The 69,136-nt window shown below is 49.6% G+C and overlaps 3 protein-coding genes and 2 pseudogenes across 9 annotated transcripts in view; 2 read left to right on the forward strand and 3 right to left on the reverse strand.

Moving 5' to 3' along the window:
• MED11 (mediator complex subunit 11) overlaps positions 1-397 on the reverse strand; it is a 2,009-nt gene extending 1,612 nt beyond the window's left edge. Inside the window, exons 1-2 of the mRNA XM_030799465.1 lie at positions 237-397; positions 1-35 (exon numbers count right to left, since the gene is read on the reverse strand). The exon at positions 1-35 is cut by the window's left edge and continues 96 nt beyond it. Of these exons, the coding sequence (XP_030655325.1) occupies positions 1-35; positions 237-321 (120 nt within the window). The 5' untranslated portion in view covers positions 322-397. The remainder of the gene's footprint in view (positions 36-236) is intronic.
• A 9,486-nt stretch (positions 398-9,883) lies between these two features.
• Positions 9,884-20,579, reverse strand: ARRB2 (arrestin beta 2). Of its 6 annotated transcripts, none has more exons than XM_003277858.3 (15): positions 20,319-20,579; positions 16,290-16,320; positions 15,373-15,433; positions 15,215-15,259; positions 14,798-14,994; positions 14,123-14,182; positions 13,648-13,715; positions 13,376-13,511; positions 13,054-13,138; positions 12,715-12,787; positions 11,976-12,113; positions 11,085-11,168; positions 10,912-10,991; positions 10,744-10,798; positions 9,884-10,438 (listed from the first exon to the last, which is right to left on the reverse strand). In XM_003277858.3, exons 1-15 carry the CDS (start codon positions 20,339-20,341, stop codon positions 10,345-10,347), a joined length of 1,230 nt encoding a protein of 409 aa, XP_003277906.1. In that variant the 5' UTR covers positions 20,342-20,579; the 3' UTR covers positions 9,884-10,344. The 6 variants fall into 6 exon arrangements, with proteins under 6 accessions (XP_003277906.1, XP_003277907.1, XP_030655326.1 ...); XM_003277859.3 differs by having other exon boundaries at positions 10,744-10,834; XM_030799466.1 differs by lacking the exon at positions 10,912-10,991.
• A 5,114-nt stretch (positions 20,580-25,693) lies between these two features.
• On the forward strand, positions 25,694-26,250 carry LOC100589135 (annotated as a pseudogene). The gene has a single exon (XR_001114432.2). The product of XR_001114432.2 is annotated as a 40S ribosomal protein S12 pseudogene (transcript).
• Positions 26,251-26,708: 458 nt separating this feature from the next.
• Positions 26,709-60,380, forward strand: PELP1 (proline, glutamate and leucine rich protein 1). Its single transcript, XM_030799763.1, has 17 exons — positions 26,709-27,163; positions 39,996-40,060; positions 40,448-40,553; positions 48,858-49,007; positions 49,238-49,309; positions 54,970-55,029; positions 55,274-55,424; positions 55,615-55,741; positions 55,893-55,980; positions 56,413-56,501; positions 56,580-56,696; positions 56,811-56,958; positions 57,098-57,257; positions 58,096-58,151; positions 58,314-58,520; positions 58,621-60,072; positions 60,233-60,380. Exons 1-17 carry the CDS (start codon positions 26,765-26,767, stop codon positions 60,323-60,325), a joined length of 3,540 nt encoding a protein of 1,179 aa, XP_030655623.1. The 5' UTR covers positions 26,709-26,764; the 3' UTR covers positions 60,326-60,380.
• On the reverse strand, positions 37,867-38,409 carry LOC100599535 (annotated as a pseudogene).
• Positions 60,381-69,136: the final 8,756 nt, after the last annotated feature.

Raw genomic sequence — 69,136 nt, forward strand, 5'->3', positions numbered from 1 at the left:
AGTTTTTTCCTTGGACAATTCTAGGATCACAGTACCTGCCAGGGCGGAGAGAGGGCGGGGACACACGGAGACTGCCAGTGTAGCCTCGCCCTAGGCCAGCCCCTCTCAGTCCCGCCCTTTCGCTGCGCACGCACGTAGGATTCCCTCCCCACCCCTGCTCCAAGTCCCAGGTCAGTCTGTCGGTGCAGCCCGGCCACGCTTTTGCTCCCCGCCGTCCGGGCTGTCGCATCCCGAACCTGCATTCTGAAGGATGGCGCCGATTTCCCGTTCAATGTCTTCCAGAGCGCGTAGTCTCTCGTTCGCCAGGCTGTAGGTAGCCATTATCACTCTGGGAATTCTCACCAGCAGTTTCTCCTGAGAAACGCGACGCTTGTTCCGGAAGTGGCTCTCGGTATGCGCCTGCGCAGAGGGTACCGTGTAGCGAGCACTACAATTCCCAGGATGCTCAGCGCAGCCTCGACTCCTCGGTCCGCTTGATGAACTACAACTCCCGGGGCCCGCTGCGCCTCAGCCACAGGACCACCCGTAGTCAGAGGCGACAGTGGAATATCCCCTGGCCCGAGGCCATTCAGAACTGTCCATCTTCTTGACACCGTCTGTGGCCTCTAGTTTATTCTACACAAGTTTATTTATTTGTGAGACAGTCTTACTCTGTCGCCCAGGTTGGAGTGCAGTGGCAAGATCTCCCTGCCTGCAACCTCCACCTCCCAGGTTCAAGCGATTCTCCTGCTTCAGCTTCGCGAGTGCCTGGGATTATAGGCGCCCGCCACCACGCCCGGCTAATTTTTGTATTTTTAGTAGAACGGGGTTTCACCATGTTGGCCAGGCTGGTCTCGAACTCCTGACCTCAAGCGATCCACCCGCTTCGGCCTCCCAAAGTGCTGGGATTACAGGCGTGAGCTGAATCTTAAAGGTGAAGTACGTGGATGAGAGCTTGTAGTGGAAAAGGGAGACGGCATAGGCAAGAGCATGGTGCTGTAACGGGCCCAGCGCATGTGGAGTCAGCAAGGGATTCTGTCTGCCTGGAGTGAACGGAGTGTGGTGGGGGTTAGGTATGACAATGGTGAGGCTGGAGAGAGGAGCGGAATCAGGAAAAGGCTTGCAAGCTAAGTACTTTGGACTTGAGTCTGAAGACATTTAAGCCTTTAAAGGGTTTTTAAGAAGTGTGTTATGACCAGAATTACCTTTTTTGGAAAGATCGCTTGTAACAGTTTATAGTAGATTATCAAGAATGAAACTAGTTTGCCCGAGGTTAGCAAATGAAGGTTAGACTCAGTTAAACTGAATGGTCTAGCCTGGGGAACATAGTGAGATACTGTCTTTATAAAAAAATTTGGGGGCTGGGCATGGTGGCTTACTCCTGTAATTTCAGCTCTTTGGGAGGCTGAGGTGGGAGGATCACTTGAACTAAGGACTTTGAGACCAGCCTGGGCAATATAGTGAGACCCCGTCTCCTATATTTAAAAAATAAAGGCTGGGTGTGGTGGCTCACACCTGTAATCCCAGCACTTTGGAGGCCGAGGCGGGTGGATCACCTGAGGTCAGGAGTTCGAGACCAGCCTGACCAACATGGAGAAACCCCATCTCTACTAAAAATACAGAATTAGCTGGGCATGGTGGCACATGCCTGTAATCCCAGCTACCCAGGAGGCTAAGGCAGGAGAATCACTTGAACCTGGGAGGCGGAGGTTGCGGTGAGCTGAGATTGCACCATTGCACTCCAGCCTGGGCTACAAGAGTGAAACTCCGTCTCAAATAAATAAATAAATATAAAGTATAAATAAAAATATTTAAAAATTAAAAAAAAATAGCCAGGCTTGGTGGCTGATGCCTGTATTCCCAGCTTCTTGAGAGGCTGAGATAGGAGGATTTCTTGAGCCTGAGAGGTCGAGGCTGCAGTGAGCCATGGATTGTGCCACTGCACTCCAGGCTGGGTGACAGAATGAGACCCTGTCTCAAAAAACAAAAAACTTGATGGATCTGGCATTTGACTTAATCCTTCCCTAAATGCTAATAAAATAACAATAAAGTTGCTTTTTTAAAAAAATTTTATTTTTTGAGACAAGGTCTCACTCTCCTGCCCAGGCTGGAATTCAGTGGCTCAATCATGGCTCACTGCAAACTTAAACTCCCAGGCTCAAGTGATCCTCCCATTTCAGCCTTCTGAATAGTTAGGACCACAGATGTGTGCTACCACATCTGGCTAATTTTTAATTTTTTTTTTTTTGTAGAGACAGGGTCTCATCGTGTTGCCTATGCTGGTCTTGAACTCCTGGACTCAAAGGATCCTCCTGCCTTGGCCTCCCAAAGTGCCAGGATTTCAGGTGTGAGCTTACTGTGCCTGGCCTAAAGTTGTTTTAAAAAGGAGTCAAAGGGAGAGGAGTTAATAGCAAAACTTTAGACAGATGCTGGAAAACAGACTCATTTTGCAGTGAGGTGGTAACTAAGCCAGCAGCAAAGAAAGCTTACAAGCAACCTGATTTACCATGAAATTAGTAGCATCGTTTACAGCTGGGGTGAAAGTGGTACTGAAATTAGGAGGATTATTTGAAGTTAGACCTCCAGATCTCTTTATTGACTCTATATATCTTGGCAACTGATTTCCCCCAACCCATCAGAATACGGGAGGTTTCTTTGTTGGAAATGGAAAACAGGTTTTTAGCGTGGAGAGCACCTGAGTACAGTTGAGAGCAAGGGCACTGCATTGAAAACAGAGATTAGGCCGGGCGCGGTGGCTCACACTTGTAATCCGAGCACTTCGGGAGGCCGAGATGGGTGGATCGCCTGAGGTCACAAGTTTGAGACCAGTCTGGGTAACATGGTGAAACCCCATCTCTACTAAAAATACAAAAAATGAGCCAGGCGTGGTGGCGGGTGCCTGTAATCCCAGCTACTTGGGAGGCTAAGGAGGTTGCAGTGAGCCTAGGTTGTGCCGCTACACTCCAGCCTGGGCGACAGAGCGAGACTCAGTCTCCAAAAAAAGAAAGCAGAGATTAAGTGAAAGTTTAGGGCCAGGTGAGTTGGCTCACGCCTGTAATTCTAGCACTTTTGGAGGCCAAGGCAGGAGGATCACTTGAGCCCACGAGTTTGAGACCAGCCTGGGCAACATAGTGGGACCCTAACTCTACAAAAAATACAAAAATAGTCCCAGCTACTTGGAGGGGGCCGAGGTGGGAGGATTGCTTGAGCCTGGGAGTTCAGACTGCAGTGAGTCCTGATCACACCACTGCTCTCCGGCCTGGGTGACAGAGCGAGACCCTGTAATCAAAAAAAACCACAAAAAACAGTTTATATAGTGAGTGGTAGTTTCCAGAACTCCAGCAACAAGGCTTATACTTTCCAGGTGAGAGACTGGAAGACTCTTGTCTGGAGAATTTGATAAGTGAGAAAAGACCTCAGGATATGAATGTCAGGGGTTCTCCAACCAGTCAGTTGGCCAGATCACCTCATAGTGAAACTCACAGTTGGCAAGTTCCAACTGTGTACATGGAAATTCTAGTCAACTTCTTAGCACCTCACTCTTTTTTTTTTTTTTTTTTTTTTTAATTTCTTGAGACAGGGCCTCTCTCTGTCACCCAGGCTGGAGTGCAGTGGCACAATCATAGTTCATTGTAGTCCTGAACTCCTGGGCTCAAGTGATCTTCCTGTCTCAGCCTCCTGAGTAGCTGGGACTACAGATGTGAGCCACCATGTCGCGCTAAGCACCCTCTCTTAAATGTGAGCAGAAAGCAAAAATTTCTAGGTATGTAAACAACTTTCTAACATGAAAGACAGAAACCAAAATAAAAAGGGGGAGGTGGGGACAACTGTTGAAGCTCTTAGGTAAGAAATAGTATAAAATATGATTGAATCTGAAAAAGCATCCTTGGCTGGGTGTGGTGGCTTATGCCTGTAATCCCAGCACTTTTGGAGACCGAGGCGGGGTGGGGGGGGGGATCACTTGAGGTCAGGAGTTCGAGGCCAGGGTCGGTATAGAGCTTTTCATTCCTGAGTCAGGCTCTCAAGGTAATTGGCAGAGAGCAATGCCAACATTTTATTGAAAGTAGATGTTGTTGCTATTGTTTATGTGTCCAATACAGTTGGTCCTGAGGGAATTTAAATGATGGTGCTACATTTCTTGATCCCTTCCTCCACAAACATTATTTTCAGAAGACTGGAAGGTATCAGTGACACTGCAATTCAGAGCAGTACTCCATCTCGAAAACAAAATAAAACAAACAAACAAACAAAAACCCCCTTGAAAAATCAAACCATGAGGGAAGTAATGAAAAAAAATCTATCACACGAGCCAGGTGTGGTGGCTCATGTCTGTAATCCCAGCACTTTGGGAGGCCGGGGCTGGCAGATCACCTGAGGTTGGGAGTTGGAGACCATCTTGGCCAACATGGTGAAACCCATCTCTACTAAAAATACAAAAATTAGCTGGGCGTGGTGGCACGTGTCTGTAGTCCCAGCTACTCAGGAGGCTGAGGCAGGAGAATCACTTGAACCTGGGAGGCGGAGGTTGCAGTGAGCCGAGATTGCACCACTGCACTCCAGCCTGGGTGACAGAGCGTGACCCTCTCTCAAAACAAAAAACAAAACCAAAAATCATGAAGTTGCCAAATAAGCATGTTTAGAGATAGGGAGGTAAATGCCAAAATAAACATCTAAAGGTGGTGAAAGTAGGCCGGGTGTAGCCTGAGCAACGTGAGGATACCCCATCTCTACAAAAAATAAAAAAATTGGCCGGGTGCGGTGGCTCACACCTGTAATCCCAGCACTTTGGGAGGCCAAGGTGGGTGGATCACCTGAGGTCAGGAGTTCAAGACCAACCTGGCCAACATGGTAAAACCCTGTCTCTACTAAAAATATAAAAACTAGCTGGTCATGGTGGTGGACACCTGTAATCCCAGCTACTCGGGAGGCTAAGGTAGGATAATTGCTTGAACTCAGGAGACGGAGATTGCAGTGAGCCGACACAGTGCCACTGCACTCCAGCCTTGGTGACAGAGTGAGACTCTGTCTCAAAATAAATAAATAAATAAATAAATAAATTAATTAATTAATTTAATAAAATAATAAAAAAAAATTAAAAAAAAACTAGCTGGGCGTGGTGGCTTGCACCTGTAGTCCCAGTTACTTGGGAGGCTGAGGTGGCAGGATCTCTTCAGCCTGGGGCATCGAGGGGGGTGCAGTAAGCCGTGATCATGCCGAGGGTGACAGAGCAAGACCCTGTCTCAAAAAAAAAGGTGGTGAAAGCAGTTGCCTCTGAGGAGGAGGAAATTAGAGTGGGAAGGGTCTGCTTTTTATTGTAATAGGTCTTGTAGTACTATCTGATTCTTTATGTGTATATATAACTTTGAAAACAAAAAGTAAAGAAAGAATGAAGAGTAAGAGAGGGCTGGGTGCGGTAGCTCATGCCTGTAATCCCAGCACTTTGGGAGGCTAAGGTGGGCAGATCATGAGGTCAGGAGTTCGAGACCAGCCTGGCCAACATGATGAAACCCCGTCTCTACTAAAAATACAAAAATTAGCTGGGTATGGTGGTGGGTGCCTGTAATCCAAGCTACTCAGGAGGCTGAGGCTGGAGAATCACTTGAACCCGGGAGGCGGAGGTTATAGTGAGCCGAGATCTTGCCATTGCACTCCAGCCCGGGTGACAAGAGCGAAACTCTGTTTCAAAAAACAAAACAAAACAAAACAAAAGAAGAGAGGAAATAAATAAGAGACATAAGTGTAGAGGGGAGTGTTTTGTTTGGTTTCTCCCTTCCTTCTTCCTCTTTTTTTTCTTCCTCCCTCCTCTTTCCTTAAATGGAATAGACTTATGTGGGCTTATTTACCATGGAGGAAGAGCCATAGACACAGGTAAGAGAGGGGTGTGGTTTGGTGAATCAAGGTCTCAGTGGAGGTGGGAGGGCAGCGATCTGAGCACAGGTGGAGGGATTAGCTTTGAACTGGAGAAGGCATCTTAACCTTGGTTCTGTAGGAGGATTGGTGTAGATGTCACTGTTTGTCAGTAGGAGGTGGGAAGTTGAAATTATTCATCCTTCATTGCCTAATCTCTGTGAAAAACAGAAGTCACTTTGAGCATGAGGAAGGTAGAAAATTAGTGCGTAGGTAGCCAGGCGTGGTGGCTCACGCCTGTAATCCTACCACTTTGGGAGGCTGAGGCGGGCAGATCACCTGAGGTCGGGAGTTTGAGACCAGCCTGGCCAATATGGTGAAACCTTGTCTCTACTAAAAATACAAAAATTAGCCAGGCATGGTGGCGGGCGCCTGTAATCCCAGCTACTTGGGAGGCCGAGGTGGGAGAATCGCTTGAATCCGGCAGGCGGAGGTTGTGGTGAGCCGAGATTGGGCCACTGCATTTTAGCATGGGTGACACAGTGAGAACTCTGTCTCAAAAAAAAAAAATTTGTTGAATGAACAAGCAAGTGGTTGTATGAGCACCAACCCCTGTGTTCAGAGCAGAGAAGGGAGATAGTTGGATGGATCCAGGCTGTGGATTGAGAACAGGATTGTGAACGGAGGTCGAGTGTGCTGATGAGATAGGGGTTGATATGATGACCTTGAAGTATAGGCTGGAAAGAAAAGGAAGTGTCAAGTAGTGAGAAGACAGAAGGGCCAAAAGCTTTGTGACAAAAAACCCAATAAGCTGTTTTTTGTTGTTTTGTTTTTGTTTTTGTTTTTGTTTTGAGACGGAGTCTCGCTCTGTCGCCCAGGCTGGAGTGCAGTGGCACCATCTCGGCTCACTGCAAGCTCTGCCTCCCGGGTTCACGCCATTCTCCTGCCTCAGCCTCCCGAGTAGCTGGGACTATAGGTGCCTGCCACCACGCCCGGCTAATTTTTTTTTTTTTGTATTTTTAGTAGAGACAGGGTTTCACTGTGTTAGCAGGATGGTCTCGATCTCCTGACCTTGTGATCCACCTGCCTCGGCCTCCCAAAGTGCTGGGATTACAGGCATGAGCCACTGCGCCTGGCCATAAGCTGGTTTTTTTTTTTTTTTTTTTTTTGTGGCTATTATAACTGACTACATGAAAATAAATAAAAAATTTTCCTAGTGTATGAACCTAAAAAGCAAAAAGAATTTTTTTTTTTTGAGATGGAGTTTTGTTCTTGTTGCCCAGGGTGGAGTGCAGTGGCACAATTTCAGCTCACTGCAACCTCCACCTCCAGGGTTCAAGTGATTCTCCTGCCTTAGCCTCCCGAGTAGCTGGGATTACTGGCGCCCGCCACCATGCTCAGCTAATTTTTTGTATTTTTAGTAGAGACAGGGTTTCACTACGTTGGCCAGGCTGGTCTCGAACTCGACCTCAGGCGATCCACCTGCCTCGGCCTCCCAAAGTGCTGGGATTACAAATTACCGGTGTGAGCCACTGTGCCCGCCCTTAAGAAAGACAATTTTAAAAAATTTATGTTATTAAAAATACAGGAAGCCACATGTTTGGAAGTAGACGGAGGTGATGGTTGTACAACATTGTGAATATGCTAAATGCCATTGAATTAGACTATGTATTTATTTATTGAGACAGAGTTTTGCTCTTGTCGCCCAGGCTGGAGTGCAATGGAGAGATCTTGGCTCTATAAAAATACAAAAATTAGCCAGGCATGGTGGCACGTGCCTGTAATCCCAGCTACTCAGGAGGCTGAGGCAGGAGAATGGCTTGAACCCCGGAGGCGGAGGTTGCAGTGAGCTGAGATCGCGCCATTGCACTCCAGCCTGAGTGACAAAATGAGACTCCATCTCAAAAAAAGATAATAATAAATAAATTAATTAAATAAATAAAAAGGGCAGTTTCTCAAAGTGTGTACTAATTAAAAATCCGGATTTTTGGATTCTTCTTGGTACCTTGTGACTCAGAATCTGGAAAGGTGGAGCCCGACTCTGGATTTTTACCATGGCACCCTGAGGGTTCTGATTCTCCTGAAAAAAATGTGAGATTGGCCAGGCGTGGTGGCTCATGCCTGTAATCCCAGCACTTTGGGGGACCAAGGTGGGTGGATCAGGAGGTCAAGGGTTCGAGACCAGCCTGGCCAATATGGTGAAACCTTGTCTTTACTAAAAATACAAAAATTAGCCGGGCATGGTGGCGCGTGCCTGTAGTCCCAGTTACTTGGGAAGCTGAGGCAGAATAATTGCTTGAACCCTGGAGGCAAAGGTTGCAGTGAGCCAAGATTGCGCCATTGCATTCCAGCCTGGGCGACAAAGCAAGACTCCACCTGAAAAAAAAAAAAAAATTGAGATCCCTGGGCTTAGAGGTCAAGGAGCAGGTGCACAGGAGTCGGAGGGATGCTGGAGATGGTATTAGAGGGGATGGGTCTTCCGCATGAGAAAGTCCAGTGTCTGCAGCGGAGGCTGCCGCTGTGGCAGGGTAAGCAAGGTCACAGGCCTTTTGGCAGCACTTAAAGCTTGTGGGTAAATGGCGATTTAACTAGAAGTCACGAGCCATAACATAGACTAAAGGCCTGTGCGAGCCGCCCCCATCTGGCTCAGCAGCCAGAAGGAACTACTTTGCCTCTGGCTGTCTCTGGCCCAGTGTCTCTGGCCTCTTTAGGACCCAGATGTGCTGTTTCCTCCTGCCTTCACATGACACTGCCATTGCCCAGAATGCTCATCCCTGCAGGGTCCCTGAACTCCCCTCATCTTTCACTTCTCTGCTTAAAGGTCACTTTCTCAGGGAAATCTTCCCCACACTCAGCCTAGCTCAGAACTCCCTGTCACGCATTCTCCTTGCTCCGGTGCTTCTCCTCTGAAGCATAGATATTGTAGTTAAATAACTAGGGAGGCCGGGTGCGGTGGCTCATGCCTGTAATCCCAGCACTTTGGTAGGCCGAGGCGGGTGGACCACTTGAAGTGAGGAGTTTGAGAACAGCCTGACCAACATGGCGAAACCCTGTCTCTACTAAAAATACAAAAATTAGCTGGGAGTCGTGGCGGGCGCCTGTAATCCCAGCTACTCGGGAGGCTGAGGCAGGAGAATCGCTTGAACCCGGGAGGCGGAGGTTACAGTGAGCCGAGATGGCGCCACTGCACTCCAGCCTGGGCGGCAGAGCGAGACTCCGTCTCAAAAAAAAAAAAAAAAAAAAAAAAGGGAATGAATTAATGTTTTTTTTGTTGTTGTTGTTCTGCTGCTATACTATGCCTGGTACATCGTAGGGACTCAAATCAAGATTGTTTGTGGAATGAATGAAGGGGCTTTAGGAGAAAGGTTGGGCTTCAGGAGTGGAAGCGGATGATGGAGGTGAAGAATGTGCATGGAGTGATGCTAACTCCCTCCAGCCCAGCCTGGGGCTTCGGTCAAGCCTCAGGGAGTCCCTGATGAACATCCCATGAGCAGCACTAGGATGTGGTCCCTAGGACAAGGGCCCACGGCAGCATGACGTTCTTGCTGCCCAAGCCTCAGCTTCTGTGTTAGAATGTAGGTACCAGACTCCACAGAGACGTCCTGTGGCTTGTCTGGTAAGGCCTGCGGTTGTGGCCCCACCGAGCCACAGGAGCAGACTGCCTGAGCAACCGTAAGGAGCAGTGGAAATGAACACAACTCGGTCACAACAGGTCACAGGTGGTCATGCATGTCAGCTGCAACAGGGAAGAGCCTGCCCTGGCTAGCTCCTGTGAGCGTCTGTCTGCAGGCAAGTTAGTTTAGTTATTATGACCTCTATAAATGACTAAGTTTACTTTGTGGCCTTATCAAGCCTCACCCTCGAGTTTGGACTAAGTCAAGTTTTGATGTTTACCTTGGAACACGGCCACAGCACAGTCATCCAATAAACATTTACTGATAGCCTCTGTGTCAGGTGCCTTTTGGGTGCAGAAGAGAGACTGGGTCCTCCCCCACAAGCTAACAGAATCATGGATAAGCACACTATACACTCCCTAAACACTACAGAGAAAACACACTCATGCTTAGTAAAAGATTTATTTTCTTATTTATGCTCAGAAACGAAGAAACGGCCTTGTCCCCGAAGGGTCTCCTCTTGGAGGAATGGGGACAGAGAGAGTGATAATGGGAGGTGTTGGTGTGAGGTTGAGAGTGGGAGTTTTATCTCCCCCTTTCCCTCCTGTCACTCTTCTTTTCACTGTCCCCTTCCAGAAAATTTAGGTATGAACACAGCTTGCCACCCACTGCGGGGCTGGAGAAGCAGAGCTGCAGTCAAGAAATTAATGCCCACATTCAGCAAGAGAGGGTCCAGTGCGTATCTTGGGGGGTTGGGGGAGAGAGAGTGAAGGGATTGGATGAAGCAGCTTCCAGGTGAGGGGAAGGGAAGAGGGGCTGGGACAGTTCCCCAGTGAGAGTGGGGATCTCGATCCTGCCCTCACCTCTCCCAGCCCCATCCCCTCCCTTCTTCCTGCCCCGCGTCCTAGCAGAGTTGATCATCATAGTCGTCATCCTTCATCCCCTTCAGCCGAAGCCGGGCAAAGTCCTCAAACACAATGTCATCATCTGTGGCATAGCTTGGTGGTGGGAAAGAGGGCTGTGAGGTGAGGGCTTCCGACTCTTTTCCCAGCCTCCCACTCCCTGCCCTCCCCGAAGCTAGGCCTCTGGGACAGAGGCATTCGAACAGCAGTGGGACCAGAGGTATTTACAGGAAAGGACAAAGAAAAGGCAGCAAGAGGCAGCCTCACAAGGCTAAGGCATCTTGATTTGATGCTCCAATCCCCTTCTCCCCCCAGAAAGCAAGGAAGAGGTATGAGGGCAGATTTGAATGTTACAGGAATCTTTGTCCCAAGGGGGTCAAGTAGGGGAATGAGTTTCTTACTTGGTATCAAATTCAATGAGGTTGGTGTCCACAGGGACGTCTGTCTCTGGAGCGGCTGGGGGGACGGGAAGAGGGGGTGTGGGGGTGGGTGCTTGAAGGGCCAGTTTTCCTCCACTGGCCCTGCTTCAGGTCCTCCCTCTGAGGGCTTGGGGTGGGTAGTGTGCTCACCTGACTGGGGTCTGGGGAGGGGGATGTGGTCGTGGGGCTTGGGGTGCATAAGAACAAAAGGCAGCTCCACAGAGACATCCCTGGGGAAGGGGAGAGGCACCGTGAAGAGGACGACGACACGGGACTAGGGAGAGCCAGTGTGACCCCCACCCGGGCTCCCCCATGGCACTCACCCGCCTCGAGACACCACCAGCTTCACCTTGACCCTGTAGGACACCAGGATTCCCAGCACCTCCTTGTTGGCACCCTCCTTCACGCTGCAATTGAGGGTGGTGGAGTCAGACTAGGGCCTATCACCCTGTCACCTGGCCCACCGTGGGGTTCCCACGGGGACTCTGGGCAGGACCACAAACTCACACAGGCCCCCGGGGCCCCAGCAGCCCAGGCCGTGTGGTTATTGTACGGTGCGCACTGCAGTCCCTGCTCAGAGTCTCCTGTGGCTGCGCTCCAGTAACGGCTGACGCCCTTCTCCGCTAACAGCCCTGCACCGTCGGGCTCTCCATTAGCCCCTGACTTCACCTCCTCCTCCTCTCCTGGTACTTCGTGCTCGCTAAGTTGCCCTCCGGGCCTGCTGTGTGTGGCTGTGCAGTGAGAACCCTGAACAAAGGCACAGGGAGAGATGAAATCCAGCCCTTTGTGAAGCTGAGGACCTCCAGGGCTGCTGCTGCCCGAGGGCACGATGGCACCTCCCCATTCCTCCAACACCGCAGGCTGCCCCACCTCTGGGTCTTTGTTTTCTCTCTGCCCAGAACCCTCCTCTCCTGCTCGCCCACGTTGCTTACTTCCGCTGGGTCCTTATTCCGAATTCACCTTCGCACCTCACTGTCCCCCATCTCTCCTTCTCTGCCTGGCTTTTTCTCCTTCGTACTCGTCACTAAACCTGCTGTACAGTGACCACTGATTGGATTTGTCTCTCTTCCCTCCCCTAGAATGTAAGAGTTCTTTTTGTCTCTTCTGTTCACTGATACATCCCTGGCACCTAGGATAGAGCCTGGCACATAGTTAGCACTGAACCGACGTCTGGCCCCTGGCCTGCAGGGGACCCGCCCCAGCCCCACCCTCACATGGTGCTGGAAGCCAGGTTGGTGTCCTCGTGCTTGAGTTTCCCATCCAGGGCGAGACCCCGCTTCTCCCGGTTGTCGCTGAGCAGCGGGGTTATGGTGTACACCTTACAGAACGTGGAGCTGGGAGATACCTGGTCACTGGGGGTGGGGACAAGAGAACAAGACGCTTGGGGGCACTGGGCTGGGCAAAGGGTGGCCTATCACCTCCAAGCAGCATCTCCCCCTCACTGGTCCCTTGTTTCTTTGGGCACAGGTCACAAGGGAGTAGGTTTTGGCTCAAAGTGCTCAAGAAAATTAACAGCCCAGAGCCTGGCTGTGGAGGGAATACCCTTTTAAGTGAAGATGGTGGCCAGTCACGGCGGCTCACGCCTGTAATCCCAGCACTTTGAGAGGCAGCGGCAGGTGGGTCATTTGAGGTCAGGGGTTCGCGACTAGCCTGGCCAACATGGTGAAACCTCGTCTCTATTAAAAATAAGCCAGGTATAGTGGTGCATGCCTGTAGTCCCAGCTACTTGGGAGGCTGAGGCAGGAGAATCGCTTGAACCCGGGAGGTGGAGGTTGCAGTGAGCAGAGGTGGCCCCACTGCACTCCAGGCTGGGCAACAAGAGCAAAAACTCCATCTCAAAAAAAAAAAAAAAAAAGTGGAGATGGTTCAGGAAGAATTCTTCCTCCACCCTCACATTCTCCCGATCCTGCTCTTCTCCCCTAGATTGGGACCTGGGTCTCTCCCGATACTCACTCTTGTTCGAGTTGCGCCACAGGACATTTGTACTGGGCGGTGCTGAAGAGGCAGATGTCGGCGTACTGTCTCACTGTGGGGTGGGACGGGGTCAGGCAGCTCTGGATGGAGCACAAGCCACCACCACACCACAACTCCAGACCCCGTGGCGTGGCCCCCCCATGCTGCCCCCTGAAGCAGTAAACACCGAGGTTCCCCGTATCATTCTGGAACAACCTAAATTTTTTGAGCCCTGGTGGGTCTCCCGCACTGGGAAATGGCCTGGGCTGAGGTCACACCAGGGGCCACCTGTGCGGTAACGCCCTCCCCAAAGATGCCCTTCCAAACCCCACCTCCTACCAGAGACTTTGATCTTCTTGACGGTCTTGGTGGAGTTGTTGGTGACGTGGACATTTACATTGAGGGGCTCCCCATGGTAGTACAGCTTTTGGGGGGAGGGGGTCATGTGAATTGGATCTGGTTTTCACTGTTCCCATCATCAGTGTGTCCCCAAACACAGACACATTGTTCTGGCCCCCTCCCCTCAAACCCAAGCCCACGGCAACTCTCCACACCCAGCCAAGGCAACCTCCTTTACAAATGTCATCTTGACGTGTGGCTTCGCCCCTCCCCCAGGGCCTAAACTGCACCGTGGCATCCGCGTCACCCTCTCACACCCCACCTCCTTGTCCAGGGAAGCCTCGAGGTGCAGGGACCGGTCAGACATGAGGAAGTGGCGTGTGGTTTCGGCTGAAGGCTGGGGGCCAGGTTTCTCTGGGGCGAACTGCACCTTTCGGATCACCAGCCGCACAGAGTTCCTGGGATGGGGATGAGGGCAGGATGGGTCGGTCCTCAGACACCCCAACCCCTACTCCTCCCCCGCACGGGGCCTGGGCTCCTGGAAGTGGGGAGGAAAGCCTCCTCTTACACCACAGAGGAGGTTGCTTCCCTTACCTTTTGTGGCTTTTCTCTTCTAGTGATTTAGCACAGAAGGCTCGAATCTCAAAGTCTACGCCGCAGGCCTCGGGAGGGGGAGAAAAGGCCGCATCTTACCAAAGGCTCCCGCCACCATCACTCCCCTTTCTTCCTCCCCCTTCCCTCCTCTCGGGCAGGGACTCTTGCCCCATTGTGGTCTCACGACCCTGGGGACTAAGTCTTCTTCCTCTCCAAAGCCCAGAACCTGGCAGAGGCTTGGTCATGGCAGTGCAAGGGGAGCCCCATCCCCAGATCCACGCGGGTCCGGAGAACAGGAGGCAGTGTCACGCGTGCACAATGACCACCATATACACCCCACTTCCACGGGGGACACTGGCCTACCCTCGGCCCCACCCTGGCATCTCGACAGTTCACCCTGTGGCCCAGCTGTGCCTCCAGGCTCCTGCTGGCCCCTGTCCTGCCCTAGGAGCCCTCAGAGCTGTTCGTCCCATACCTTCCCTGTATCCTCTGGGCCTGGCTGCAGTGTGACGGAGCATGGAAGATTCTGGGGTATCTGTGGCGGAGGAAAGAGAAGACTTCAGTTCTTCCAGAAAGCCCCCAGATCTTCCTCCAGATCTCAACCTAAGAGGCTGGAGAGGGTGGGTGTGGTGGCTCACGTCTGTAATCCCAACACTTTGGAAGGCCGAGGTGGGCGGATCACCTGAGGTCAGGGGTTCCAGACCAGCCTGACCAACGTGGCAAAACCCCATCACTACTAAAAATACAAAATTAGTCGTGTGTGATGGTGCATGCCTGTAATCCCAGCTACTCGGGAGGCTGAGGCATGAGAATCACTTGAACCCGGGAGGCGGGGGTTGCAGTGAACCAAGATTGTGCCACTGCACTCCAGCCTGGGCGACAGAGCGAGACTTTGTCTCAGCCAAAAAAAAAAAAAAAAAAAGGCTGGAGAAAGGACTCCTGGGGATGAGAAAGGAAGAAGGAAGGGGCTCCAGAGAGGAGGCAGATAATCAAGGGCTTCCTGAATGCACTGGGACCCTGAAGGGAAGTGGATCTAGGGTCCCTGCCTCACTGTTTCTTCCAGATCTGCCCATAGCAGGTGCCTTACCCCCACCCCAGACACAGTCCCAGCCCCCGCCCCCTGGCCCTCGGAGGGCAGGGGCATCCTCACTGTGAAGAAGAAGGGGTGGGCATGCTGGCCCAGCTTCCTCAGCAGCCGGTCCTGCAGGCGGGTGGGGGGCCGGGGCGGGTTGGGCACTGGGGGGAAGGCCTGGTAGGTGGCAATGAACAGGTCTTTGCGGAAGGACAAGCCCAGCACATCCAGGTCTTCACGGCCATAGCGGAAGGCGCAGGTGAGGGTCACAAACACTGGCAAGGGAGGGTAAGATGAGTGGTCAGGAGCCCCACTTCCCCAGTCCCCCGGCACCTAGCAGCCGCTGCTCCTCCCTCAGCAGCATAAGACTTGCCTGAACCCTACTCCTGGCTTCCACCTCCAGCCTCCATCTCTCTGGGGCGCCCTTCCAAGGCCAGCCCATTTCACTTCCCTAGCCCCCACTTTCCCTGGGCCCCCTGGACTTGGGGCCAGTACCTTTGCGGTCCTTCAGGTAGTCAGGGTCCACAAGCACCACGCCATCTAGGAGGGGGACACACCAGCTCACTTCCTGAAAGGGCCACTCCCCCCTTTCCTGGGCCCGGGAACTTCTTTCCCTCTTGGGGAACGAGCTGTCCCTTTCGGGGAAAACTTACCTACAGGGTCCACTTTGTCCAGGTGATCTACGAAGTCCCGCTTGCCCAAGTACACGGTGAGCTGAGGATGTCAAGGGGTCACAAGGGAGATTGGGGAGGATGGTGACAGGGCATCGGAGCCCTCAAAACTGGCTGCCCTGCCCGGGGATCTCCAGGCTGGGCTATCAGGAAGGAGTTTCTCCAGGTTTCCTCCCAGTAGTGTTGGAAAGTGAGGGTGCTGGCGTTTCTCAGACTGGTGGAGCTTTAGGCTTTTGAGCTGCTCCCTTATCTCAGCACACCTCTGCCCACTAGCCCAGTGTGTGTGTGTGTGTGTGTGTGTGTGTGTGTGTCCTCAGCCAACCAGTCAGGTGTGTGTGTGTGAACATGTATGTGCATTGTGTCCGTGTGTGTGTGTCCTCAGGGAGGACTCAGCCCAACCAGCGAGGTGTGTCCGTGTGTGTGTGTGTGTGTGTGTGTGTCTGTGTGTGTGTGTGTCTGTGTGTGTGTGTGTTTGGATCCTCAGGGAGAACTCAGCCCAACCAGCCAGCTAGAGAGCAGCTGCCACCCTCACTAGGTCCCCTCAAGGGGCTCTAGGATAAATAGGCCATAGCCCGGGGGCTGTTAACTTTTCCCAGCCCCATGCACCTTGGGTTGGCCCCTAGGAGGGCTACAGGCACATGGCTTGCTTCTGGCCTCCTCCTCTGTGGTCTTGCTTGGGGACCCAAGCCTGCCCCACCCAGCCCCGTGGCTGGCTCAGGCTGAGCAGCCTCTGCGGCAAGGGGCTTCAGGAGGGAAGGAAGTCGGCACTTAGCTGTCACAGGAAGTGGGGAGCTAGGGGTTGGGGATCATCTTTGGGCAGGTTGGGGATCGTCTAGGGGAAGGCTGGGCTTTGTTGGGGCCCAGGGAGGGTCAAAAGGGTAAGTGCTGTGGAGACTCACCTTGCAGTTAGGGCTCGACTTCTTGAAGACCCTAACAAAACAGAAAGGGAAACCCCACTGCCTCCCTCAGACTCAGCAGGGACCCCACACCAGGACCCTCTCCCTCCCAGGCCTGAGAAGCAGAGCTCACCCAGGCCTCCTGTCTGAGACTGCGGGGCTTTGCCCAGCTCTGCCCCTTTCCCCTTCTTCCCGGAAGGTCCTTCCTATTTCTAACGTGGTGGCAAGGGGAAATGCCCCTTGTCTTGTCCACCCTCCTTCGTCCCCTTCCGTCCCTAGTAATGGCCACTGGTTGCCCTAGGAACCACCCAGGCTCTTCCCAGAGGACCCGAATGGGCAGGTAGCCGCAGTGTCTGGGTAAGACCTAACCATCTTTCCATCTGGTCTACAGCTCTGACAGCTGGAGCATATAGGAGAGCAATGACCCTGGCCTTTGGTCCTCAGATAGTTTCTACCACAGGCCCTACCCCAGTTCGACTCTACTCACCTCCAACTGTCCCCAACTCCGACCTCAACAGCTTAAAAACCTATTTGTCTTTTAAGGCCCAGCCTTTAGGAAGCTGACCCAGCCCAGACCCTGGTCACTCCTTGTTTTGGGTTCCTGTCACACCTTGTTTATGTTTTACTTGTGGTGTGGTAGCACACAAGGACAGTTAGCTCCCTCCCTCCTCAGACTGTGAGCCTCAGAGGCCTTATTCATTTAGGCGTCTCCAGCACAATGCCAGCCATATTATGAAAATGATAATGCTGCTAACATTTCAGAGTGACTACTCCATGCCCAGCACTGTTCCAAGTGTTTCAAATGTGTCATCTCTTGTAATACTCTGTTTTTTGAGATGGAGTCTCACTCTGTCGCCCAGGCTGGAGTGCAGTGGTGCGATCTCAGCTCACTGCAACCTCCGCCTCCCAGGTTTAAGCGATTCTCCTGCTTCAGCCTCCCGAGTAGCTGGGATTACAGGCGTGAGCCACTATGCCTGGCTATGTTTTGTATTTTTTTTTTTTTTGGAGACGGAGTCTCACTCTATCACCAAGGCTGGGGTGCAATGGCGTGCTGTCAGCTCACTGCAACCTCCACCTCCTGGGTTCAAGCAATTCTCGTGCCTCGGCCTCCTGAGTAGCTGGGATTAGAGGTGCCCGCCATCATGCCTGGCTAATTTTTTTTTTGAGACGGAGTCTCACCCTGTCACCCAGGCTGGAGTGCAGTGGTGCGATCTTGGCTCACTGCGAACTCTGCCTCGTGGGTTCACGCCATTCTCCTGCCTCAGCCTCCCGAGTAGCTGGGACTACAGGCACCCGCCACCATGCCCGGCTAATTTTTTGTATTTTTAGTAGAGATGGCGTTTCACCGTGTTAGTCAGGATGGTCTCGATATCCTGACCTCGTGATCCACCTGTCTCAGCCTCCCAAAGTGCTGGGATTACAGGTGTGAGCCACCACGCCTGGCCGCTAATTTTTATATTTTTAGTATAGATGGGGTTTCCCCATGTTGGCCAGGCTGATCTCAAACTCCTGACCTCAAGTAATCCGCCCGCCTCAGCCTCCCAAAGGGCTGGGATTACAGGCTTGAGCCACTGTGTCTGGCCTGTATTTTGTATTTTTTTAGTAGAGACGAGGTTTCCCCATGTTAGCCAGGCTGATCTCCAACTCCTGACCTCAGGTGATCCACCCGCCTCAGCCTCCCAAAATGCTGGGATTACAGGTGTGAGCCACCGTGCAGTGAGCCGAGATTGAGCCACTGCACTCCAGCCTGGGTGACAGAGCAAGACTCTGTCCCAAATAAATAAATAAATAAATAAATAAATAAAATAAATAAAATAAAACCACCCAGTGATGGAGGTCCTAATATCTCTATTTTACAGGTGAGGAAACTGAGGCAGAGAGAGGTCAAGTGTTTTAAGGTCACAGAGAGAGTAAATGGTGGGAATTAATAGAAACCAAGGCAGTCTGGCTCCGAGTCCATTCTCTCAATCAATGTTACACTATCTGTCTCTGCAGTTGGCATAAATAGTTTGTCGAATTGAAGGTTATTTGCTTTCCAGTTGCTGAAACAATTTAAGCCTGGACTCCACCCATTGCTGGGAGGGTAAGGAAGTGTTTGGCAACCCCAGTGATCTGGCCAATTGTGGGCCTGTTCTTTGAAGCACCACCTTACTCCTTCCAATCCACTCTGCCTCAGCAGTGATCCCTGGAAAGGATCCTCAGATAGATAGCAGAACGTGAAATCCTGCCAACTAGCCCATCCCTCCTCCAACTCCACCACCCCATTCCCAGAGGACCCCAATGGGCAGGTTACCGCAGTGTCTGGGTAAGACCTAACCATCTTTCCATCTGGTCTCCAGCTCTGACAGCTGGAGCATATAGGAGAGCAATGGCCCTGGCCTTTGGCCCTAAATGGTTTCTACCATAGGCCCAGTTTCTGCTACAACTTCACTTGCCCCTTCTTCCCAGAAAGCCAAGCTGTCCAAACGTTGTAAGGCAAAGGGTATGGAGGCCCCCAGGTATTCCTAACCAATAAAAGAGAATACGCATGGATATGGTGGCCGCTAGAATAAACACCCTATCTGTCGTCCCGTCCCAACTTGGGGGCTGAATGCCATGGCATCATCCAGACTCTCCCTCCCCTTTGCTTCTGGTTTTCCTCTGTCCTCCCATTAGGAGCCCTGGCACAGGGCTGTGACAGCCACAATCAGTGGGCCAACTGGAGTGTGGTTCTGGGGCAATTGCCCTGGAGCAGCTGCAAAGCACCTGCCCTTTGGATCCTAACCCAGCCACCTCCTGCCAGGCTGGGGAGGAGCAGCGTCCATATACTAGGCTGGCCAAGGAGGCAGAGTGTGGGGATGACGAGGGAGGTGCCCAGTGGGAGCAGGGGTAGCTGAAGCAGATGTCCTTTCACACTTCCTGCTATTCTCTCCATTTCCTGTGGCCCAGAATTTGATGGGGGTGAGGGAAATTGTGCCAAGTTAGCAGTCCCCTTTGGTCCATCTGTCCCACTCCCTGAACCACATAACGGAAATCAGGGGCCTCCCACAAGTCAGCAACTTCCCCTTTCTCTGGGATGTTTAAGCCCCGATCCAGGACACCGATCATCTCTCTGATGATCTCTTTCTGATGCTCGTCTACTTGATGCTCAGAAACCCGGGTTCCCATACTCTATAGGTTGGAAGTGGGGTTGATTTGATGTTTTGCAGAGCAAGCCAGAGCTCAGGACCAATTCCCTATTCCTGATACCCTCTGGGTTGAGGCCTACAGCCCCAACCTTTTCGTCTTTTGCTCCTGCTCCCCTGGGACGCAGGCATTCACCCCTTGCCCCTTGGGGGTGTTGAGTCACAACAGGAAGTGGATTTTGCTAGAGACCAAAAAAGAGAACTCAGGGTATCAGTGGAAGGAAAGAGCCTCGATTGCACAGAAAACATCCGGGGAGTGGACGCGCGCCCAAGGTGAATACTGCCTCCCCCACCCCCAGGGAGAGGGATACGATCTAGTTTCAGGGAGGGTCGCCACGCACTCGGCTCCCCCAAGATGAAGCTGTTGCTCCTGGCAACCCAAGGGAAGGTAGAAGTTTGGGTGAGGAGCCACCCGGCCCTCGGGACAGGTGTGGGCAGCGCGACTACCTGGGGGATATTGGACAGGAGGCTTTCCATTGGCTTGGCGCGAGTCTGGAGTGGATCCCCCCCTCCCGGCATCCAGCCTCCCCGTACACGACCCCTTGGGGCCAGCCACCTGCTCCTCCTTCCTCCGTCCCTGCATCGCAGCCTGCACGGGAGAGCCCAGTAGTCTGGCCCCACATCCCTGCGAGAACCCCGACACCGGTTTTTCTGATCCCCCTCAGGCCTCGTTTTCTGCAGGGGCCCGGACATTTCCCCCCCACCCTCATTATCCTCGAGGACCTGCGCGTGCGGCCCCGGATGGCTGTCCCTAGGGACCCAGGCGTCCGGCCCCCAGATACTCTCCGCTGCGCCCTCATCTGGGACCGTCCCAGCCCCCGCCCCGAGCCGCCGCCCATGCCCCGCCGCGTGGCCCCACCTCCCTTACCTGGTCCCGGGTTTCTCCCCCATGGTGCGCGCGCCCGCCGCCCGCTCGGTTCGCGGCTCGCTCGCAGCCTCCTCGCCCGCTGCCAAGATCCCTGCTCCTCCCCGCGCTAATGCGCACGCGCGCCCTCCGCGCTCTCGCCTCTTCCCCCTCCCTCCCGGCCCCGCTCTGGTCTTGGGGAACAGGGGCCAGATGCGTCAGCCGGATCGCGCGCGCCGCGGCGCTGCCCGCCCTCTCCTAGCAGACACACGGGGCCATTGGCTCCGCCCCCAGCCCTTCGCGCTCCGTCCCAGCCGGGTAGCCCTCCCCCGCGCGCGGGGCCCGCTCCCGCTCCTCCCGCCCGTCTCCCCGCCCCGCTGCAACCCCTTGAAACCGATTGGACCCCCCTAAACCAAGGCGCCCGCCTTCCAGGGGATCTAAGTCTTTCGATTGGCCCTCGGCATCCAGAACCTGCAGGGGTCTCCTCCCCTTTGTTTGCTTTCTCAGTGGCGGTGGGGGCGACCGGGCTGTTGGGGGCGGTGGAATGAGCTGAAGCGCCGTCTGGGAAGGAGGATGGTGGGGGGGAACACGTGGGTGAGCGGTTCAATTGCGTGATGCTTGCTTCAGTGCTCGCCGCTCACCTGCTCCACTCGGAGCGTGCCGCCTTCTGTGGCCAGCCCTCCCGCTTCTTCACTGCAGCGTGTCAGCTCCTCCTGGTGTTACATTTGATCTTCGCAGGATTCCCTTTTCCAATGTCTCTGACTATCCATCTCCTTCACCCACCCATCCCAGCTAACATTCACTCACTCACCCGCTCCCATCCATCGGTCCAACTATCGACCCATCCATCCGTGCCTGTTATGCTATTCACTATGCCAATCTATGGGGACACATATGAATTACCATGGCCCCTGCCTTCCTAGAATAGTTGAGGAGACACATACACAGGTATTACCCAGGAATGCTATTACAGAGGTCTGAGTCAGAAGACACAGCCGCTAACAGCGCTTGGCCCAGGCAGGGGTGGAGGGAGTGCCGGCTGTCCAGAGCAGGGAACAGGTGAGGACAGTCTTTCTGAAGGATGCGCAGAAGTTTTTTTTTTTTCTTTTTTTTTTTTTTGAGACAGAGTCTCACTCTGTCGCTGAGGCTGGAGTGCAGTGGTGAGAGGTGACAGCGTGCTGGCAGCCCTCACAGCCCTCGCTTGCTCTCGGCGCCTCCTTGGCCTTGGCGCCCACTCTGGCCACACTTGAGGAGCCCTTCAGCCTGCCACTGCACTGTGGGAGGCCCTTTCTGGGCTGGCCAAGGCCAGAGCCGGTTCCCTCAGCTTGCGGGGAGGTGTGGAGGGAGAGGCGCGGGCGGGAACCGGGGCTGCGCGCAGTGCTTGCGGGCCAGCGCGAGTTCCAGGTGGGCTTGGGCTCGGCAGGCCCCGTACTCAGAGTGGCCGGCCAGCCTCGGGCAGTGAGGGGCTTAGCACCTGGGCCATCAGCTGCTGAATTTCTCAGCAGGCCTTAGCTGCCTTCTGGAGGGGCAGGGCTCGGGAGTTGCAGCCCACCATGCCTGAGCCTCCCCCGCCCCGTGGGCTCCTGTGCGGCCCAAGCCTCCCTGCTCCACAGCACCCAGTCCCATCCACCACCCAAGGGCTGAGGAGTGCGGGTGCACAGCACGGGACTGGCAGGCAGCTCCACCTGAGGCCACCATGCGGGATCCACTGGGTGAAGCCAGCTGGGCTCCTGAGTCTGGTGGGGACTTGGAGAACCTTTATGTCTAGCTAAGGGATTGTAAATACACCAATTGGCATTCTGTATCTAGCTCAAGGTTTGTAAACACACCAATCAGCACCCTGTGTCTAGCTCAGGGTTTGTGAATGCACCAATCAACACTCTGTAGCTAGTTACTCTGGTGGGGACTTGGAGAACCTTTGTGTCTACCCTCTGTATCTAGCTAATCTAGTGGGGGCTGTGAAGAACTTTTGTGTCTAGCTCAGGGATTGTAAACGCACCAATCAGCACCCTGTCAAAATGGACCAATCAGCTCTCTGTAAAATGGACCAATTGGCTCTCTGTAAAACGGACCAATCAGCAGGATGTGGGTGGGGCCAGATAAGAGAATAAAAGCAGGCTGCCTGAAGCCCACTGGTAACGTGGTCGGGTCCCCTTCTAGGTCGTTTTTGTGACAAATCTTGCTGCTGTTCACTCTTTAGGCCCACACTGTCTTTATGAGCTGTAACACTCAACGTGAAGGTCTACGGGTTCACTCCTGAAGCCAGCAAGACCTTAAACCCACCAGCAGAAACAACCAACTCCAGCTGTGCTGCCTTAAAAGCTGTAACACTCACTGTGAAGGTCTGCAGCTTCACTCCTGAGCTAGCAAGACCACCAACCCACCAGAAGGAAGAAACTCTGGACACGCCTCCTTTAAGAACTGTAACACTCCCTGTGAGGGTCCACGGCTTCATTCTTGAAGTCAGTGAGACCAAGAACCCCACCAGTTCCGGATACGGTGGACCTGTGTCTGCTCACTGCAACTTCCATCTCTTGGGTTCAAGCAGTTCTGCCTCAGCTTCTCAGGTAGCTGGGATTACAGGCGTCCACTACCCCGCTCGGCTAGTTTTTATACATTTTTTTTTTTTTTAGTAGAGATGGGGTTTCACCATGTTGGCCAGGCTGGTCTTGAACTCCTGACCTCCGATGAGCCGCCTGCTTGGGCCTCCCAAAGTGCTGGGATTACAGGCGTGAGCCACTGCGCCCAGCCTTTTTTTCTTTTTTTTTGAGATGGAGTCTCACTGTCACCATGGCTGGAGTGCAGTGGTGTGATCTCGGCTCACTGCAACCTCTGCCTCCTGGGTTCAAGCAATTCTCTGCCTCAGCCTCGCGAGAAGCTGGGATTACAAGCATCTGCAACGCGTGGCTACTTTTCATATTTTTAATAGAAATGGGGTTTCACCATGTTGGCCAAGCTGGCCTCGAACGCCTGACCTTGTGTTCCACGTGCCTCAGCCTCCCAAAGTGCTGGGATTACAGGCGTGAGCCACTGCGCCTGGCCAGGCAGACGTTGAGAAAGGGCATTTCAAAGAGAAAGACGAGGCACATCCTGTTGCGTAGTGTTGGTGGGGAAGCCTGGAACAGGCTGTGGAAGATTTTGTATAGCAGATGGAGTGAGATTGAGGGCCCCACAGAAGGACACGTGGAACCAATAGTGGTTTTTAAAGCAGAGGGGGTTGGGCACGGTGGCTCAGGCCTGTAATCCCAGTACTTTGGGAGGCCGAGTGGGACGGATCACCTGAGGTCAGGAGTTCAAGACCAGTCTGGCCAACATGGAGAAATTTAGCCTATAATCCCAGCTACTCGTGAGGCTGAGGCAGGAGAATTGCTCAAACCTGGGAGACGGAGGTTGCAGTGAGCTGAGATCATGCTGTTACACTCCAGCCTGAGTAACCATAGGGAAACTTTGTCTCAAAAACAAACAGGGGCCAGGCGTGGTGGCTCACGCCTGTAATCTCAAGCACTTTGGGAGGCTGAGGCGGGCGGATCACGAGGTCAGGAGATCGAGACTATCCTGGCTAACATGGTGAAACCCTGTCTCTACTAAAAAAAATACAAAAAATTAGCCGGGCGTGGTGGCAGGCGCCTGTAGTCCCAGCTACTTGGGACGCTGAGGCAGGAGAATGGCCTGAACCTGGGAGGCAGAGCTTGCAGTGAGCCGAGATCGCGCCACTGCACTCCAGCCTGGGTGACAGTGTGAAACTCCGTCTCGAGGAAAAAAAAAGAAAAAAAACAAAAAACCTCCAAAAACCCAAAAATGAGCCAAGTATAGTGGCTAGTGCCTAGAGTCCCAGGTACTAGGGAGGCTGAGGTGGGAGGATTGCTTGAGTTGGGAGGTCAAGGCTGCAGTGAGCTGTGATCATGCCACTGCACTCCAGCGTGGGGAAATATTTTTTCAGCACCTTTTATGTACCAGGCACTGTTCTAGGTGATGGGAATAGCATAGTGTAGGAGACAAGAGCCCTTTCATGGAGGTTGTATTTTAGACAAGAGATAGTTAATAAATAACAAAGCAAATTTCTGGTAATGACATGAATTATAAGCAGGCAAATGTGATGGAGGCTGATGGGGGTTGGAGTGGGAGCTACCTAGAAAGAAGTCCTCTCAGGATGGCAAGATGGTGTCAGTTACACAGAATCAGAGGACAGTTTCTCCAGCAGAATCAGCAACATGCGCAAAGGTTCGGATGTGGGAATGGGCTTTGCTGGAGAATAGAAAGAAGGCTAGTGTGGCTCAAAAATAGGAAGAGAGAAGGAAAGTGGTACTTGTGGTATGTGTTGAGGTCAGGGAGGTGGATATGTGTCAGATTGGGTGGATTCTTGTAGGCCTCAGTGAGGAGATGGGATTTCATTCTCATCACATTTGGAAGCCACAGAGAGGTTTAAGCAAGGAGTGACAAGAACTGGTTTACATTTGAAAAGACCACTTTGGTTGCTGTGCGAAGGGACTGCAAGTGTGCCAAAAGGGAAGCAGGGAGCAAAGAAGGCTTTGTAGGAGGCTATTGTAAGAGACTAGGTGAGAGTGAATGGTAATTTGGACCCGAGCAGCAGTGGAGATGGAGAAAAATTAACGCTATTGGGTTAATGTATTTTGGAGGCAGAATGCCAGGACTTGAAGGATTGGACAGGAGGCAATAAGAGGAAAAATGGGCCAGGCAGGGTGGCTCACACCTGTAATCCCAGGACTTTGGGAGCCTGATGCCGGCGGATCACTTAAGGTCAGGAGTTTGAGACCAGCCTGGCCAACATGGTGAAGCCCCGTCTCTACTAAAAATACAAAAATTAGCCGGGCATGGTGGCAGGTGCCTGTACTTCCAGCTACTTGGGAGGCTGAGGCAGGAGAATCACTTGAACTTGGGAGGCGGAGGTTGCAGTGAGCCGAGATCACGCCATTGCACTGTAGCCTGGGTGACAGAGACTCTTCCAAAAAAAAAAAAAAAATTGATGACTTGAATTTGAATCTAACAATCACAAAAGTACACAAACATAGCGGTATTAGCGTGTTCACTACAGTGTTTGCATTAGCAAAAAGCTGGAGCAGCCTTTAAGTATTAATTCAGCAATAGAATTATTAAATCATGGCGCACCCATTTCATTCATACCACACAGTTTAAAAAACAGCATAAAGAAGGCCATGCGTGAAAAAAAGTCACACGCAGACCCCAATCTTGTAAAATATTCATTTATGTGCTTGTGCATAGACTAATATTAGAAAAGTATACACACTGCTGGGGCAGGGCTTTGCGGGGAGGGGCAGTTTTTCTTCTTTTCTATACTGTTTGAATTGGCTTTTGCAAGGCGCACATCTTGTATCATTTCTGAAGTTGCAAATGTAGTTAAAAATGTCTGTGATTTCAAGTTACCTAGATAGTTATTGATTCCTTCTCTTTCCCTGCCGCCGCCAAGTTGCGCAGAGGTGGAGACTTGGGTACGTTCAAGATTCAGCTTCACCCGTAACCCACCGCCATGGCCGAGGAAGGCATTGCTGCTGGAGGTGTAATGGACGTTAATACTGCTTTACAAGAGGTGCTGAAGACCGCCCTCATCCACCATGGCCTAGCACGTGGAATTCGCGAAGCTGCCAAAGGCTTCGACAAACGCCAAGCCCATCTTTGTGTGCTTGCATCCAACTGTGATGAGCCTACTATGTATGTCAAGCTGATGGAGGCCCTTTGTGCTGAACACCAAATCAACCTAATTAAGGTTGATGACAACAAGAAACTAGGAGAATGGGTAGGGCTCTGTAAAATTGACAGAGAGGGGAAACCCCGTAAAGTGGTTGGTTGCAGTTATGTAATAGTTAAGGGCTATGGCGAAGAGTCTCAGGCCAAGGATGTCATCGAAGAGTACTTCAAATGCAAGAAACACACACACACACACACACACACACACACACACACACACACGAGTTATTGATTCCTGGGCCGGGCGCGGTGGCTCATGCCTGTAATCCCAGCACTTTGGGAGGCCGAGGCGGGCGGAACACCTGAGTTCAGGAGTTCAAGACCAACCTGGCCAACATGGTGAAACTCCATCTCTACAAAAATACAAAAAAATTAGCCAGGCGTGGTGGCGCGCGACTGTAATCCCAGCTACTCGGGAGGCTGAGGTAGGGAAATCGCTTGAACCCGGGAGGTGGAGGTTGCGGTGAGCCGAGATCGCGCCACTGCACTCCAGCCTGGGCCACAGAGCGAGACTCCGTCTCAAAAAAAAAAAAAAAAAAAAAAAGTTATTGATTCCTACAGCGAAGATGTCCCGAGACTCCGTCCGCTAAATGGAAATCGTTTGGACTTTGGCGCCTTTTGTCCGGACCACGTGTACCTTAAACATCACAGGACCGCCTCGGACACGCTCACAGGAAGCCTCACCCGCCATCACTCCGAGAACCGAGAACCCCGTTGCCTCGGCGCCCAGGCTGCTCTCCCCGCGCATGCTCCTTTTCAGCCTGAGCCCGAGAGTCCAGCCTGCCTTCACCCAGTGCGCAGGACCGCAGCCCCCTCCCCACGCCCCCTCCCCAGTAGGCGGCCGTCGCGGTGTGTTTGCGTCATCGCGCCACGCCATCACTGGAGCCCGGGGGAAGATGGCGGCAGCCGTTCTGAGTGGGCCGTCTGCGGGCTCCGCGGCTGGGGTTCCTGGCGGGACCGGGGGTCTCTCGGCAGTAAGCTCGGGCCCGCGGCTCCGCCTGCTGCTGCTGGAGAGTGTTTCTGGTTTGCTGCAACCTCGAACGGGGTCTGCCGTTGCTCCGGTGCATCCCCCAAACCGCTCCGCCCCACATTTGCCCGGGCTCATGTGCCTATTGCGGCTGCATGGGTCGGTGGGCGGGGCCCAGGTGAGTCCGTGGCCCGCGTGCCCGCGGCCCTGTGGGGAGGTTGGCGCGGCACCTGTGCGCCGAGATTACGGTGCAGTGCAAGTGCGATAGGGAGGTTGAGGGAAGGAGAGCTGCGGGCAGAAAGGGGATCCAGGTATCAGTCCGGACGGGATGCACGTATTTCTCCTTTATCGGCCATGAGTTTCAACAGGGGAAAAATGGGCCTTATTTTTCTGTTGTTAGGCTATTGGTCGGCACACAGGAATCGATTAGGTTTCAGGCCCGGTCACTCACTAGTTGTATAATCTAAAAGCTTCTTTTTCCTCTGCCAATATCTGTTTCGGGGATTGTTTCGACTGACTTAATGACGCATTCAACAATAAACATTTACCGAGCTCTTATTGAGGGTCAGATACTGTACTAGGCGCCCCGGTTACAGACGTGGTGGCGATACACAAAATGCTGTGAAACAAGATGAGAATTGAATAGCAGGGGTCTCTAACCTTATCTGAAGACTGGCAGAGATTTTCCAAAGAAACCGGCGTTTAAGCTGAGACCCTAAGGATGAATAGGGGTTGGGTAGGGAAAAAAGATGGGAGGGGCTGTCAGTCAGAGGAGAGCTCATGTGGGAAGGCCCTGTGGTAGGAAGGAACTGGAAAGAAGGGCATCGTTCCTGGGGCTCAGATGTGGAGGGGAAGAGAGTGGGTACATATGAGACTGGTGAGATGGGTAGGCAGTGGTCGGGTCATGCAGAGCTTTTTAGGCCGGGTTGGGAGCCTTTGGACTTCTATAAGAATGGAATCTAATAACCATTCAGTTCTGCAAGCTAGACACTCAAGTAATTCTAAACTCTTCTTCATACACCTCCATAAGCAATCTATCAAGTCCTGTTGATTTTATCCTTTGAGTAGTTTTCAGCTCTGTCCACTCTTTTCCATCTTTCTCATTGCCCCCATTCTAGCTTGAACCCCCACCATCTTGTCCAGGTGAAGGCACTGATTCTAAGAAGGCATATTTCTAGCCCGTAATAGCTGCTCCTTTAACAATCTCCTGTCCTCCCTTCTCTCCCACTAAACCTCCTGCAAATTCTACCCATCCTTCAAGACCCATATACACGAGATCTTCTGTGTCCACCCTTCATTCCTGGGACCTTCCCAGCTCTATGCTACCTTCCAGGAAGATGGTTGTCACAATCTGCTGGGTGTTTCAATAACTTTAGCCTCAGATTTATCACATATAACCCTATCTGTTTGTCTTTAACATTACTCTGCATAATTGAGGGTGACAAAACTATATCTCTGCTATCTCAGCCCAGTATCAGAGGCTGGAGCTGATTATGTATTTTCTCTTCTGTCTAAATTCCCCTCTTCTAATGTATGTGGTTTTCATCAGTCAGTTATATTACAGTGGGCTTTTTTTCTGTTTTCTTTATCTCACAATAGTCCCAGAATTATTATTATTATTTTTGAGACAAGGTCTTACTCTGTCACCCAGGTTGGAGTGCAGTGGCATGATCTTGGCTCACTGCAACCCCCATTTCCCAGCCTCAAGGGATCCTCCCACCTCAGCCTCCAGAGTAACTGGGACCACAGGCATGTGCCACCATGCCCGGCTAATTTGTATTTTTGGTAGAGGCGAGGTTTTGCCATGTTGCCCAGGCTGATCTCAAACTCCTGAGCTCAGGCGATTCACTTGCCTTGGCTTCCCAAAGTGCTGGGATTACAGGCACGGGCCACCATGCCTAGCCCCCCAGAAATTTTTTTTATAAGTATTTGTGAAATATTACCTATTCTGCCTATAAATGTGTGATTTCTTTCATCTCTTTCAGGACTTCCTCTCCTCCCTCAAAGTCAACTACATGAACTTAACGTCTTGCTTATTTTTCTTAAATGTCTGAAGTCTAGTAGAATTTTGAGTAAAGAAGCTAAAAGTGATGTGGGAAACTAGGGCCGCCCTTTAATATTTCCTGTGCTACATATTTAGATACATCCTGCCTTGAATTTTTTTTCTACTTGTGTCCTTTGATTTGGATCCTCAATACATGGGATTATGTGGAGGGTTTCCTTTCCTTCCCCAAAGGTTTCATTTAACAAACATTTATTGAGTATCTGTTATAACAATAGATTGTTATAACAATCTCAAACATTTATTGTTTGAGTATAACAATACTCAAACATTTATTGAGTATCTGTTATAACAAATCAAACATTTATTGAGTATCTGTTATATTTAGGTACTGTTCCTCGTCTCTAGGTAGATAAATAAGACATGGTCCTTTCCCTCAGAGAATTTCTAGTCTAGTTAAGATGAGAAACGAAAGTCAGCAATAGACCTGGAGCTTGCGAGCAAGGGGGATCCACTGTTTGATCATCCACCTACCAACATGGCTTTTCCGCAGGTACTGCAAGCTCAGTAGTTCCAAAATGGAATGATCCTAGCACAGTGCTCCATGTCTAGCTTGGAGTATATTATAGCAACAATCTTCTAATGAGTCTCCTTGCCTTCAGTCTTGCTCTGTTTAATCCGTTCCCCACACAGTAGCTGGAGTGAGCTTTCTAAAGTAAAATTCTGGTCCTGTTTGCAGCTTTTAAAAATCCTTCAGCCTCTGGGTATTCTTTCCTCAGAGCCTTTGTACTTACTGTTCTCCTCTTGGAATCCCTCCCTGTGCAGCGCCCCCACCCCCCCAACTCTCATCCTCCTTCCCAGTCTTCTCAATTCTTTGCTTATTTGTCACTGCCTTTGGGATATATTTGTTGGCCACCTATGATTGACTGCTCTTTATCCTACTGTCTATTTATTTCACGTATACTTACAACCTCTCTCCCCTACACTCAACAAGTCTTTGATTTGTTTTTGTATGTAATTAATAAAACTTATGTAAAATTTCAGACATAAATAATATTTTCACCACCCCACCCTATGCTGCCCCATCACTCAAATTTAACAGTGAACGTTTGCCAATGTTATTTCATTCCTCCCATAGCTTGGCTTTTTTTTTTTTTTAAGTGGAACTTTGCTTTTTCTTTCTTTTTTCTTTTCTTTTTTTGAGATAGGGTCTTACTCTAACTTCGGCTGGAGTGCAGTGGCCAGATTATGGCTCACTGCGGCCTTGGCCTCAACTTCCCAGGCTCAAGTAATCCTTCCACCTCAGCCTCCCGAGGAGCTGGGACTACAGGTGTGCCACCACCCCTGGCTAATTAAAAAAATTTTTTTGTAGACATGGGGGCTCTCTATGTTGTCCAGGCTGGTCTTGAACTCTTGGACTCAAGTGATCCTCCCACCTTGGCCCCCCAAAATCCTGGGATTATAGAGGTGAACCACCGTGCTCAGCTTGGTGGACCATTTTAAAGCAAATCCCAAATGTCATTTATCTTGTATATTCTTTTGAAGGGCAGAGACAGTGTCTTGTTCTGTCTTCTGCGTACACCTCAGCCTCCTGAGTAACTGAGATTACAGGAGCCTGCCACCATACCCAGCTAATTTTGTATTTTTAGTAGAGACGGAGTTTGACCATGTTGGTCAGGCTGGTCTCGAACTTCTGACCTCAAGTGATCCTCCCCCTTCGACCTCCCAAAGTGCTGAGAATACAGGTGTGAGCCACCACATCCGGCCACTTTTTGTCATATTTTAGAGTGTACTCCTACTTAAATAAAAAAGTCTTCCTGCCTCAGCCTCCCAAAATGTTGGGATTACAGGGATGAGCCACTGCATCTGGCCTCTCTTTTTGTTGGATCATTTTCATCAGCATACAGCTCAAAACTTCACCCTCGGCCAGGTGTGGTGGCTCACGCCTGTAATCCCAGCACTTTGGGAGGCCAAGGTGGGTGGATCACAAGGTCAGGAGTTCAAGACCAGCCTGGCCAAGATGGTGAAACTCTGTCTGTATTAAAAATACAAAAATTAGCCGGGTGCGGTGGCAGGCATCTGTAATCCTGTAATCCCAGCTACTCAGGAGGCTGAGGCAGGAGAATTGCTTGAGCCTGGGAGGCAGACGTTGCAGTGAGCCCAGATTGCGCCTGTGAACTCTGGCCTGGGCAACAGAGGGAGACTTTGTCTCAAAAAACAAACAAATCACCCTCTAGCTACTGCCCTATTTGCCATTTGTGCACTTCCTTTTATGGCAAAAGCTCCTTAAAGGTGTTGTCTGTACTTTTTGTCTCTCATTCTTCTTTTAGCATTACTTTGAAATAACTGAAAATTTACAGAAAAGTTGGAACAATATTTGAGAGAATTTCAAAATATACCCTTCTCCTAGAGTCTCCTTTTTTTTTTTTTAAATTTTTTTTTTTTGAGATGAAGTCTCATGTTGTCCCCCAAGCTGGAGTGCAGTGGCGCGATTTTGGCTCACTGCAAGCTCTGTCTCCTGGGTTCACGTCATTCTCCTGCCTCAGCCTCCCAAAGTAGCTGGGACTACAGGCGTCCGCCGCTACGCCCGGCTATTTTTTTGTATTTTTAGTGGAGACGGGGTTTCACCGTGTTAGCCAGGACGGTCTCGATCTCCTGACCTTGTGATCCGCCCACTTTGGCCTCCCAAAGTGCTGGGATTATAGGCGTGAGCCACTGCGCCCGGCCTTTTTTTTTTTTTTTTTTTTTTTTGAGAAGGAGTCTCAGCTTACTGCAACTTCTGCCTGCTGGATTCAAATGATTCTCCTGCCTCATCCTCCCAAGTAGCTGTGATTACAGGCCAGCGCCATACACCTGGCTAATTTTTATATTTTTAGTAGAGACGGGATTTCGCCTTTTGGCCAGGCTGGTCTTGAACTCTTGACCTCAAGTGATCCACCTGCCTTGGCCTCTCAAAGTGCTGGGATTACAGACCTGAGCCACTGCACCTGGCCGGATTCTCCAGTTTTTAAATGCATATTTATGTTATTCTGATAATGACAGATCTCCTAAACTATCATTCTGAGAATAACATAAATGCACATTTGAAAATTGGAGAATTCTGGGTGAAGAGGATACAGGAATTCTTTCAGATATTTTTTCTGGGTCCATTTAGGAGTAAGTTGCAGATATGATGTCCTTTTACTTTAACATATTTTAGTGTGTTTTTCCTTAAAAACAAGGACATTCTCTTACATAACCATACTCTATCATCATGATCAAAGAATTAATATTGGTACAGTAAATTATTTAACCTACAGATCTTTTTTAAGTTTTGCCATCAGTTCTCCTAAAGGCATCCATTATAACAACAACAATAACAAAATTTCTAGTCCAGGATTTAATGCAGGATCACACGTTGCATTTAGTTGTTTTTTGTTGTTGTTGTTTTGCTTTTTTTTTTTTTGAGACAGAGTCTCACTCTGTCACCTAGGCTGGAATGCAGTGGCGTGATCTTGGCTCACTGGAACCTCCGCCCACTGGGTTTAAGCGATTCTCCTGCCTCAGCCTCCCAAGTAGCTGGGATTACAAGCGCCTGCTACCACGCCTGGCTAATTTTTTTTCTTTTTTAAATAGAGATGGGGTTTTGCCATGCTGGCCAGGCTGGCCTCGAACTCCTGACCTCAGATGATCCACCCGCCTTGTCCTCCCGAAGTGCTGGCGTGAGCCACCATGCCCAGCTTGCTTTTAGTTTTTTTTCTTTTGAGACAGAGTCTCGCTCTGTCGCCCAGGCTGGAGTGCAGTGGTGCAATCTCGGCTCACTGCAAGCTCCGCCTCCCGGGTTCACGCCATTCTCCTGCCTCAGCCTTTGGAGTAGCTGGGATTACAGGCGCCCGCCACCACGCCCGGCTAATTTTTTGTATTTTTAGTAGAGATGGGGTTTCACTGTGTTAGCCAGGATGGTCTTGATCTCCTGACCTCGTAATCCTCCCGTCTCTGCCTCCCAAAGTGCTGGAATTACAGGCGTGAGCCAGCGCGCCCAGCCTGCTTTTAGTTATAATGTCTCTTTAGTCTTCTTTAATCTGAAATAGTTCTTCAGCCTTTGTCTTATGATCTTGATATTTTTAAAGAGTACAGGATAGTTATTTTGTAGGATGCCCCTCAGATTAGAATGTAATCATGAGGAAACAGCAGACAAATTAAACTGGAGATTTGTGCTTTTTCAGCAAGAATACTGCAGAAGTTGTCCAGGTGCAGTGGCTCATGCCTGTTATCTCAGCATGAGATTCAGAGGCTTAGTGGGAGGCCGAAGTGGGAGGATCACTGAGCGCAGGAGTTCAAGACTAGCTTGGGCAACATGGCAAGACCCCATCTCTACAAAAAAAAAAAAAAACCCTGCAGAAACGATGTGTCATTCTTGGTGCATCATATCAGGAGCACGTATTCTAGGTTAAGCAGGTCTCCGCCAGGTTTCTTCACTGTTATAAAGGTATGATTTTTTTTTTCATTTGTAATTAAGTGTCTTGGGGGGAGATAATGTGAATGTCTTAGGTCTTGTCAACCTTTCACCCACTCATTTTAACATCTATTAAAGGTTCTTCCCTGAATGAATTATTACCATGATGATTGTTCCATTGAACTCATTACATTCAGGCTTTACACTAAATGCTGCTGAAACAACCCTTTGCTGGGTGAAATGGTAACTCTTGAAGATCACTGGTGTCCATCAAGACATTAAGTTCAAAGGTCAATTTGGGTCATCATATTTGACTTATCGGTACCATTTGATGCAGTTAATTATACCTTCCTATTTAAAAAACTGTCTTCACTTGACTTCTGGGATATCTCACCTTTTTGTTTTTGTTTGTTTGTTTCATTGAGACAGGGTCTCGCTGTGTTGCCCAGGCTGGAGTGCGGTGGCACGATCATAGCTCACTGCAGCCTTGGTCTTCCAGGCTGAGGCAGTCCTCCCTCCTCAGCCTTCTGGGTAGCTGGGGCCACAGGTGTGTGCCCCCACACCCAGCTAATTTGTTTGATTTTTAGTAGAAACAAGGTCTCCCTATGTTGCTCAGGCTGGTCTTGAACTCTTGAACTCAAGCAGTCTTCCCACTTTAGCCTCCTAAAGTGCTGGGATTATAGGTGTGAGTCACCCTCCCAGCCCCTCTCCTCTCCTCTCGATTCTCCTGTTACCACACTGATTACTCCTTTCCAGTAAAGACTTGATCCCTCCTCACCTCTGTGACCTCTGAAGGTTTGAGTGCCTACAACCCAGGCCTTGCACTGTTTCTCTTCTCTCTTTACTCTTATTCCCTTGGTGAACTGATCCAGTCTCAAGGGCAACAACTCCTGAGTTTACATCTCCAGGCAGAAGTTCTCTTCACACTTGTCTACCCGGTGCCTATTTGGCATCTCCATTTTCATGTTAAATACACATCACAGATTGAACAGATCTGAAACTGAATTCCTGATTGTCACCCCAAAACCTGCTCCTCCTGCATTAGTTCCCTTCTCGGTGAATGGCAGCTTCATCTTTCAGGTTGTTCAGCAAAAAACATTGGCGTTATCTTGGACCCTTCTTTTTATTTTCCACCCATTTCCAGTTTGATGGCACATCCCGTTGGCTCTACCTTCACAGTACTTCCTGATTTTGACTGCTTTGTATCTCCACAGTTACCACATTCTTCAAGCTGCATCATTATTTGTCTGGAATATTACAGTAACCTTCTACCTCATCTGTTTGCTTCTGCCTTTTCAACAAGACAACACAAATGCTGTTGATTTAAAAAAAACAAAAACAAAAACCAGAAGTCAGATATTGTCACTCCTTTGCGCAATTTCTCTCTCCCCCTCGTGGCTTTTATCTTATTCAGGGTGAAAGTCGGTAATCACCTATATGGCTTTGCACATTCTGGCCCCACTCCCTTAACCTTCATCACTGGTTACTCCTCTCCACCTTGCTCACTTTTCTCCATCAACAATTTGCCTCCTTGTTGTTCTTCGGAAATACGAAGTATGCTCTCATCTCACAGTCTTCGCTCTTTTTACTTTTCTTTTTTGAGACCGGATCTTGCTTTGCTGTTCAGGCTGGAGTGTAGTGGTGGCGATCATGGCTCACTGCAGTCTTGACTTCCCGGGGTCAAGCAACCCTCCCACCTTAGCCTCCCAAGTAGCTGTGACCACAGGTGCCCTCCACCATGTCCGGCTAGTTTTTAAAAATTCTTTGTGGAGATGGGGTCTCCCTCGGTTGCACAGGCTGATCTTGACCTCCTGGGCTCAAGCGGTCCTCCTGCCTTGGCCTCCCAGTGTTGGGATTACAGTCATGAGCCCCTTGCCCAGCCTTTGTGTTTTTTTTTTCTTTTCCTGGAACACTTTTTTTATGGTTATCAGTATGCCTTTTTATAAAAACAGCTTCATTGGGCGGCTTAGGGTGGTTCACTCCTGTAATCCCAGCACTTTCGGAGGCCAAGGCGGGCGGATCACCTGAGGTCAGGAGTTGGAGACCAGCCTGACCAATATGGCGAAACCACACCACCACGTCTGGCTAATTTTTGTATTTTTAGTAGATTTTTAGATTTTTAGTTTCACCACGTTGGCCAGGCTGTTCTCAAACTCCTAACCTCAAGTGATCCACTCACCTTGGCCTCCCCAAGTGCCGGGATTACAGGCGTGAATCATTGCCCCCGGCCAGATTTTTTTTTTTTTTCTTTTAAGAGAGAGGGTCTCACTCTTTTGCCCAGGCTGGAGTGTAGTAGTGTGTTCATAGCTCGCTGCAGCCTTGAACAACTGGATTCAAGCGATCCTTCTGCCTCAGCCTCCCGAGTAGCTGGGACTGCAGGTGCATGCCATTGTACCTGGCTAATTTTTAAAAATTTTTTGTAGAGATGGGGTCTCTCTGTGTTGCCCAGGCTGGTCTGGAACTCCTGGCCTCAAGTGATTCGCCTGCCTTGGTTTCCCAGAATTTTGGGATTACAGGCCACCATGCCTGACCAAAACAGCTTTATTGAGATATAATTCACAAACCTTACAATTTTAGCCATTTTATTTATTTATTTATTTATTTTTCCCGATGGAGTCTTACCCTGTTGCCCAGGCTGGAGTGCAGTGGTGTGATCTCGGCTCACTGCAACCTCTGCCTCCCAGGTTCAAGCGATTCTCCTGCCTCAGCCTCCCTAGTAGTTGGGATTACGGGCACCCGCCACCATGTCTGGCTAATTTTTGTATTTTTTAGTAGAGACGGGTTTTCATCATGTTGGCCAGGCTGGTCTCAAACTCCTGACCTCATGATCCACCCGCCTCGGCTGCCCAAAGTGCTGGGATTACAGGCGTAAGCCATGGTGCCTGGCCTTTTATTTTTTTTGAAATGGAGTCTCGCATTGTCCCCCAGGCTGGAGTATGGTGGCGCAATCTTGGTAAACTGCAATTTCTACATCCCAGGTTCAAGCGATTCTCCCAGGTTCAAGCGATTCTCCCGCCTTAGCCTCCCAAGTAGCTGGGATTACAGGCGCCCACCACCACACCTGGCTAATTTTTGTATTTTTAGTAGAGCCGGGGTTTCACCATGTTGGCCAGGCTGGTCTTGAACTGCTGACCTCATGATCCACCCGCCTCGGCCCCCCCAAAGTGCTGGCATTACAGGCATAAGCCACCGCGCCTGGCCCAGTTTATTTTTATTTTATTTTATTTTTTTGAGGTGGAGTCTCATTCTGTCACCAGGCTGGAGTGCAGTGGCATGATCTTGGCTCACTGCAACCTTTGCCTCCCATTCTGAAGCAGTTCTCCTGCCTCAGCCTTTGGAGTAGCTGGGATTACAGGCGCCTGCCACCATGCCTGGCTGATTTTTTTTTTTTTTTTTTTTTGTATTTTTGGTAGAGATGGTGTTTCACCATGTTGGCCAGGCTGGTCTCAAACCCCTGACCTCAGGTGGTCTGCCTACCTTGGCCTCCCAAAGTACTGGGATTATAGGCATGAGCCACTGCGCCCGGCCACAGTTCACTCACTTAGAGTATACAATTCCGTGGATTTAGTATATTTGCAGAGTTGTGCAGTCATTGCCGTGTTCAGTTTTGGAACATTTTCATCACTCCATAAAGGAGTTCTGTACCCACTTACAGTCATTCCCATTGCCCACCAAGCCCTCCCTGGCTGCCTCCAGCTTTAGGCAAACACTAATCTACTTTTTTTCTTTAGAGATTTGCCTATTCTGGCCATTTGATAGAAATGAATTGTATAATATGTAGCCTTTGGGTTTGGCTTCTTTCACTTAGCAGTCAGTTTTCAAGGTTCATCCATGTATCAAGACTTTATTACTCTTTTCTGTTTTGCTATGTTGGGTCTTGCTGTGTTGCCTAGGCTGGATTCAAACTCTTAGGATTAGTCAAGTGATTCTTATGCCTCAGCCTCCCAAGTAGCTGGGACTACAGGCGGGTGCCATTGTGCCCGGCTAAAACTTCATTCGTATTTATGGCCTTTTATCCAGTAGTCCCCTCTTACCTGTGCTTTCCCTTTCCGTGGTTTTACTTACCTGTGGTCGACCATGGTCTGAAAATATTAGGTGGAAAATTCCAGAAATAAGTAATTCATAAGTTTTAAATTACATGCCATTCTGAGCAGTGTGATGGACTCTCGAGCAGTTCTGCTTCATCCTACCTGGGACGTGAATCGGACATAAATCATCCTTTTGTCCAGTGTATCCATGTTGCACACGCTCCCTTCCTAAGGGTCACTTAGTAACCATCTCGGTGATCAGATCCACTGTGGCGGTATTGCAGTGCTCGTGTTCACGTCACCTTTGTTTTACTTCATAATGGCCCAAAGCGTAAGAGTAGAGATGCTGGCATATTATTATAGTTGCTGTACTGTATTATTAGTGGTTGTTTTTTTTTTTGTGTGTGTGTGTCAAATGATCCTTTATTTAAATATTTTCCTTTGTGCTTAACTGGCTGGGCATTCCACAGCACCACTGTTGATACCATCTATGATGTCATGAGGGTGGCGGCCATCAACATTACAGCCCACAGACTGGGCAGTCCCCAAGATCTCTTTAATGGTTCCAGAGAGTTCTCTGGCTAAGGATCGGTGCCGCATTGTCGAGCAATGTTGACGATCTCATCAAAAGTGATATTCCCACTGTGTTTAATGTTTTTCTGTTTCTTTCTGTCTCTTGGTGGTTCCTTGAGGGCTTTGATGATCAGGGCAGAGGCAGAAGGCACCACCTCAGTCTGGGCCTGTCTGTTCTGAATGGTCAGTTTCACTGTAATCCTCAGGCCCTTCCAGTCACCCGTTGCCTTGGCAATGTCACCACCAACCTTTTTTGGAGACAGACCCAGGGGGCTGATCTTGGGGGCCAGGGCAGAAGTGGCACCGACTTCACCTCTGGTGCACCTCAGGTATACGACTTTGATCTCATTGGGGTCGAACTTCAGCAGCATGGTGGAGGCGGCTGGTGTCGGATGAACCCGGATTCGGGACGACCGAAGAAAGTTGCACCTTGGCCTCCTCTGAGCCGAAAGCCGAGAGCTATTAGTGGTTGTTAATCTCTTACTGTGCCTAACTGATAAAATCTTTCATAGGCTTGTATGTATAGGAAAAAAATAGTTTATGTAGGGTTTGGTAGTATCCGAAGTTTCTGAGGTTTCAGGCACCTGCCTGGGGTTTTGGAAGCACCCCCTGCAGATAAGTGGGCGCTGCTGCACTACATTTGATCTGTTCACCAATGGGTGGACGTTTGGGTTGTTTTCCCTTTTTGGTTATTATGAATGATGCTGCTGTGAACGTCCATGTACAAGTTATGGTGGGGATGTAGGTTTTCATTTCTCTTGGGTATATACGTAGGATGGAATAGCTGGGTCATGTGTTCACTCTGTATAACTTTTTGAGGAGCTGCCAGATTGCTTTCCAAAGTGGCTGTGCCATTTTATATTTGTGATAAATGTATGAGAGTATCAATACATCTTATTCTCACTTTCCTTTAGGTCTCTGCTAAATGGCTTTATTTTTTTTGAGATGGAGTTTTGCTCTTGTTGCCCAGGCTGGAGTGCAATGGTGTGATCTCAGCTCACTGCAACCTCTGCCTCCCGGGTTCAAGCGAGTCTCCTGCCTCAGCTTCCCGAGTAGCTGGGATGACAGGCGTGTGTCACCGTAACTAGCTAATTTTTGTATTTTTAGTAGAGACAGGGTTTCACCATGTTGGCCAGGCTGGTCTCGAACTCCTGACCTCAGGTGACCCACCTGCCTTGGCATCCCAAAGTGCTGGGATTACAGGTGTGAGCCACCGTGCCCAGCCATGTCAAGTAAATATTTATTGAACAAATGAATAAACATTTCCCTCCACAAAAGGGAGAGACCTTATTAATTTTATTCAGCTCTGTATTCCTTCACCTAACCTCATGCATAGTGTGTGTGTTGGAAGAAGGAGTGATGCATGCCGTTAGGGAGATGAGGGTGCCGTGAGAGGAGGCTGGCCATTGGGGGCATGGAGAGGTTACTTGGGGGGCTGATGAGGAAACATCTTTTGTGGGCTTCCAGAATGTGAGAGAAGGGGAGAACTGGAAGGAGGATTCTGGTTGACTCGGTCTATGTTGGCATTTTTACAGCTGTAAGGAAGCCAGGAATAGGAGGAGGAGGATTTGTTTGAGGGTGAAGGAAGGATAAGGGATGAGTTCAGTGTCCATTCAGCAAGCATTTATGGATGTCTCCTATTAGGTGCTGTCCAGACATACAGAGGTGAAGCAAACCCATCTTTGAAGTCTGGTAGTGGGATTAGTTGGGGTGTCCTCTGTTTGGCACTACTTGGGTGGGGCATGGGGGGAAGGATCAGGCAAAATATAACTCGAGGAAAGGCCGAGAAACAGCCTTTCCCACAGGAAAAAAGGGGAAAAGCTCAAGGCTTCTAGTGGGATGGCCTTTTGGCCTCAGAGGAGGTGCGACTTCAGAAAGGCTTCATAGGTGCTGGGACGGAGAAGGGCTTGAAGAATCTTCTGTATTTTTAACATCCCATTTGTGACTTGCTTCCCTGTTTTCTTTCCTCCAGAACCTTTCAGCTCTTGGGGCATTGGTGAGTCTCAGTAATGCACGTCTCAGTTCCATCAAAACTCGGTAAGTCTTTGGCCCTTTTTTTTCTCCAGGGGCATGTTCCCTTAGGAAGTGGGCATATGTACATCTTTCCTTTCATTGTCACCGTCCCCAGGATTCAAGACCTCTCTCTATTCCCAAGAGTGTGGAGAGTTATATTTCTTTTGTGAGCTCACTTGATTTGAACCCTACCTTTTCTAGCTCGCAGATGTCCTATTCCCCCCGGGATTACCTCTGCTCCCTTCTTTCTTTGCTTCTTCCACCTCATTCCAAGTATTTCAGGAGTTGGAAACCACAGTGCATCTGGGGGTGAAGTCTTGCTATAGCCTAGTGAGAATAAAAGAGCAGTCAGTCACTTTCTCTGAAGTCTAGCCACTGCTCACTTATCATGACTCTCTTCTTTCTTTGAAGGTTCGAGGGCCTGTGTCTGCTGTCCCTGCTGGTAGGGGAGAGCCCCACAGAGCTATTCCAGCAGCACTGTGTGGCTTGGCTTCGGAGCATTCAGCAGGTGTTACAGGTGAGGATTCAGCTGCTGCCCTACTTCCTCCTCCTCCCCCACCTTATTCCCCATCTTGGATGTGGCATGTTCTTTTCAACTTGGACATGTAGTTCTGAGAATAATTGGAAACAGTTCCCTGATGTGGAGAGGATAAGCTTCAAATAGAAACTTTTTTTTGAGATGGAGTCTCGCTTTGTCACCCAGGCTAGAGGGCAATGGCATGATCTTGGCTCACTGCAACCTCTGCCTCCTGGGTTCAAGTGATTCTCCTGCCTCAGCCTCCTGAGTAGCTGGGATTACAGGCCTCAGCCACCACGCCTGGCTAATTTTTGTATTTTTAGTAGAAACGAGGTTTTAACATGTTGGCCAGGCTGGTCTCAAATGCGTGACTTCAAGTGATCCGCCTGCCTCAGCCTCCCAAAGTGCTGGGATTACAGGTGTGAGCCACTGCACCCAGCCTATATATATATTTTTTTATTTCAGTAGTTTTGGGGGAACAGGTGGTGTTTGGTTACATGGATAATTTCTTTAGTGGTAATTTCTGAGATTTTGGTGCACCCATCACCTGAGCAGTGTACATTGTACTCAATATGTAGTTTTTTATCCCCCACCCATCTCCCACCCTTCCCCCTGAGTCCTCAGAGTTCATTATATCATTTTTATGCCTTTGCGTCCTCATAGCTTAACTCTCAGTTGTGAGAACATACGATGTTTTGTTTTTCATTCTTGAGTTACTTCACTTAGATTAATGGTCACTAACGCCATCCAGGTTGCTGCGAATGCCATTATTTTGTTCCTTTTTATGGCTGAGTAGTATTCTATGGTATATATACACCACATTTTCTTTCTATCTCTCTCTCTCTCTCTCTCTCTCTCTCTCTGAGACAGAGTTTCGCTCTGTCACCCAGGCTGGCATGCAGTGGCGCGATCTCAGCTCACTGCAACGTCTGCCTCCTGGGTTCAAGCAATTCTCTTGCCTCAGCCTCCTGAGTAGCTAGGATTACAAGCGTGTACCACCACGCCTGGCTAATTTTTAAAATTTTAGTAGAGACGAGGTTTCACCATGTTGGCTAGGCTGGTCTCCAACTCCTGACCTCGTGATCCGCCTGCCTTGGCCTCCCAAAGTGCTGGGATTACAGGCATGAGCCGCCACTCCTGGCCTACACCACATTTTCTTTATCCACTTGTTGGTTGTTGGGTATTTAGGCTGGTTCCATATTTTTGCAATTGTGAAGTGTGCTGCTATTAAATATTGTGCGCAAGGGTCTTTTTCATATAATGGCATCTTTTCCTCTGGGTAGATGTCCAGTAGTGGGATTGCTGGATCAAATGGTAGTGATGTTTCATGTTTGTTGGCCATTTGTATATCTTCTTTGGAGAATTGCCTATTCATATCCTTAGCTCACTTTTTGATGTGATTATTTGTTTTTTTCTGGCTGATTTGTTTGAATTCTTTGTAAATTCTGGATGTTAGTCCTTTGTCAGATGCACAGTTTGTGAAGATTTTCTCCCGCTTTGTGGGTTGTTTACCGATTATTTGTTTTGCTGTGCAGAGGCTTTTTAGTTAAGTCCCATCTATTTATCTTTCTTTTTGTTGCTTTTGGGTTCTTGGTTATGAACTCTTTGACTAAGCCAATGTCTAAAAGGGTTTTTCTGATGTTATCTTCTATAATTGTTATGGTTTCAGGTCTTAGATTTAAGTCCTTGATCCATCTTGAGCTGATTTTTGTGTAAGGTGAGAGATGAGGATCCAGTTTCATTCTTCTACGTGTGGCTAGCCAATTATCCCAGAACCATTTGTTGAGAAGGGTGTCCTTTCCCCACTTTATGTTTTTGTTTGCTTTGTTGAAGATCAATTGGCTGTAAGTATTTGGCTTTATATCTGGGTTCTCCCTTCTGTTCCATTGGTCTATGTGCCTATTTTTATATCAGTATCATGCTGTTTTGGTAACTGTAGCCTTGTAGTATATTTTGAAGTCAGGTAATGTGATGCCTCCAGATTTGTTCTTTTTGCTTAGCCTTGCTTTGGCTTTGTGGGATCGTTTTTGGTTCCATATGAATTTTTGGATTCTTTTTTCTAGTTCTGTGAAAAATGATGGTGGTATTTTGGTGGGAATTGCATTGACTTCGTAGGTTGCTTTTGGCAGTATTGGCCATTTTCACAATATTCTACCTATCCATGAGCATGGGATGTGTTTCTGTTTGTTTGTGTCGTCTGTGATTTCTTTCAGCAGTGTTTTGTAGTTTTTCCTTGTAGAGGTCTTTCACCTCCTTGGTTAGGTATATTCCTAAGTATTTAATTTTTTGTTGTTGTAGCTGTTGTAAAAGTGGTTGAGTTCTTGATTTTATTCTCAGCTTGGTTGCTGATGGTGTATAGCAGTGCTGCTGATGTGTATACATTGATTTTGTGTCCTGAAACTTTACTGGCTTCATTTATTAGATCTGGGGGCTTTCTGGATGAGTCTTTAGGGTTTTCTAGGTATATGATCATATCACTGGTGAATAGGGACAGTTTGACTTCCCCTTTACCGTTTAGATGTCCTTTATTTCTTCCTTTTTTTTTTTTTAGATGGAGTCTCTTATTCTGTTGCCCAGGCTGTAATGCAGTGGTGCAGTCTTGGCTCACTGCAACCTCCACCTTCTGGGTTCAAGCAATTCTTCTGCCTCAGCCTCCCAGGTAGCCGGGATTACAGGCGCCTGCCACCCCGCCCGGCTAATTTTTGTATTTTTAGTAGAGATAGGGTTTTGCCATGTTGGCTAGGCTGGTCTCGAACTCCTGACCTCAGGGGATCTGACTGCCTTGGCCTCCCTAAGTGCTAGGATTACAGGTGTGAGCCACTGCGCCTGGCCTAGACGCCGTTTATTTCTTTCTCTTGTCTGCTCTGGCTAGGACTTCCAGTACTAAGTTGAATAGAAGTGGTGAAAATGGGCATCTTTGTCTTGTTCTTGTTCTCAAGGGGAATGCTTTCAACTTTTCCTGTTCAGTGTAAGGCTGGTTGTGGGTTTGTCATACTTTGTTACTCTTTTTTTTTTTTTTTTTTTTTTTTTCTGAGATGGAGTCTCGCTCTGTCGCCCAGGCTGGAGTGCAGTGGCGCGATCTCAGCTCACTGCAAGCTCCGCCTCCCGGGTTCACGCCATTCTCCTGCCTCAGCCTCTCTGAGTAGCTGGGACTACAGGCGCCCACCACCACACCCGGCTATTTTTTTGTATTTTTAGTAGAGACGGGGTTTCACCGTGGTCTCGATCTCCTGACCTCGTGATCCGCCTGCCTCGGCCTCCCAAAGTGCTGGGATTACAAGCGTGAGCCACCGCGCCCGGCCATACTTTGTTACTCTTTTAACGTTTTAATTTTTTCCCCTACTTTTACATCCTTTGATAACATCTCCACTTAGTTATTTAACAAGAATTTTCTGAGCACATATGGCAGGCAGTGTACCAAGCTCTGGGGAGACAGTGAGATGTACGTGGACCCTGCTTTCATGGTGCTCAGAGTCTAGCACTTTTTCTATGAAGTAAATGTTTACAAATAGGAAATGTTTATGCTTTGTGAACCACATATAGTTTCTATTGTATATTGTTTGTTTTCCAATCCTTTAAAAGGTAAAAGCCATTCTTAGTTTGTGGGCCATGCAAAAACAGGCACCCATAGACCATCATTTACTGATTCCTGTTGAAGATACTTTTTTTTTTTTTTTTTGAGATGGAGTCTTGCTGTGTTGCCTAGGCTGGAGTACAGTGGTGTGATTGGCTCACTGCAACCTCTGCCTCCCAGGTTCAAGCAATTCTCCTGCCTCAGCCTCCCAAGTAGCTAGGACTACAGGCACGTGCCACCACACTTGGCTAATTTTTTGTATTTTTAGTAGAGATGGGGTTTCACCATGTTAGCCAGGATGATCTCGATCACCTGACCTTGTGATCCACCCACCTTGGCCTCCCAAAGTGCTGGGATTACAGGCGTGAGCCACTACACCCAGTGAAGATACTTTAATTGAATAATTATATAAATGATTGTGAAATGATAAACTGAGGTAGGTGCTGTGGAGGTAAAGACTATAGTTCTCAGAAAACACGTAACAGGAGAATCTGACTTCAGCTGGGGTGGTGTGGGTAGTTGTGATCAGGGCCAGCCATCCAGGGAGAGCTTTTCTGAACTGATCAATAGGAGTTAATTGGGTTAAGAGACTGTTCTATTGTGCAAAGCCGTGAGAGAAGAGGAGCGTGGCCTGTTTGAAGAATTCCAGCATGTGGCTAGAATTGATGAGATGTGGCTGGGGTGATAGGAAGACTGGGGACCAAGTTGTGTATGGCCTTACAGGCCATGCTAAGGATTTTGGCTTTTATTCTTGGAGTAGTGGCAACTCATGGAAGGTTTTAAGCAGGGATGAGGAGGTGGTGGTAGTGATTGAAAGTATCTCTCTGTGGCCGGATATGGTGGCTCACGCCTGTGATCCCAGCACTTTGGGAGTCCGAGGTGGGCGGATCACCTGAGGTCAGGAGTTTGAGACCAGCCTGGCCAACATGGTGAAACCCTGTTTCTACTAAAAATACAAAAATTAGCCAGGCATAGTGGCGGGCGCCTGTAATCCCAGCTACTTGGGAGGCTGAGGTGGGAGAATTGCTTGAACCTGGGGGGTGGAGGTTGCAGTGAGCCGAGATCGCGCCACTGCACTCCAGCCTGGGTGACAGTGAGACTCCATCTCAAAAAAAAAAAAATATATCTATCTATCTATCTATCTATCTGTCTATCTATCTCTGGCTGCCTGTGGATAATGGATTAGAAAGGAACAGATTGGAAGCAGAAAGACTATGTAGATGGCTACTAAAGTAATCTAGGAGAACATTCACTGTAGCTTGGACTAGGGTTGTGGCAGTAGAACTGATAAGAATGATATAGGTTTGAGAGAGATTTAGTGTCAGAGTGGCAGATGCTGAGGAGAGGTTAGCATCAAGTAGAACACATGTCCAGGGTGACTCCTGGATTCCTGAACATTGGAAGACAGGTTTGGAGGTGTGGGAAGAAAATCCAATGGCTGTGGCCTTGAGCATTCAGTAGAAGCACCATTAGTAACTATCCCCCCGATCTGGCATCAGTGGAAGTGGCCAGGCATCTCAGTGTAGCCCCGATGGTTCAGTGGGTGGAGGCTTTAGTTGGCTTTTTTTTTTTTCCGAGGTGGAGTCTAGCTCTGTGGCCCAGGCTGGAGTGCAATGGCGCAGTCTCCGCTCACTGCAACCTCCGCCTCCCGGGTTCAAGCGATTTTTCTGCCTCAGCCTCCTGAGTAGCTGGGATTACAGGCGCCCATCACCACACCTGGCTAATTTTTGTATTTTTAGTAGAGATGGGGTTTCACCATGTTGGCCAGGCTGGTCTTGAACTCCTGGCCTCATGTGATCTGCCCACCTCGGCCTTCCAAAGTGCTGGGATTACAGGTGTGAGCCACCAAGCCCAGCCCTTTTTTTGTTCTTTTTTTTTTAAAGACATGGTTTCATTTTGTCACCTGGGCTGAAATATAGTGGTGTGATCATGGCTCACTGCAGCCTTGACCTCTGGTGCTCACATCAGTACCCCCCACCGCCCCCACCAATACTGGGACTACAGGCGTGCACCACCACCCCCTGCTAATTAAAAAAATTGTTTTGTACAGATGGGTTCTTGCTATGTTGTCCAGGCTGGTCTCGAACTCCTGGGCTCAAGCAGTCCTCCCACCTTGGCCTCCCAAAGTGTTGGGATTACAGGCGTGTGCCACTGTGCCTGGCCTGGCATCTTTTACTAGGGGAAGAGTCTTCAGTGTTTAGATGGCAGTTAAAGCTGAGGATGAGATGATCAAAATGAGCCTTTTTATGGACTGGATTTTAAAGCATACCACACTTAATGGTCAGGTAGAGGAAGATGGACTGACGAAGGAGACTGAGACAGGCCAACAGAAAGAAGAAGATAACCAGGATTGCGGGCTGGAGGGGGCCAAGCGAAGACTATTTGATGGATGAGGGAGGAGTTATTTCTGTGTGTGCCTCCTGAGGTGGGACAAGACGCAGACTGAGAATTGCTGACCAGATTAGCAGCATGGGTGGTAAGACCACAGTGAGAGTGGTTTTGCTGGAGCAGTGGACGCTGAAGCCAGACTGGCATGGGATACGAAGCAAATGGGAGAAGGGAAATGGAAGGAGGGAAGATGGGAAATTTTTGAGATGCTGGGCTCTAACGATGAGGGAGAGAAATTGGGTGATTACTGGGATTTGGCAAGTGAAGTATGGGCTCAAGAAAAGACTTTTTCGGTGGCTCACACCTGTAATCCCAGCACTCTGGGAGGCTGAGGCAGGCAGATAATGAGGTCAGGAGTTCAAGACCAGTCTGGCCAACATGGTGAAACCCCGTCTCTACTAAAAATACAAAAATTAACTGGGCATGGTGGCATGTAATCCAGCTATGAGGGAGGCTGAGGCAGGAGAATCCCTTGAACCAGGACCCGGGAGGCGGAGGTTGCAGTGAGCCAAGATCACACCACTGCACTCCAGCCTGGGCTACAGAAGGAAACTCCGTCTCTAAATAAATAAATAAATAAAATAAAAAAGACAAGATTTTTTTAAGATGGGAGAGACTTGAGCTGTATAAATGTCAGTGGGAAGAGTCCATGTGATGGGGACTGGTTAGAAATTCAAGGGAGATAAAGCGAGTGACAGTGTAAGGTTCTGAGAGGAGGGAAGGGGATAGTATTGAAAGCACAGTGGAGGGACTGTCTTTGGGTAGGAAGAGGGCAGGAGAGGGCGGGTAGGATGAAGATGAAATTTTGAGGTTTGGGAGTGGGAAGCAAAGGCTGTTTTATTGGATTGGTGCAAAACTAATTGCTGTTTTTATAGTTACTTGTAATTATCTCTGGGCTTCAGTTTTTTCTATGAAGTTATGGGCAAGGTTAAACAGAGGTGACCGTGGTGGGAGAAATAGCGATTTGGAAGTTGGAGGAGAAAACTTAAGTAGCAGAGTTAACCAGAGAAATGCAGTAGGATTACTGGACAGTGATGAGGGCCTATGTGTCGTTGGTAGGCCTGCCTGTTTTTGCTTCATAAGTATTCTCTTTTTTTGACACATGGCCTCCTCTCATCTAGCAGGAGATATATGCTGGATGTTTTTTCCTTAGATACATATTAATTTTCTAAGGAAGTCCTTTTAAATTCAAATTGTTTTTTCTCCATGGGTTCCAGGGTGGGTTTGAGCCAGCTAGCAGCAACCTCAAAGAAATGGCGCAGTTTTATTATGGCTGAGGCTTATTTTTCAGTCTGAAAAGTGCTCTTCTCCCTTTCTAGCAGGGAACATTAGTATGAGATCATTGGAAAATCTTTCCAGGGCTGCGGTGAGCCGAGATTGCGCCACTGCACTCCAGCCTGGATGACAGACTGAGACCCTGTCTCAAAAAAAAAAAAAAAAAAAGGCTGGGCATCTTGGCTCTCACGCCTGTAATCCTAGCACTTTGGGAGTCTGAGGTGGGCGGATCACTTGACTCCCAGAGTTCAAGACCAGCCTGGCCAATGTGGCAAAACCCCATCTCTACTAAAAATACAAAAATTAGCCAGGCATGATGGTCCATGCCTGTAATCCCAGCTACTCAGGAGGCTGAGGCATGAGAATCGCTTGAACCCAGGAGTCAGAGGTTGCAGTGAGCTGAGATTGCGCCAGTGCATTCCACCCTGGGGGACAGAGCAAGACTCTGTCTCAAAAAAAAAAAAGAGAAAACTCGACCGGGCACGGTGGCTCTCGCTTGTAATCCAGCACTTTGGGAGGCCGAGGCGGGCAGATCACGAGGTCAGGAGATCGAGACCATCCTGGCTAACATGGTGAAATTTCGTCTCTACTAAAAATACAAAAAATTAGCTGGGCGTGGTGGCAGGCACTTGTAGTCTCAGCTACTCGGGAGGCTGAGGCAGGAGAATGGCGTGAACCCGGGAGGCGGAGCTTGGAGTGAGCCGAGATCACGCCATTGGCACTCCAGCCCGGGTGACAGAGCAAGACTCCGTCTCAAAAAAAAAAAGAAAACTTCCAGTTAATCAGGTCTTTAAGGTAGAGCTTTGTTACTCTTTTTTTCCCCCACACAAATTCCTAGGACCCCAGATACCCTTAATAGTAAAATGTAAACACATGTCCTTTCTGTAGACAGAGGCGTTACTCTTGGATACTCCATGTCTCCTTGCCGTCTTTTCTACCAGGTAGTGGCTTGGATGGTCATACTGACATTAACCGTGGCATTTCTCAGAATGCTTGTATTTTCTCCTGCTGCTCTTTGGTGACAATCCAGGTGAGGCTGGAAGCACGGGACATTATTTTTTCTTTAGACCCAGGACCCGCCTGCCACAATGGAGCTGGCCGTGGCTGTCCTGAGGGACCTTCTCCGATATGCAGCCCAGCTGCCTGCACTGTTCCGGGACATCTCCATGAACCATCTCCCAGGCCTACTCACCTCCCTGCTGGGCCTCAGGCCAGAGGTGAGATGTCTCCCTGGGCCCTTCCCCATGGCCCCCCACAGTCCTCACCTTCACACACTGTTTAATTGTTTGATGGAAGTGACTGGGGAATAGGACTGAAGAAGTGAGAAGAGGGAGGGGCCAAGAAAAAGTGATTTCTGGAGAAGGGCCCTTGTTGGGTGCCTGGGGGAGATGGAATATGATGACATGGTGCTCTCAGCCTCTCGTTTCTCCCTTTGTTTTTCCTACAGTGTGAGCAGTCAGCATTGGAAGGAATGAAGGCTTGTATGACCTATTTCCCTCGGGCTTGTGGTTCTCTCAAAGTAAGTATTTATGCACTCTTCTCCCCACCAGTGTAAGCCTTGAGAGCTCTTACCTCAGATTCCTGTCCTGAGATTCCTAAGCACCTATCTTCTGATAATCCTTTAAAGTTACCTATCTCCACAAGTACACTTCTACCACTTTGTAGCACTTACCTCATTTAATCCTCGTTTTTCCAAAGAAATTGGAATCGAGAACTTGCTAAGAACAGCAGGCACGGGAACCTGTATCTGTTTGATGCCTAAGCCAGACTCTGAACCATGGGCTCCTTCCTTTTTCTGCCTTGCCTTTTCTGTATCTCTTAAAATGCCCTGCCCACTTTTCTACCACCTTGTCTTTTCTTTGAGACAGGGTCTTACTCTGTTGTCCAGGCTGGGGTGCAGTGGCACACACTTGGCTCACTGTAGCCTTGGCCTCCTGGGCTCAAGCAATTCTCCCACCTCAGCCTCCCAAGTAGCTGGGACTAAGGCGTGTGCCACCACGGCCAGCTAATTATTAAATTTTTTGTAGGGGGTCTCGCCATGTTACCCAGGCTGGTCTTGAACTCTTGACCTCAAGTGATCCTCCTGCCTCAGCTTCTCAAAGTGCTGGGATTACAGGTGTGAGCCACTGTGCCTGGCCCCCTTTCTATCTTATGTTATTTTTTTTAATTTTTTTTTTTTTTAATTTTTAACCTTCAACTAATTCACATCGTATTTTATTAATTTTTTTTGAGACAGAGTCTCACTGTGTTGCCAGGCTGGAGTGCAGTGGCGTGATCTTGGCTCACTGCAGCCTCCGCCTCCCGGGTTCAAGCAATTGTCCTGCCTCAGCCTCCCGAGCAGCTGGGACTACAGGTGCATACCACCATGCCCAGCTAATTTTTGTATTTTTAGTAGAGATGGGGTTTCACCATGTTGGCCAGGATGGTCTCGATCTCTTGACCTCGTGATCCGCCTGCCTTGGCCTCCCAAAGAGCTGGGATTACAGGCATTAGCTACTGCGCCTGGCCATTTTATTTTTTTTGAGAGCGTCTCTGTCGCCCAGATTGGAGTGCAGTGGCGTGATATCGGCTCACTGCAAGCTCCACCTCCCAGGTTCCAAGTGATTCTCATGCCTTAGCCTCCGAGTAGCTGGGATTACAGACGTATGCCACCATGCCCAGCTAATTTTTATATTTTTAGTAGAGACAAAGTATCACCATGTTGGCCAGGCTGGTCTTGAACTCCTGGCCCCATGTGATCCTCCCGCCTCAGCCTCCCAAAGTGTTGGGATTACAGGCATGAGCCACCTGCGCACCCAGCCTTTACTTTATTCTTGAAGGTTTTGTAATTTTCTCTGGGAATGCTTCCTGACACATCACTTCCCTAGGACAATTGCCCCAACACTTCTTACTGCGTGTATTCCTGTTTAAACTCCCTCTGTCGCTTCCTGACCCCTTCCTCCCAGTTGTCATGACACATACAAGGTGACTACAAAAGAGCCTTAGTAGGTCAGACAGGCAGGTCAGGGTGTATGTGGGTCAGATGATGGAGGTCAGGAGAAGAATTACAGTTTTGTTTTTAAGGAGATACAATAACAAACATGAATGGTTTACAAATTCTACCTAAGCAGTCACAGTTAAAGGGCCATTTGTAATTGGCACATTTGTTGTTTGCAGTATAATTGGATGCCAACTGTACCTAAGAACAAGTAGGTGTTCCCCTGTAGATTAAATGTTCTCTTATTTTGTTAATATTCACCATTGGTTTGACAAATGATTGGACACTTGCTTAATCAGATGGAAACACAAATCTCTAGAGAGCTGGAATTTGTGGCAAATTAGTAATTTTTTTGTTTAACTGGTGGAGTTAACTGTATTTGCCATTAGTATTGTTAGTCAAGGGGGAGTTTGCTATTCAGGTTGTCTTGAAAGTGAGATTATGAGGCCTGTAATCCCAGCACTTTGGGAGGCCAAGGCGGGTGGATTGCATGAGCTCAGGAGTTTGAGACCAGCCTGGGCAGCACAATGAAACCTCGCCTCTACTAAAATACAAAAAATTAGCTGGCTGTGGCGGTGTGTGCCTGTATTCCCAGCTACTTGGGAGGCTGAGGCAGGAGAATTGCTTGGACCCAGGAGGCGGAGGTTGCAGTGAGCCAAGACCGCGCCACTGTACTCCAGCCTGGGTGACAGAATGAGACTCCGTCTCCAAAAAAAAAAAGAAAGATTAATGTGGTTCTGTGACCAAAGCAAGAAAGTAAGCTCTTGGAGGGAAAGGGAACTGGTCTTTAGTGGGTGCCCACTGTGCCATTCACTCTCCTGAGTGTCTAAGATGTGTTGTCTCATTTTATCATTGTAATTATTCTGTGGAATTTGTGTCATTGCATTTCACAGAGGAGAAAACCAGCTGAGAGGGACTTAAGTGACGTAACCAAAGGTTATATTATCTGGTAATTGTAAAACCGGGGCAGATAGCAGCTCTAGTCAATTCTTAGTGGCTGTGTAGCTCGCTGGCCTGGGAAGGACTGTGAGTCAGAGTTCCATCGGCCTGAGCGCTGTGATCAGTGAGTGGTACCTGCAGTGATCAGGGAGTGGTGCCTGCAGTGTCGTTAGTAACTGGTTACTTGCAGTATCTGAAAAGTGCCTGAGCAGATGCTAGTTCTGAATGAGCGTGGGGTTTTGTCCTTGCTGGTTCCTTCTTTTCATGCGAATGCCACTAATCACAGCTAATAGAATCTTTGGGTAGGCAGGGCAGGACTTTTTCTCAAGAAGGTATTTGGAGTGACTCATCGATTTTATTAAAGATTAGCAGAGGTTATTTACTGAGGTTTTACTAAGTTTAGTAAAAACTGGTTATCTTGTCAAATGTTCTGTAAGTTAACCTCTCAAATGACACAGGCCAGCAGTTTGTCCCTGAACAAAGGTTTGGTTTTACTTCAAAAGTGTATTTTGATTCAGCTCTGTTAGGTATTATCTTTATCTACCTGCATCCCCCATGAAAGTGGAGAGGAAATTGAGTGTTACTTAACAGAGTAAAAGTGTGAATAGTAAGAGTTAAGGAGACTAGAATGCTAAGTGTTCTTCTGCTGTTGCTTTTTTATTTTCAGTGTGAGTAGTCAGGAGAATTTATCTATAATTCACAACCTTTTGTCAGACAGTTGAACTTAAGGGCCTGCATTTTGAGTACCCTTTCCAAACTAACAAATGTTCCTGTGTCTTTCCAGGGAGTGTCTACCATTATTTCCCTAAGAATCAAGTGTCATCTGCCAGGAGTTTGAGATCAGCCTGGCCAACATGGTGAAACCCTACCTCTACCAAAAATACAAAAAAATTAGCTAGGTGTGGTGGTGTGTGCCTGTGGTTCCAGCTACTTGGAACATTGAGGCAGGAGATCCCCTGAAGCTGGGAGGCAGAGGTTGCAGTGAGCTGAGATCGTGGCACTGCACTCTAGCCTGGGTAATAGAGTGACACCCTGTCTCAAAAAAAAAAAAAAAAGGTTCATCTGGAGAACTTCCCTCTGTTGAGGGTGTTGAGGGTGTTGAGGGTTTTGGCTTTGTCGGTTGCCAGCACTTCAGATAAGAATCTGTTATGCAGAGTCTCCAGGGGCAATTTGCACTTGGAAAATCTCGCAGACTAGTACTTAGGAAAACTGGTAATTGCCGTTTTGAAGTGTCTGTGTTTTCTGTTACATTCCCCGGATATGCTCAGGGTAATTGTAGACTCCAAGCTCAGGATTACTCCTCCCAAGTAATGTGAATCGAGCATTCTGAGTCCATGAGTTCAATTCCTGCAGAGACTTGCCGTATTGTTGAGCAGTTCCTCGGAATGGGTGGGAAGACTGACCCACTCTTGAGAGAGCCCCAGGACATGCTGTGTGTGTGTGCGCGTTTTGAGTGAACTGTTCCAAGTGAGTCATCGCTTTGGTTTGCTTTGTGGGTCAGCCAGGGTAACCTGTGGTTAGAACCATGTCGCTTCACCGTACACTGCTTTACTGCAGTCACATAAGCAGACTTCTGTTGGCCTCAGCCCAGCTTTTTGAGCCGTTTTTGGAGATAGGGTCTCGCTCTGTGACCCAGGAGTGCAGTGTTAAGATTGTAGCTCACTGTAAGCTTGAATTCCTGGGCTCAAGTGATCGTCCCACGTCAGTCTCCCAAGTAGCTAGGACTACAGGTGTGCACCACTAGGATGTCTCGGGGAAAGCGTGAGCCTGCTCTTCCCCCTTCTCTCTATGTTGCCAGTGTTGGCTCCAGATTCTTGTTTTTCCATATGCTTGTCTTGTTGTCCTTACTAATTCTTTTTTTTTTTTCTGAGACAGTCTTGCTCTGTCACCCAGGCTAGAGTGCAGTGGCGTGATCTTGGCTCATTGCAACCTCCACCTCCTGGGTTCAAGCAGTTCTCCTGCCTCAGCCTCCCAAGTAGCTGGGATTACAGGTGCCCGCCACTGTGCCCAGCTAATTTTTGTATTTTTAGTAGAGACGGGGTTTCACCATGTTGGCCAGGCTGGTCTTGAACTCCTGACCTCGTGATCTGCTCATCTCAGCCTCCCTAAGTGCTGGGATTACAGGTATGAGCCACCGTGCCTGGCCTTTTTTTTTTCTTTTTGATACAGGGTCTCACTCTCGTCACCCAGGCTGGAGTACACTGACTGGCGTGATCTTGGTTCTGGGCTCGGGTGGTCCTCCCAGCACAGCCTCCCAAGTAGCTGGGACTACAGGCATGCGCCACCACACCCGGCTAAGTTTTTGTATTTTTAGTAGAGATAGGGTTTCTCCATGTTGCCCAGACTGGTCTCAAACTCCTTGGCTCCAGTGATCCGCCTGCCTTGACCTCCCAAAGTGCCCGGATTACAGGCGTGAGCTGCTGCACCCAGCCTGTGCTTTTTTATTGACATGTTAAGTAAGAAGATCTAGAAGCAGGTCTTACAACGACTATAATTGCAAATTAGTGATGCATGTGAATGATATTTCAGGATGTGTTACAATTATAATGTGACATGAAAATGATTCTATTAGTGACAGTCACAGGTACTACTGACACTACTGCGGCTATTTGCATTTATAAGTGAAGGAAACACTACATTTTACAAATAGGCTAGTGGGAGTAATTTTTTTCCCCATCCATGTTCACAGGCCCCTTTGATTATATACCCGACTACATTGTGGTTCTCAGGTTAAACACTCCTGTCCTAGCACCTTCACACAGCAGGCAGAGAAAGTGCTGAATGACAGATTGCTACTCCGAGACTTGCTGCCTTACTTCTGCTCTAGCAGCCTTCTTTTTTGACCTTGTCCTGCCCTCATACCTCTGGTTAGTGTCTTAACTTCCAGCTTGGACCCTCGTTTTTGTGTGTGAGCTGGTAGAGAGTTGGAGTGTGGAGATTGTTTTTTAGTACTATGTCCTTTTGGCTTGAGGGAAAAATTTTGCAAAAACTGTCAAGGAGGAAGCCCAGCTGTCTGTGGGACAAGGCCAGGCCCTTTTCGCCCCCAAGCAGGAAGCCGAGGACCAGAGCTGGCGTTGAGGAGTCTTTTACCATGAAAGCATGTCCATGCCTGGTGTTGATGCCCCATAGAGGGCTTTGCTTCTTGTGTCTACAGGAAAAAAAAAGACCTGGGCTTAGAGTCTGCTGCTGGGAACGGATGGGGTGTACATCTCTGGCTCTCAGAGCTGGCTCACCCGCCTCTTCCTTTTTTCCTCCACATCCAGGGCAAGCTGGCCTCATTTTTTCTGTCTAGGGTGGATGCCTTGAGCCCTCAGCTCCAACAGGTAAAGGGCAGGGAGGGAGAGGGAGAGCCCGGGGATCTGAGCCTGGAGTGTCTCTTGCTGCTCCTCCTCAACTTTTCTGTCCTGCCTTCATATGCCCATCTGGGTCCTTCAGCCTCATTGTCCCATCTCAGGTTTCCCTCAGAGCTGTCTCTGATCTCCATCTCTTTTGGGCGTTAGTGGGGCTGGGGGTTCTGTGGCTGGGCTGGATGCCCATCTGACCAGGTTCCTGTCCTTTCTCCCACAGTTGGCCTGTGAGTGTTATTCCCGGCTGCCCTCTTTAGGGGCTGGCTTTTCGCAAGGCCTGAAGCACACCGAGAGCTGGGAGCAGGAGCTACACAGTCTGCTGGCCTCACTGCACACCCTGCTGGGGGCCCTGTACGAGGGAGCAGAGACCGGTAGGGACCAGGGCTGCTAGTTAGTGGAACAATGGTGAAGAAGCATGGCAGGAAGGAAGAGGAGGGGAGCCCAGAGACATGGGGCAGTTGGTTTTTGGGGAAAATGGGTTAGAATACAGGCAGGTCGTCCACCAGAAATGACAGAGGGGATGGAGAAAGACAGTGTACAGGGCAGTTGTGCTTCTGCCAGCTCCTGTGCAGAATGAAGGCCCCGGGGTAGAGATGCTGCTGTCCTCAGAAGATGGTGATGCCCATGTCCTTCTCCAGCTTCGGCAGAGGTTTTCGGGACTGGCCCGCTGCCTAGGGCTCATGCTCAGGTGTGTGTGGGTATTGGAGGGAGTGGAGGCATGGAGCAGGAGGGATTGATGAGGGAGTGTCGCCTTCATCAGGAGAAAGGAGATGAAGGTGGGTGTGGGAGTTACTCCAGGGAGCCTGCTCTGAGGGTCTCCCTGCTCTGATTCTCTTTAGCTCTGAGTTTGGAGCTCCCGTGTCCGTCCCTGTGCAGGAAATCCTGGATTTCATCTGCCGGACCCTCAGCGTCAGTAGCAAGAATATTGTAAGTGGGATTTGTCATCTCTTCACAGCCCTTGCTCAGGACACCAGGCAGCCAGGAAAGTACTGGGGACCTGAGTCTCCCCAAACAGTGTCATCCTGGAGTCGTCCCAGACAGCTTCCTACTTTCATCCAAATACCATTACTTTCTGTGTGTCCTGACACAGGAGCACACTGTCAGAGTGTAGCAAATGCTTTCTTGGGGGAGGGTGAATTTGGGGATCAGCTGAGTCATTGCTGAGAGGCCCAGCCATCCTCCTTACCTTCCATCCAGGGTCTGTTTTAGAGGCTAGGGGTTTGATTTTGTTGGGAGAGCTGAGATCAGGGGTTGGGTTTCTTACCTGTGTGTACATATGTAAATAGTCTGTCCCTGTTTCTGTCTCTCTCTGGCTCTCACTTTCTTCCCCCACTCTATCTCTGCCACTTTTTTCTCCAGAGCTTGCATGGAGATGGTCCCCTGCGGCTGCTGCTGCTGCCCTCTATCCACCTTGAGGCCTTGGACCTGCTCTCTGCACTCATCCTCGCGTGAGTGGGATTGGGCTGGCTGTGGTGAAGGGAGAGGGCGTGCCAGAAACGAGGGTCATCCTTCCTTCTCTGCCCCAGGTGTGGAAGCCGGCTCTTGCGCTTTGGGATCCTGATCAGCCGCCTGCTTCCCCAGGTCCTCAATTCCTGGAGCATTGGTAGAGATTCCCTCTCTCCAGGCCAGGAGAGGCCTTACAGGTGACCATCCAGGAAGGGAATAAAGAGGAGAGGGGGATGAGTGGGTGCAGGTGGGCTGGGGCTTCTGGCATGTTGACCCCCCATTCATAACTGCCATCTTTGCTCATGACACAGCACGGTTCGGACCAAGGTGTATGCGATATTAGAGCTGTGGGTGCAGGTTTGTGGGGCCTCGGCGGGAATGCTTCAGGGAGGAGCCTCTGGAGAGGCCCTGCTCACCCACCTGCTCAGTGACATCTCCCCGCCAGCTGATGCCCTTAAGGTGAGGAGGCCTCGGCTCCATCTTAGGACTCATCCTGTGCCCTTTGACCAAGTATGCCTGCTCAGGAAACACTGTCTGCTGTGGCTGTCCTGCCTTCTTGTTTGCCTGTGGATGTGATTTATGTTTCCTCTGCTACCAGCTGCGTAGCCCGCGGGGGAGCCCTGATGGGAGTTTGCAAACTGGGAAGCCCAGCGCCCCCAAGAAGCTAAAGCTGGATGTGGGGGAAGCTATGGCCCCGCCAAGCCACCGGAAAGGGGATAGCAATGCCAACAGCGACGTGTGTGCGGCTGCACTCAGAGGTGGGTGAGGCCTGTGCCCTGGACCACTGGGGCTCAAATGGGACCCCATCCCTTCCCTTAGTGGGACTCCCCTACCTACTATACCCTTAGATGAAACTTGTGGCGAGAGTGTCTAGACCAGCCTTTGTCCACTGTGATAAGTGATCCCCCAAACAGCGGGTGAAGGGGAAGGTGCCTGTGAAATGCAGAGCCAGGTGGAAGCCCGCAGAGAGGCCAGGAGGAGGCGCCCAAGCAGCCGCCCCGTTGCTGCGGCTGCAGGCGGCCTCTGGTCCTCCTGTTAGACCGGGAACTGTGGTAGCTGACACTGCCCCTCCAAGGCCTCCGCTTCCTCCTGCGTTCAGCACATCCTTGGCGTATCCACTTTCTATCAGGCAGAGTTCTAGCACACGGGGAAGGCTCCTCCCTGTGAAGTTGACATTCTCCCCAGGGCAGGCTGCCTGGGGGAGCTCCCTGCTCTCACCGTAACCACTGGCCTGTCCACAGAGGTTGCTAATTGGATACTGTGCAGTTAGTTAATGGATGCCTTTCCTCTGGGTCCCATATATTTCACTGCCTGCCACCCCATCCCATGGGAAGGGGAGAGCCGATTGTCCCCAAATATATAAATGCAAAATTACAAAATTTATAATTTTTTACTTACATTGTCTCAATTAAATACTGTCAGTGGCCCTATACAGTAGAGGTACTTTTATGATCCCCATTTTCTAGTTGAGAAGTTTCTAGTTGGCCAAGATAGGCAGTGGCAGAGTTGATGCCCATTTGGGGCTGTGTGCTTCGGAAGCCCTTGCTGTCAGTCCTGTTGGGAGCCTGCCCTTTACACACCGTTCTTCTTCCCCAGGCCTCAGCCGGACCATCCTCATGTGTGGGCCTCTCATCAAGGAGGAGACTCACAGGGTTAGTGGAGCCTCGTCTCCGTGGAGATAGGGGAAGGGGCCCCTGCTCTGTACACACTGGGGGGTGTGGCCCAGAGGTGGGTCCATTCAGACCTGGGAGCAGGCTCTGGAGAAGGGTTGAGTGGTCTTGGGGATGTTTCCAGGTGTGCTCTGTCCTTTTCAGAGACTGCATGACCTGGTCCTCCCCCTGGTCATGGGTGTACAGCAGGGTGAGGTCCTAGGCAGCTCCCCGTACACGAGCTCCCGCTGCCGCCGTGAACTCTACTGCCTGCTGCTGGCGCTGCTGCTGGCCCCTTCTCCCCGCTGCCCACCTCCTCTTGCCTGTGCCCTGCAAGCCTTCTCCCTCGGCCAGCGAGAAGATAGCCTTGAGGTAACTGCGACGGGCCAAGCCCCTCTTCGGTTCCTGGAGTCTCTTGTTTCCAAGACCCAGTATTTCTGGTGCTCACACTTGCACATTCTTCTTTCCTCAGGTCTCCTCTTTCTGCTCAGAAGCACTGGTGACCTGTGCTGCTCTAACCCACCCCCGGGTTCCTGCCTTGCAGCCCATGGGCCCCACCTGCCCCACACCTGCTCCAGTTCCCCCTCCTGAGGCCCCATCGCCCTTCAGGGCCCCACCCTTCCATCCTCCGGGCCCCATGCCCTCAGTGGGCTCCATGCCCTCAGCAGGCCCCATGCCTTCAGCAGGCCCCATGCCCTCAGCAGGCCCTGTGCCCTCGGCACGCCCTGGACCTCCCACCACAGCCAACCACCTAGGCCTTTCTGTCCCAGGCCTAGTGTCTGTTCCTCCCCGGCTTCTTCCTGGCCCTGAGAACCACCGGGCAGGCTCAAATGAGGACCCCATCCTTGCCCCTAGTGGGACTCCCCCACCTACTATACCCCCAGATGAAACTTTTGGGGGGAGAGTGCCCAGACCAGCCTTTGTCCACTATGATAAGGAGGAGGCATCTGATGTGGAGATCTCCTTGGAAAGTGACTCTGATGACAGCGTGGTGATCGTGCCCGAGGGTCTTCCCCCCCTGCCACCCCCACCACCCTCAGGTGCCACACCACCCCCTATAGCCCCCACTGGGCCACCAACAGCCTCCCCTCCTGTGCCAGCCAAGGAGGAGCCTGAAGAACTTCCTGCAGCCCCAGGGCCTCTCCCGCCACCCCCACCTCCGCCCCCGCCTGTTCCTGGTCCTGTGACGCTCCCTCCACCCCAGCTGGTCCCTGAAGGGACTCCTGGTGGGGGAGGACCCTCAGCCCTGGAAGAGGATTTGACAGTTATTAATATCAACAGCAGTGATGAAGAGGAGGAGGAAGAGGAAGAAGAGGAAGAAGAAGAAGAGGAAGAAGAGGAAGAAGAAGAAGACTTTGAGGAAGAGGAAGAGGATGAAGAGGAATATTTTGAAGAGGAAGAAGAGGAGGAGGAAGAGTTTGAGGAAGAATTTGAGGAAGAAGAAGGTGAGTTAGAGGAAGAAGAAGAAGAGGATGAGGAGGAGGAAGAAGAATTGGAAGAGGTGGAAGAGCTGGAGTTTGGCACAGCAGGAGGGGAGGTAGAAGAAGGTGGACCTCCACCCCCAACCCTGCCTCCAGCTCTGCCTCCCCCTGAGTCTCCCCCAAAGGTGCAGCCTGAGCCAGAACCAGAACCCGGGCTGCTTTTGGAAGTGGAGGAGCCAGGGACAGAGGAGGAGCATGGGGCTGACACAGCTCCCACCCTGGCCCCTGAAGTGCTCCCCTCCCAAGGAGAGGTGGAGAGGGAAGGGGGAAGCCCGGCGGCAGGGCCCCCTCCCCAGGAGCTTGTTGAAGAAGAACCCTCTGCTCCCCCAACCCTGTTGGAAGAGGAGACTGAGGATGGGAGTGACAAGGTACAGCCCCCACCAGAGACACCTGCAGAAGAAGAGATGGAGACAGAGACAGAGGCCGAAGCTCTCCAGGAAAAGGTGAGAGGGCCAGGCAGGGAAGGCTCCTTGGGTGAGAAGGTGGGGCTGGCAGGAGAAGGGGTGGCAGCTGCTTATCTTAGGAGAGGTTTGCCCAGCCTGAACCATTCTTCTGTGTATGTGTGTGTGACTATTCTGAATCTTGTATCTTTGTGCCTAAAAGGAGCAGGATGACACAGCTGCCATGCTGGCCGACTTCATCGATTGTCCCCCTGATGATGAGAAGCCACCGCCTCCCACAGAGCCTGACTCCTAGCCATCTTCTGCACCCCACTCTTTGTTTCCAATAAAGTTATGTCCTTAGATAGTGACTGCTGCTTCTGCCTTTTGCCACACCTGGGTCCCCAGCCAGAAGCTCAAGTGTCTGCTGGGCTTTTCAGGGTGTCCATAGTATTCCCCAGATGTCTCCATAGCTGTCCTCTTGTTGACGATCCAGAGAGGAACCATTGACATACGGGGGTAATGGACTGTCCCATCACTCAGCACGATGGTGTCAGAATTGTAGGATTTTGGCTGGATGCTAAACGTGCAGAATTGTGTGTAGGGTTAAGAATGAGGAGTTATAGAGACACAGCCCTGCTTTCGCGTTTGTATTCGGGGTAGGAAATGTGTGGAGAATGTATCCTAGTGAGTGGACCTGTGTCAACTCGCACATATCCACACGCATGCCTGCTCAAACATACGGCCCCTTGGTCTGAAAGGGCAGGCTGAGTGATTGCTCAGTCTATGGAAGTTTAGAAAATTAGGAAAAGGTGTGGAGCAGTTTAGTCATTGAATTCTGGGAAATTTGGATCTAAGGCATCCGTAGTGGGTACGTTGGGAATGAGCTCTGTTTTGGGGCTGGTCCTCCTAATGACGGTTCCCCCACAGCTCCCTGGCAGGAGTTTGATAAGCTCACCCCAGGCCTTCCTGCTCACTCTTGAGGTGTGGATATTTCCCACCCCGTGTGTGTTTTTTTCTTTTTTTTTTTGAGATAGACTCCTGCTCTGTCACCCAGGCTGGAGTGCAGTGGCATGGTCTCGGCTCACTGCGCCTCTGCCTCCCGGGTGCAAGCAATTCTCTGCCTCAGCCTCCTGAGTAGCTGGGATTACAGGGGCCCGCCACTGCCCGGCTAATTTTTGTGTTTTTAGTAGAGATAGGGTTTTACCATGTTGGCCAGGCTGGTCTTGAACTCCTGAGCTCATGATCCACCTGCCTCGGACTCCCAAAGTGCTGGGATTACAGGCGTGAGCCACTGCACCTGGCCGTCCCAGTGTCTGTTTTCTTTAAGCACTAATCCTATTCTAGGTCTTGCTGGGAGGGACGTGTGAGGATGAACCGAGAGAGGTGTCTGTGAGAGGGTCCCAAGGTTTGTGAGCTTGAACTAGGTGCCCCGTGTTTTTTTTACTCAGTCAAATGAGTCATGAACATAAGTAAAGTGCCTTCGCAATGCAGAAGAGGGAGTCACTTCTCCCAACACGTGTCTTGAAGAGCCCTTTGAGGAGGTGGCATTTGAGCTAATTTTTGGAAACTTCAGTAGGATTTTAAAAAGTTACCCCTCAACTTGTTATTTCGAAAAATTTTAAACAGAAAAGTGAGAACAGTACAATAGATAACCTTTGCCTAGATTTGCCAATTAACGTTTAGTCATGTTAACTCTTATCCCTATAAACTGCGTATCTACGTGTAGACATGTATCTATATGATACCCATATATCTGTCTAATCTATACATCTGTATTTATACACATTTCTTTTTTCATGGGACCATGCGAAAGTAAGTTGTAGACATCGTGGCCCTTCCCATCCCAGATTTTTTAACATAAATTATCTTCTAAGATTAAGGATGTTTTTCTACGCAATCATGATACATTATCAAAGCTAAGAAAAATAACTAATCCAGTGATAATTGTGATATTAAAATTTTCCTATTCCTAAAATGTTTTATAGCTTTTTTTTCCCTCCTCTGAGTTCAAGAGGAATTTTTTCTAGGTGGAGAAGGCCCTGGAAGGTTTAAGGATCACTGCAAGGACAAGTTGTAGAGTGTGAAAAGTGCAATAGTGGTTTTTCAGAAAGGGAAGGAACCTGATTTCTGGAAACTGTAGATAGGTAAAGTTGACATTGATTCTGGGGAAGAAACCAGAACAGAATTTTTTCTAATTTGAATTGTATTCTGGATAGGTAAAACATCCACATGGTTCAAAATTCAAGAGGTACAAAAGGTTTGTTGAAAAGTCCTCTTGAGCCATGAGATTTTCTGCCAGAGCAGTCAGTATGATCAGTTTTTACATATTCATCTGGAGATACTGTATGCACATACAAATATATATAATTTTTAAATGCAAATGGTAGTATATTATCACGCAATATAAATCAGAGGCTGTCTCTACTAAAATGTACAAAAAATTAGCTGGGCGTGGTGGCAGGCGCCTGTAGTCCCAGCTGCTCAGGAGGCTGAGGCAGGAGAATGGCGTGAACCCGGGAGGCGGAGCTTGCCATGAGCCATCACACCACCGCACTCCAGCCTAGGCGACAGAGTGGGACTCCATCTCAAAAAAACAAAACAAAAATTAGCTAGATGTGGTGGAGTGCACCTGTAATCTCAGCTACTCCGGAGGCTGAGACAGGAGAATTGCTTGAACCCATGAGGTGGAAATTGCAGTGAGCCGAGATCGCGCCACTGCACTCCAGCTTGGGCAACAGAGTGAGATTTCGTCTCAACAACAACAACTATATATATATATATATAGTATGTAACTATAGGTCCACAGGAGGTTGCAGAAATGCTACTGAGAGGGTAGGGATGATAAGCTGTCCTTCAGCCAGTTTCCTCCAGTGGTTACATCTTACATTATTACAGTAAAACCAGAAATTTGATGTTGGTAGTGATTGATAGGCACTGTTTTACAAAGCTGGAGATACAGCAGTGAACAAAATGCAGAAATCTCTGCCCTGCCCTTGTGGGATCTATATTCTAGATATTTTGGGGGTGGGGGGTAGACAAATAAGTAAGACGTATATTTCATGGTGAGCACAGTGGGAAAATAAAGCAAGGAAAGGGATAGGTTTGTGTGGGTGTATTGTTTTCAGTATTTTGAATTTTTTAATTTTAATGTATTTATTTTTCAAGATGGAGTCTTGCCCTAGGCTGGAGTGCAGTGGCATGATCTCGGCTCACTGCACCTCTGCCTCCCGGGTTCAAGCACTTCTCCTGCCTCAGCCTCCTGAGTAGCTGAGTAGCCGGGTGTGCACCACCACGCCTGGCTAATTTTTGTATTTTTAGTAGAAACGAGGTTTCATCATGTTGGCCAGGTTGGTCTTGAACTCCTGACCTCGTGATCTGCCTGCCTCAGCCTCCCAAAGTGCTGGGATTATAGGCGTGAGCCACCATGCCCAGCCTGTTTTCAATATTTTATAATGAAAATTTTTGAACATTCAGAGAAGTTGAAAGGATTACACTTAGAACACCCATGTCTACCATGTTACTACATTTGTGTGTGTGTGTGTTTGTGCAATTTTAATTACAATGGTCAAGGAAACTTGCTGAGAAGGTGGCATTGAATAAAGACTCTACAGACCCTAAAGAGTTGGGAGAGAGCTATGTGGAATTCTGGGGACCAGGCACAGCAAGTACAAAGATCCTGAAGCAGGAGCATTCTTGGAGTGTTCAAGGAAAGCAAGGAGGCCAGTGAGGTTGGAAAAGGGAATGAGGTCAGAGTAATAACAGGGTGAAAGAGAATGGCTGGGGGATGGGGGGGGGCAGTGAGGTAGGGCCTATGGTTTCTACTCAGTGAGGTGGGAAGCCACTGGAGGAGTTTAAGCCGATAATTGATGTCACATAATCTATGTTTTAATAGTACCCATGTGACTGCTCCTGGGGAATAGACAAAAGAAAGGGTAGTAGAGACACCAGCTAGGAAGCAGATTCAGCTAGAAGAGATGATACCTTCCACTAAGGTGTTGGAGAAGTGGTTGGATTCTAGATAATTTTTGAAGGTGGAGTTGGCAGAATTTGAAGATCATTCCATGTCTGTTCATACAGTGCTTCCTCACTCTCTTTTGACAGCTGCCTAGAATCTCATTATATCATCATGTTTTCAACTAGTCCCTGGTGATGAATATTTAGGTTGATGCTCTATCTCTTGCTGCCACGAAACAGACATATATTTGTATAAAATGCCACGTGGACATGTCATTCTTCACATAACTGCGTATTTGTAGAATACATGCCAAGAGGCAGAAATGCTGAGTTCTTTCGTGGATGTTGGATCAATTTTCGCTCCCACCAGGAGCATGGGCGTTTCCCTGAACCTTTGCCAAAGTGTGTTCACAGTTAACTTTGTGATCTTTGCTGGTACGTTAAATGGAAATTGGCACATCAGTGTGTTTTAATTTACATTTTTCTTGTGAGAGAGTTTGAGCCTCTTTTTATATGTTTAAGATCTCTTTGCCATCCTGGCCAACATGGTGAAACCCTGTCTCTACAAAAATTAGCCAGGCATGATGGTGGGTGCCTGTAATCCCAGCTACTGGAGAGGCTGAGGCAGGAGAATCGCTTGAACACGGGAGGCAGAGGTTGCAGTGAGCCGAGATCGCGCCACTGCACTCCAGCCTGGGTGACAGAGTAAGACTCCATAAAAAACAAAAAACAACTCTTTGAATTTCCTTTTTTTGTGAAATGTTCATATCCTTTGCCTATTGAGTTAATTTTCTCAGTTCATAGCTCTGTATATTAGGAACATTAGCCCTTTGTAATAAGAGTTGCATTTTTTTAAGCAGTTTGTTTTTCTCTCTTGACTTTTGGTGGGTTTGTTTTTTTACCACGCTGAAAATTTAATTTTCATTAGTTGAATTTATTCTTTAAAAGCTCCTGGATTTTGGACAGTATTTTTTTAAAGGGCTTTGAAGATTATTGGAATATTCTCACATTTTTTCCTGATGTCTTATTGATGCTAATAAGCATTTACAATGCATGAATGCTTTCACAATCCTAATACTTTTATGGTTTTAGTATTCCCATGCAAAGCTTTCATCATTTGGAATTTGTTTATCTTAGCGTAAGGCATGGGGTACAAATCTAACTTTACAGTTTTGTACTAATGTCATTTAGTAAACAAAACACCCTTTCATGATTTGAAACACCTCTCTTAATATATTCTAAATTCCTATGTGTATTTGGATTTATTTTCGGCCTTGTGTTTTATTCCATCAATCTGCCTGTGCGCACATATTTATTGTGGTTTCATGATATGTTCCAGTATCTGGGAGGAAGAGCAGGTTATTAAGGTGTGTTTTGGCTTGATCTAGGGAAAAAAACAATTGGTAGGGGCCAGAATGGGTCTGCAGTTCCAAACAGGGCCTGTCAGACTAGTCCTGGGTTTCGGAATTGCTAGTTGGGGAAATACGGGCAGGATACTGACTTCCACAGGCTCTTCAAGAGTCTATCACAAGCACAGCCCTGTGCTTAAGGACAGGGCTGGCTGAATGTTAGGATAGTTAACTAAATTATTCAAACAGTTAATGATCATACTCAAAGGATAATAGATCAGGGTTATCCTGGAGAAGGTTTCTCGGGTGCAGTGGCGCACACCTGAAGTCCCAGACCCTTGGGAAGCTGAGGCAGGAGGATCGCTTGAGCCCAGGAATTTGAGACCAACATGCGTAACACCAGGAGACCCATTCTCAAAACCAAAAACCACTGCAACCACTGTAAGCAGCTTGGATGCAGATCTGTTTATTAAATTTGCATGGGTGCGTGGGACACCATTGGATGGCTAGCGTCTGTTTGGAATTGTCTGACAAGGATTTTCAAAAAGTTGCATGGTGAAATTTCACAGGGTTTAGACTATGGCTCTGTCTTTGAGCCCCTCAGTTGTGTAAGTGCAGGAGAAAGATAATGGCTTAGCAGAAATAGGGGGGTTCAGAGATGGGTGGAGACCTTCAGGGCACCTTGCTGCTTTAGTTCGCTGGAGCAGGTGATGCAGGAAGGGAGGCATGAGGATGTGGCTGGACAGGTTTTTGGGGGTCAGGTGGTGAGGGCCTCAAAAGCTGTGCTCAGGAACTTGCGCTGTGTTCTAAGTAGCGGGCACTCCTTTACAGTTCATCCTTGAGGGAAGTGACTCCTATTTTTGATCAGCTTTGGCAGGCTGTGGAGGAGAGTTGGACCTGGGAGAGCAGAGAGGAGATGTACCTGGGTCCAGGTGGAGGCTGGTGAAGTCTGGCTTTGGTTGGGACCCAGGGGCAGGGATGGGGAGGTGGCGCTGCCCTGTCAGAGCGCCCTTTGGCCTGTCGTCCTGGGCTTGGCTGCCACATAGGAATGCTTCAGTTTCTGGTACTCTTGCCAAAGGCTGGCAGGACTGAACAGTCTCTCAGTCTTCATGCTTTTCCCCTGAAAGAACCGGCTGCCTAGCCCAGGCCTTTAGGCTTCTCTTGTCACACAGTATCCTTGTTGCTTCTACTTCCCTAGAGACAGGGCTTTGGGAGAGTAGGTAGCTGGAAACTAAAGATCATCCCCCAAATGAAGGGCCTGTAGCCAAGATAGGAGTAGTTTGGGGTTGGGAAAGGGAAAGGAAGAAAGATTTAAACAAGCATTTATTGAATACTTATGGTGCACAAGCCAGGGCACCAGGCACTGGGGAAATGGTGTATTATCCAAGATGCCGCTCCAGAGGAATTCACAATCTGACAATAATGTAGAACATTTGAATGAGCAGTACCTCTGGGGTAAGAAGCAGCTGGATATGTGAAGTGTGTCATTGAGGAGAGGGTTCAGGGCTGGAGAAGATTTGGGAGGGGGCAGGTCACCCAGGGAGGATGATTGGAGTGGAAAGAGACGTGGGCTTAAGTGGAACCACATCACACCACATTTTAGGGTCAAGAGGAGCCCCTTTAAGGAGCATGAAGAGGACTCGGAGAGGGCCATGTCCCAGAAAAGAACTTCAAACAGGAGGCAGAAAACACAGAAAACATCGTGCTGTTGAGAAATGTCCCTTGGATCTGGGGAAGAGTAAGACTGCGTGAAGGAAGGAGAGAAGATGGTGCGGTGAGGTGCTGGCCCTGCTCCGCCACCACTCGCACCTCAGCACAGGGACTGTGGTGACCCAGGCGCCTGCCCTACTTGGTTCCTGAATGGTATGTTCTTTGAATGGTTTCTGTCCGCCAGGGAGCAGCTGCTCCTCAGCCTCTCTATGGTTCCTTCTCAGTCTGCAGGGACAAAGAGGCAGAGCTCCAAGATCTCAGGCTTCTGGGCCCTGGCCACCCCAACAGAGGCGGAGGTTTGATGCTTTCTCCTTAGAGGCCTTAACTGGCCATCCTGTCTAAAACCCCCCTCTTGCTTCCATCTCCCCTCATTAGCTCCTGCTTCCCCCACCCCCCACCTGATATATATGACATGTATTTTCGAATGTTTAGTTTGTCTCCTCGCAATAGAATGTAAGCGCCATTAGAGCAGAGACATTCTTGGTTTGTCTGTTGCTGCATCCCCAGTTCCAAATTCCTGTTATGTAGTAGGGGCTCAGTAACGAATGAATGAATGAACCAATGAACAAACGAATGTCTAATTGTGGTTCCTCCTCAGTTCCTTGAGCTGAACGTGGGAGATAAGCAAACCATCACCTGCAGTAGGATAAGCTCTGCAAGAACCCGGGGAGGCTCCCTCTCCAGCGGGGTGGATGTGCATTGCTGGAGCGGATTGAGAAACTGAGTTCTGATGGGAGCTTAGCTGCTCAGGTTCCTCTCACACAGTCTGTTGCAGCCTGCTCCCTCTTGACTGAATGCAACAACACAAAAGAATGGGCTGGGTGGTAGGGCACCCCTAGCAAGGCACACCCTCCCCCCACTTCACCCCTTGCAAGCCAAGGAGACTTTGAGGGGCAGCTCTCAGGGCACAGATCCTAGGGAGCCCACAGGGTGCCATTCTTAGGCCTTTGTCGCTGCGGGGTGTTGTGGACCCTCAGTCCCGGGGCCTGGGTCACTCTTCCACTTCCAGTCTTCACCTGTCTGGGTCCAGTGCAAATCTGTTTTCAAATACTGGATGGGTGATCTCCCTACAAACTGCCCAGTGGATTTCCCTAAATAGCAACTCATCTGTAGACCCTCTGGACAAGGGTTGTGTGTTAGGCCTTCTTTTCTCCATGTGGTTCCTGGCAAGACTCGGCATAGATACTTGTGCACACGAAGTCAATGAAATGCTCCTGCAGGAAATCCAGAGCTCAAGAGGTTTCTTCTCGTTTTCAGTCCTTTGCAAAGACCCTTGGTCTGCCTTATCTCACGCTGTTCTAATGTTTCCCAACACTTGAACTCAGTGTTGCCCCAGATTTCTTCACCTTTCTGACCCCTAACTCCCTGAAGTCTCCCATGTCTTCCGTTTCTCAGCCTCTCCTGTGAAACACGGTGCTGAAGCCACACTTTTGGGTCTTGAACACTAAGAACGTGCACTCATTTACACTCTGACCATTTCAGTTCCTGCCAACCAGCCCTGCTTTCATTTGTCTTTTTTTTTTTTTTTTTTTTTTTTGACACGGAGTCTGGCTCTGTCGCCCAGGCTGGAGTGCAGTGGCGCCATCTCGGCTCACTGCAAGCTCCGCCTCCTGGGTTCACGCCATTCTCCTGCCTCAGCCTCCCGAGTAGCTAGGACTACAGGCGCCCGCCAACACGCCCGGCTAATTTTCTGTATTTTTAGTAGAGACGGGGTTTCACCGTGTTAGCCAGGATGGTCTCGATCTCCTGACCTCGTGATCCGCCCGCCTCAGCCTCCCAAAGTGCTGGGATTACAAGCGTGAGCCACCGTGCCCGGCCCTTTTTTTTTTTTTTTTTGAGATGGAGTTTTGCTCTGTCACCCCGGCTGGAATGCAGTGGTGGGATCTCGGCTCACTGCAACCTCCGCCTCCCAGGTTCAAGTGATTCTCCTGCCTCAGCTGCCCGAGTAGCTGGGAGTACAGGTTCACATCACCACACCTGGCTAATTTTTGTATTTTTTAGTAGAGATGGGGTTTCATCATCTTGGCCAGGCTGGTCTCGAACTCCCGATGTTTCTGAGATGGAGTTTCTCTCTTGTTGCCCAGGCTGGAGCACGATCTCGGCTCACCGCA

The sequence above is a fragment of the Nomascus leucogenys genome, chromosome 19, assembly GCF_006542625.1.
Source record: "Nomascus leucogenys isolate Asia chromosome 19, Asia_NLE_v1, whole genome shotgun sequence".
NCBI classification, from domain to species: domain Eukaryota; kingdom Metazoa; phylum Chordata; class Mammalia; order Primates; family Hylobatidae; genus Nomascus; species Nomascus leucogenys.

Coding starts and splice junctions, on each gene's coding strand:
- ARRB2 (XM_003277859.3), bottom strand. CDS start 20,341: ATGGGGGAGAAACCCGGGACCAG. Junction 13,716..14,122: donor GCCCAGAGGATACAGGGAAG/GTATGGGACGAA, acceptor CCCCCTCCCGAG/GCCTGCGGCGTAGACTTTGA. Junction 10,992..11,084: donor CTGGTGGTGTCTCGAGGCGG/GTGAGTGCCATG, acceptor CCCCTTCCCCAG/GGATGTCTCTGTGGAGCTGC.
- PELP1 (XM_030799763.1), top strand. CDS start 26,765: ATGCTCCTTTTCAGCCTGAGCCCGAGAGTCCAGCCTGCCTTCACCCAG. Junction 55,425..55,614: donor GTACGAGGGAGCAGAGACCG/GTAGGGACCAGG, acceptor TGCTTCTGCCAG/CTCCTGTGCAGAATGAAGGC. Junction 56,959..57,097: donor CGCCAGCTGATGCCCTTAAG/GTGAGGAGGCCT, acceptor CTCTGCTACCAG/CTGCGTAGCCCGCGGGGGAG.